At 36.5% G+C, this 72,089-nt stretch overlaps 1 protein-coding gene across 1 annotated transcript; it reads right to left on the reverse strand.

Annotated features, from left to right (window-relative positions):
* Window positions 1-35,613: 35,613 nt before the first annotated feature.
* On the reverse strand, window positions 35,614-50,110 carry LOC128197917 (uncharacterized; the record flags this gene model as incomplete). Its single annotated transcript, XM_052880769.1, has 6 exons — window positions 49,460-50,110; window positions 43,879-44,121; window positions 43,566-43,764; window positions 36,556-37,061; window positions 35,755-36,258; window positions 35,614-35,697 (listed from the first exon to the last, which is right to left on the reverse strand). Coding segments are annotated over exons 1-6 (2,187 nt in total), but the record flags the coding sequence as incomplete, so codon positions are not given.
* Between the last annotated feature and the right edge of the window lie 21,979 nt (window positions 50,111-72,089).

Below are 72,089 nucleotides of genomic sequence, written 5' to 3' on the forward strand. Positions count from 1 at the left end.
AATATTGATTTTGAGATAGAAATTGTGCAATCTAATAACTTTATAGAGTTGGGACTGAACTTTGATCTAACACAATTCTCTGAGAATTTTAAATGTGATTGTCATTTTGGTTCTTGCTCCATTTGTACTGAAATTGATTATGTGTTACAGTCAGATTCTAAGCTTATATCAGATGCTATTAATTGTGAGTTTGATGACCAGGTTGTAGAGTTAAATGAGAATGCAGGTGTTGTAATTAAGGAATTCATGATTGATGAAGTAGAGTGTACTGTTACTGCTTTTAGCGAGCCAGAGGTCTCTATTCCGGTGTCACACACTCAACAACTGCCAGTGGAAGGACAGTTACTGATGCAACAGTTTGCTTGGAGAAGGAAGAAGAAACATCTTGCTTTGGATGATAGGGCAGTACTTATGAAGCAGCTCCTCCTCAAAACTTCTTTGTTGAATCCTGTGGTGGAAAACATCTCCCTGCTTGTCCAAGTTTCGCAACTACCACCATGACCATGGGAGTTTTCTTTTCTCTTCTCCTCCTTTCCCCACTTTTATTACACTTGTCCAGGATCTGTGCATTGTTCTGATTGTTGATCTTATTGTTTGTGACAGATTGAGGACATTGTGTAGTTTAAGTGTGGTCTATTGGGGGAGATTCTGATTTTTCTTTGTTAGTTTTTATTTTCTGTGTTAAATTTTTTCTTTTCTAGGTTGTTTTTGTTGTGTCTTGTGTACAATTTTGCATGTTTCTCTTGATTTTTGGATTCTTTATAGGTTGTAGACGTGTCCTTTCCTTCACTTGATTGATACTTATTGGTTTGAAATCCTTTGCTTTTCTTTGCTTGGGAAGATGATTATGATGTTTGAGGTTGATTTGTTTGTGACAATACCCTAGGTGAGATTTGAGCCACTTTATGTTCTTTCTTATGTGTGATATGTCTCTTGATTGCTTGCACATATGCCTTGGCTTGACTCTTGTAGATAATTCTTGATTGATATGCATGTTTGGAAGTGATAAAGACAATTTTGTTCTTGAACCTCTTTAGCCAAAGAAGCCTACCTTGTTGTAATCCTTTGATAACCCCTTTTGAGCCTATACTTTCCCCATTTCTTTGTTTTGAAGCTCATACACTAGCCCTAAGTGAAAAACCATGATTACCTGAACCTTAGGGAATTTTGGAGCTTTGGAAGTATTTTGGGAACAAGTGTGGTCTCCTTGGAGATTCTGATGAATTGGATAGTTTGTTCCTCTTCTTGTTTTGTTTTTGTAAATATGTTGTGTATGTTGTCTCTTACAATTGAGTCCTAAATAGAGAAAAGAAAAAGAGACAAGATGAGAAAAGAAAAAAAATATACAGAAAAATGAGAAAAAAAATAAAAAATAAAAAAGTTGTGAATATTGGAGTCAAGAAGAGGATTGAATTAGAGGTTTGGGTGTGATTTGACTGTGTTTATACTTGTTCCCCATTTCTCCTCAATTTCTTTTGCTTTGTAGCTTCTCATCCATATTGTATCCTCCCTTGTCCTTGGCCCCATTACAACCATGAAAAGACCTTTTGATTTGAGCATGCAAATGTTTTAAGTGTTGATATTAGAGGCTTGCCAAGTCTGTTGTTGCTTGTTTTCTTGAGTGCATCGAGTTGACATTGTTTACCCTACACACTTGAGAGAAACACTGATAGTGCATCTGCGAGGTTCTGTTGCTTTTGATTCACCTCTTGAGTTGATTGATCATTTTGCCATGCTTTGAATTGCTTGGATAATTTCATGAGTATCTGCATTCCTTGATTCTGTGTTGGATATTGTCTACTTCTATTCTTTGTCCAGATTCCTTGAGGACTGTGTAATTCTGTTTTTGTCCTTGTGAGTCTTTGTTTTATGTGTGCTGAGATTGTGTCATTTCCCTGATGTCCTTTCAACTATTCCTTGATCTGCGTCTTGATTTTGCCCAGGACTACAAAAGCCTAAGTGTGGTCTATTTTGATGAGTCAATATTTTCTTTATTTTACTTACCTTATTGTGCTAGATTTAATCAAGGAAAAAATGCTACACATGGGAGCACGCGTCCGACAGCTTTGAAAAAAAAAAACACAAGCCAGCGTTAAATTTCATTCAAGAGGCAGCGAGGCCCATGAGCATAAGGTGTTAGTGCTTCATGCTGGAATTGAAGGAGCTGATTTCTTTTGGGCTTTGGACACAGTACCACGTCCAGCTTGCTGCATCTAGTAGGCACACATGATCCAGCGTTGAAGAAAAGACAACACACGTCCAAGAGGTGCTTGGAGAGGTGCAGCCCATGAGCACAAAAGTTGCGTCCAGCAGTGTGGTGTCTCGGTCATGGGAAATCAATTTTGAAGCATCCACGCGGGCTTCATGTAAGAGGGACCAACTTTAGTGTGCACACAGTAGGCAGATTCGCGGTCTCGGCCCAAAGCATAGGAAGCAACACACGTTGTTGTAGCTGATTTCGTTTTGGGCTTGGAGGAGTGGATTTCAATTGGTGTGTTTAGAGAAAAAAATGCGATGTCCAGCTAGAGAAAGAAGTGCACATTGCTGGCTGGAAGAAAAAGCACACGGCCCACACTTGGAGGGTCCAGCGAGCTTGGGGAGGTGACACTATTTTCAATTGAAAAAAAAGCAGCAACACATGTGTAGGGAGCTAATGTTAATTTGAGGAGGTGCAGCCCATGTGCCAAAGGCAATTAACAATGGCGTTCCAGCAAAAGCAGAAGGTATGACGGACAACAGCTTTGGAGGTGCAGCTGGACTTGACACTCCATGAGCTGTAGCAGTTGATTTTGGGCTTAAAGAAGAAACAGTCCAGCAGGTTGAAGAAGGCACATGCGTGCTTAAAAAAAGAGAGCAGCCGCCATGGAAGAGGCAATTTTTTTTGCTTTAAAGAAATGTAGTCGACGGGGGAGTGGTGGCAAGGGCTGGACGGAAACAAGGAAAAACACACGGGATTAAGGAAAAGGGAGCACATGGTCATTCATACATGGAGGGCTACGGTTGAAGGGTCACGTCCAGCAAGCATTGAATGAAGCAATGCAGCACAAGGATTTGGTTTTCTTTTTCTTTCTTCAGAAACTTGTTTCTTATATTATATATATGTATATTGGAAAGCATTTAGGTTGAAGTAGTTTTATTAATCCACATTGTTTTACTGTTCATGCAATTTTCTTTTGTGTTGTTTCCGTGATAAGCTTCTTCTAGATGATTACAATGTGCCTTTTATTATTTCACTTTGAGCTCATATGTTGCAAGCTTATAGCATTGGATACATTGTCTTATTTATTTATTGCCTTCAAGCTATTCACAATGGTTTATTTTTGGAGCTACACGGCGTTGTAAGCATTTTTTTTATTCCAAGCTTTATTTTAATGTGCATTTAATTTGGTCCACGTGTAGCTTCTTTTATTTCAGCCGCAAGATGCATTTTCTTAATTATCAATTGTTTTCCAAGTGATTCATGCAATGTGCATTTCATGTTTAGCCAATTGTTTTTTTTTTACTATTTATCATCTTCTTCATTGTTGTCACTGAGTTTTGCTGTTCATTTTATTTTCGAGTGTTGTTTCAATCTCGGTTTGCTTTTACTAATGCTTCTACTGTTGCGTTTAATGTTTAAGTTCATTTGGTGCATTCAATTAAGTTGTTGTTACGTTTTCTGCGCGTTTACTGTTCCAACGTTTTGTTTGAAATTCCTGATGAATTAAGCATTTTCTGGTTTTGCTGCATTTAGACTATTCAGTCTCTGATTGTGCCGTTTGGCTTGTCTTCGTTTCCTGTCCGTTAAGTTTATTGTTTTCGTTCACTATGTTGTCTATTCTGTTTGGCTTCTTTATCTTCCTGCATTTCCAATTCTGCTCACTTGCTTTAGAGACCGTTCGGTTTCAATATAGAACCGTTCGGTCATCTGTTGGATCGTTCGATCTTCATGCCTTACTGTTTTGACATTTACTTCAACGCTTTCAATTCTGTCATGTTTAATTTCATGTTTTAGTTCAGTTCAATTGCATTCATACACTCTTTACCAACCCCCCACAAAGTGTTCGACCAATTACCTGAACCACATTTGGTCCTTGAGAGACGACCTAGGAGTCATTTCCTAGTCTATATTGCATTCTTATTTGCACATCAAGTTTGTATGGGGTGCGACACCCATCAATCAGGTTCTACAATCCGCTGAAGATTTGGTTGAGTTCCCTGTTGTGATTACAAGAAGAAGGACGTGTTGCATTCTTGACTTGGAGGGTGCCTCAAAGGGGTTGGACTGTAGGAGAGGGGATTCTTGCTGCTAGTGTGTTTGTATATTGCCTATACTTTAATTAAAGGGTTAGATAGCTATTTTATATTTTTGACGTGAGGTCTCTATAAAAACCTTGTTGTAAAAACCTTGATCAACGTAGGAAGGACACTAGATGTAGTCTTGGCCGATCCAGTATAAAAACTCAATGTTTGATCTTTCTTCTCCCTACTCTGTTACATTCAATCGATTATACTTTACACGCATTCGATTAAATTTCTATTGCACTGAAAATCTTTTAACTTGCTTTTTAAGAAAAGTATAAAGGCATCTCTTTTGGTGAAAAAGATTTTGAACGTTTTAAATTTTATACTTCACCAATTCACCCCCCCTCTTGGTGTGAGAACTTGAGCCATTCTATTTTAACAATTGACACCAAAGCTGGTTTTCATAAAATATTTGAAAAACTAGTCGATTACAATTTTCATTCAATCGACTGATCCTAGAAAATGGCTTTCAATTCTCAAACCTTTGGTGAAGGTGCATTGATAACTGTTGATGATGGCAACCCCTTTAGGGACTTTCCATCCAAAGAAGTATCAACTTTACTCTAAGACCAAGAAAGGGAAGTTGAATAAAGGACTTAATCTTTTCTTTCTAAAGTCTTAGCATGTTCTTCTTTAACTAAATATATTTACCTTGTTTTGTAGGTAGGAATCCATGAACATACATAGTAGGAAGCTTAAACCAGCAAAAGAGAGAAAATGAGGCAAGTAGAAGTACATGTTGCAGCCAAACCGTGAAGCCTTCACCTTGGAGCACATTTTCAACACTTTCCATGTGCAAAATAATCAACCATGCACATGTGGAGCACATTCCAACCGTGGACCATATTTTCCACGTGAAACACATTCAAACCATGCATCTCCTTCATATAAAGCACATTTCGCACGTGAAACATCTTCAGCTGGTAGTCTATGCACGTTTGAATAGCGTCGTTTGCACATTTCAGAGGCTTCTCTTACTCTATAAAAGAGAGCTTCTCATTCTTGTAAAAGCAACTTGAATTGTATAAAGAAATGCTGCTGAATTGTCCAGCCAGTTCTCACTTTCAAGTTCACTGACTTGTGCCTTCTTAGCACACTTATCCTCTAGCTTCCTTCCTCCTTGGAAGGCCGTCTGAGCTAGAACCTTTGCCTACACACTCCAAAACCACACCAGACAATTCATCAAACACCTTCCGTGCACCTCCAACTGCATCTGCATTTTCCAATTCCGCTGCCACCTCTGGTCCGAGAAGCTGCTCATTCTTGAAGAGTGAAGCTGCTTCCATCAGTTGAATTTACCGTTATTTGATACTTAATTTTGATACTAAAAACAACCTTTTTGACTTAGAAACTAGCTTGAAATCATAGTTTTGTGTAAATAATAGAGTTGAAGGTGAATTTAATGATTTTATGCTAGATTCCCTTAATTTTGTAGGTTATTGATATGATTTAGAAGAAGAGAAAAAATACCAAGGAGTTGGAACCCAAAAAAACAGAAAAAGCATCAGACCGAACGGTATGATAAAGGAGGATCCGGACTGAACGGTTAAGGAGACAGACCGAACGATTTGATAAAGAAGAAGATACATCGAACAGAGTGAAGGTGGTGGAACCTAGGTCGAACGGTGTGAGCAAGAATAACAATTACCGAATAGTGTAACTGGGGCCAGACGGTTTGAGAGAAAGATAGACAAACCGAACGGTTATTGAAAGGAGAAGCCAAATGGTGTGGTGGAAGATTGGCCAAATGGTTAAAGAGGAGAACGATCGGTCAACAGTGAAGCTGAACGGTCCGTGAAAGAAGAATTACCCTAACAATTAATGAAAGAAGCATATAGAATCAAGAATCAATTCAATACATGAGAGTTTACAAAGGTTACACCATCCCGAACAACAAATAGAGTTTAGTTCACCATTGACATGGTGAAACTAGATGAACAATGGAAAAAGATTGAAAGATAAAACCCTAGAAATTGAAGATAGGAGCTTCCACATCCAAATCTGCCTCCGACGGAGAAAAAACTGTGGTTCTGAGCCTATTCCGTCCAAAGATGTGAACCCTAGGACGTCCAAGTCCTTAAATAGAGCATAAAAATAACAGAAAACGGGTCCAAGCCTACGAGATTGGCGCTCAGCGCTCCACTTATGGCACCTATCGATGTGTGGGTCAGAATTGACGCTTAGGGTCAGCTTAAAGCGCAAGCAAGCATGGTGCGACTCGACGAAGTTCCGCTCAACGTCCCTAAAAACGGTGCCCGGGCACGAGCCAGAAGCATCTTGCGCTGAGGGCTCCAGAAAAGGGCAGCCAAGCGTGAGACAATGTACTTTATCGCTACTGCAATCCTCCTTTGTTGCTTCTTTTCCATCCCTTCCTGAGTTCCAACTCCTAACTATTTCAACTCTTCTTCCAAATAGTCTCAATTCCTGTTCAAAACACTGAAATCTAGCAAAAAACCATTAAATTCACCTTCAACTCTCTTTATTCCTCAAAACCATGATTCCAAGCTAGTTTCTAAGTCAAAAAGGGTGTTTTTAGTATAAAATTTAAGTATCAAATAACGGTAAATTTAACCGTTATCACAACCTTAACCTTAGAACTTTGTTTGTCCTCAAGCAAACAAAATGTAAGTAGGCTTTCAAACAATCAATACAATGGTTTCAACACCTTTCAAAACCTTTTCTTTCAAGACAAGGAATTGCTCACATAAACTTATTATAGATAATATCAGTCAAGATGAATAAATGCCTTGATTCAATTAAGCTCATTGTGGTTTATAATATGTAAATATTACAAGATAAATTTAAACAAATTTATAATATAAAAATACAAAAAATATTGTAAATCTTATCTTAAAATATAAAGGTAATGGTAGGTTATGGGAGGTTTATGTGGGAAAAAAGCACAGAAAAGGGTAGGAGGCTAAAGAAGAAAACCTCGACTATCCGTAACGTTGCATTTCTAATGGGAGGTTATCTTAAAATATAGATCTTATATTAAAATATAATGATAATGGGAGGTTATGAGAGGTTTTAAAAAGGAAAAAAGAGAAATAGAAGGGCGCGAGGATGAAGAAGAAAACATCGTATATCCGTAGAATTCGACGTATCGTTTATCTTTTGTCAAACTCTTTGTCTTCTGTCTGACAATTAGTACATCGAAGCCCAGTAGAATTCGACGTAACCTTTGTATTTTTTAAGCTGAAAAGTTGAGAAGTTAAAAAGTACTAGATTGCGAAAGACATTCCGAGAATTCTATCTAGACATGGCTTCTTCATCATCATCATCACGAAGAAAAGAGAAGGTTGCCCGGGTTACAAGAAACGCAAACCCATCTGTAGTTCCTCACAAGTATATGGACCTGCAATTGTTCAAGAAAGAAGGGTTCCTTTTTCAAGAATGGATTGCATATCAAGGGCTTACTGATTTTGTGCAGATGAAAGGAGATTGCTATCCCGATTTGGTAGAGGTTTTCTACACAAACCTGAGGGTTGTAAATGGGGTCATTCACTCAAGGGTAAAAGGTGTTAACATTACTGTTTGGTCAAATATTGCTGGACTGAAAGCGGAAGGTTTGGATTCTCATATCCGTGATTCTGAGTCAAACAGATGGCTAACAAAGAGAGATATATATATAAACTGCTTAACATATCCACGAAGGTACAAGGTGGATAACAAGTACCTACATGATGGCTTAAACAAGGAGGAGAAACTGATTGCTTATGTCCTAACTTGGCTACTATTGCTTGGAAGATTTGTCGAGGACAAAATGTCAACAGAAGATGTATTTCTGTTGAATGCTATCAAGACTAGAATCCCAACCAACTAGGTTGCAGTATGAAAAGATGTATGATTTCTACAAGTCATAAATATGCACACAAATAGCCATATGGAGTATTTATTAGCCAGGTGCTGATACTCCAAAGAGTAGATGTATCTCAAGAAGACAAACTTTTGTGCAACAAGTCACAAGAAATTGGTATACTAAGTCTGTTTTCTATTGGGCTGGAAAAGACTGTGAATGGATGGTTCTTCAGAGATGAGCTAACTGTTGGAAGTACACCTACTCCTACTGCAACTCATACTGCCTTCATTCCACAAACTGATTTTGAGAAATATGTTGTTGATCAATTTAGGAAGAAGTCTGAAAGGGATGAGAGAGTTGAAGATACTCTTTTCAGATGGGAGAAGAAGGGAAACAAGAATGGCATTAGCTTTAAAACTGAAGATTCTGATGATGAGTCAATTGATGAAGATTGAATGGAATCTTCTTCATAAGAATAGGGACTACTTTAAAACAAATATGTTGTTTTTATATTTTATAATCACGGCTATTAAGTCACCTCTGGTTTATGTACTACTTTCAATTTTATTTTGAAATGAAATGAAGATTTATTTTAGTAAACGATATGTGAATTGTGAATGTTGATTGCATTGTATGTGGATTAACCCTCAATCTAGTTGAGAAGAGAAGATTATGCAGTTCTGATATTGATCAAAAACTGATCACTGGTTTAAAAGTGCAAATTTTAGTACACTGCTAACTTGAATCGATTAAGGAAGAAGTGAAAAGAAAAAATTTCATGTCTGATTTTAAAGAAAAAAGAATCATAAGAGCGCCACATTTTGCTATTAGCGGAAGAAAAAAACGTTGAAGACCTATCGAATACAACGTTCTATTAAGCACATAATTAATGCTCCCCAGTACTTCAATTCCCTTCACGTCCCAGCCCCATAGGCTTCGACATTCTATGGGAGGGGAGAAAAGAAAAAGGATCCGAAAGTACGGTACTTTTTGATACTGGTGGAAGAAGAAAATGTCGAATTCCAACAGAATTCAACGTTCTATTAATGCTCTCGTGTTTAAAAGAAAAAAGTAAAAAGGATTAAAAAGGTAGAAACTTTTGGCTTCCGATACTACGTCTAGGCCCCTTCAAATTCGACATGACCTTTGGAATTTATAAGAAAAAATTAATAAAAAAAGGCGCAATGTTTTAAGAGAAAACGTCGAATGATTTGGGACTTCGACGTGGTTTTTAAATATAACGTGAAATTTTTATTGTATTCGACGTGAAGTTTATTTATTAAATGTAAGAAAATGTGATAATCTTCTTCGACACCTAGTTGATTCCCCAAAATGGAAGAACATTGATGGCGCATTTCCCAAATTTAGTGCAAAGCCGAGAAACTTAAGACTTGCACTTGCTACCAATGCTCTGAATCCTTATGGCAACTTAAGTAGCAAACATAGTTTATGGCCAGTTATTTTGATGATTTACAATTTATCTCCAATGTTGTGCATGAAGAGAAAATACATGATGTTGTCTACGATGATATCGGGTCCTAGACAACCTGGAAATGACATTGATGTTTATCTAAAACCGTTAATTGACGATTTAAATATGTTGTGGGATGAGGGCGTCGAGGTCTTCGATTCATATTCAAAAGAAAACTATCGTTTACGTGCAATGTTGTTTTGCACCATAAATGATTTTGATAACGATTGAAAAACCGTTATTTTTATACTTAATTTTGACATTAAAAACAACCTTTATGACTTAGAAACTAGCTTGAAATCATGCATTTGCTTAAGTTTTGGAAATAAGAGAGTTGCATGGGTTTTATGCTTGGTTTTCCTTGTTTTGGCATGAATTGAATGAAAGAAGTTGAAGTAGAAGGAGTTGGACTCAGAAAAGGAAGGAAAAGTGCACAAAAGAAGAATCGTTATCACAGCTCAACGCCATTTGCACCGCTCAGTGCCAATCTCGCTGATGGATACACTGTTTCACGCTTAAGCGGCATCGTTGAGGGTAAATTCAAGTATCGCAGACACCGCTGAGCGTAACTTTTATCGTTGAGCGCCATTCTTTAAAATCGCACTTAACGTTGAGCACCATTTATTTGGGCTTGGGCCTATTTTCTGTAATTTTTAATAAACTATATAAGGGCTTAGTCGACCTAGGGTTAGTATCTTTGGACAGAAAGAGGCAAAATCACACTTTCTTCACCCCTTGGAGGCGAATTTTGGATGTGGAAGCTCCTTTTTTCAAATTCTAGGGTTCTATCTTTCATTCTTTTCATTATTTTCATCTAGTTAATCCTTTGAAACTCTCATGTATTGAATTGGTTTTATATTTTATATGCTTTGCTTCATTAATTGTTAGGGTTTTTCTTCTACGCTCTATGCATGCTTTGTTTAACTCATTTAGTTGCATGATCATTGATGTTATTTATAACTACACATATAGGTAAATCTAGAACTGAGGAAATTCTCCCAAGAGCAATATTACCTAGACATATGGATAGGAGGATTGGTTGCCTTTAAGCTTCTGTGCGAATGTAATGCATGAATAATTGCTAGGGAGACAAGATATTGTAAACTAGTGATTAGGAGTAGGCTTTCTTCACTGAGACATCGGGTTTAAGCTAAATTAGAAAGTGGCATTAACATTGATGAAGAAAGATGAATTCTTGAATACATGAGAGTGAAACTGGTTTTTTTTGACAATTAAAGGTGCAGATTTTAGTTTATCAAAGTGTTCAAAACAGATCTCTTCACACTTTGTTTAAACCAAATTTTCCTTTTCTTATTCTAGCTAGTTTATTTCTGTCTAGAGTATATGTTGGTTGTTATTTAACATAACAATGCAGGTTTGTGAATCTTAAAGGAAGATATTCAGTTGTTCAAACAACATAAAATGCAGAACAGAATCAGCCTTATGCTGGTGTTCAGTGCTTGGACCAATTGATCAGCGTTTGTGGAGCAGTCACAAGACCTTTGGCTAGGCAACCTGCAGATCATCAAGCCTATATCTGTTTACATCTCGAGGGCTTAATACAAGTTGTTCCAGTGCAGAAACTATATTCTACAATATCCAGTTTAGATCTATAAGGGGTGAATATTGATCAGATGGTGAACTTGTTGTTTGTACAAAAATGTGTTTGAAAACTGCAACAACAGAGGTCTCTTTGAACTGAAAGCAGTGCATCAATCTAAGGCTCTTAGCAGACCTTCCAAGCAACTCTGGACAAAACCAATTCTCCAACATAGCAGCTTTCCTCTTGGAAACGTGGTAGACTTCTACTCAGTTTCTTCACAATAGGTCGAAGCAGGTGTAATACAAAAGATCAGAATCAAATGCAATGCACACAGGGAGCAGTAGAGTAGTATAGGAATTCTGAATTTGTAATCTGTTTTAGATTTTAGTTTTCATTTGTTTTTCTTGTAAAAGGCCATTAAGACCAAGTGTTTGGAAGAGTCCTTAGTGCTCCCCAATCTTGGTATTTTTCTTTGCTTGCTTTGATAGTAGACGGTGAGTGTGTCTTATTAGCCAAAGCTACAAGCCTCACCTAGGATTTCCTTTGTTTTATCTTCACGCTCTAGGCTTTTGTTCCATTAGAAGTCCGAAAATTAGAAGTCTAGGTGTTTTATCTTTCATTTTGATTGTTTGAGTCCATTTTTAAATTCAATAGTGAATCTTACTTTGAAAATGGTCAAGTAAGTGACCTTAGACATTTTGGCTAGGTAAGACTTGGTATTTAAGCGGCCTTTGGCTCACCTCTCTTACCTGGGAATTTTCTCTTGGTAAAATCTTAAACCTTTTCAAACTAAGAAAGCCACTTTTGAAATAAAAAAGATATCTGAGGAAATCATGATCATAAGGAGAGAAATAGAAATGAGTGAGCTTAGGAACTTGTTTGCCTAATCCATGAAAAATAAAAATGAGGGTGAACAAAAAGAAAGAAGGAAGGATGAAAGGTACACCCAAGCTAGGAAAGATATTCCACTTTTTGGTAAAGACATTAGTGCTTTAGCATACTGATGACAAATTTATGAACACCGAAAACGGCGCCACAAACTTGTTTAACAATCAGCAAGTGTGACCGAATCGTATCAAGTAATAAACTCGGTAAGACCAAGTATCGTTTTCCCAAAGGACTCACGGCCTAGTTAGTTATTTGATTCGTTGATTATTTAAGACTTGTGATCGATTGATTGTAGGTTTAAATGCAAAAGACAGTAATTAAACATGTATGCATGAATATGATCAATGACAAAAAGAATAAAACAAACACGTAATGGATTATATGGATGAGTATGTTGTTGGGGTTATCAATTTCATCTTATCCACTCTCATATACTTTAGGAATTCAACAATCTTTTCATCAATGTTAATGTCACTCTCTAAATCACCTTGTCAAGAAGGCCTATCCTTAATTACGAGTTCATACAATTCCTAGCATTCCTAGTAATTTGTTCTGAAGTGCAGGAGCTTAAAGGCAACCAATATACTATTGGGAGAAATTCCCCGGATCTAGACTTCCCCGTACGTTCCCATATCGACAAAATCAATAATCATGACATCGAATGAGTTAAACAATATGCTTTGAGCAAAGAGGAAAAACCCTAACTAATGATGAAAGAAAGCATGTATCTCAAATAAGATGTTTAAACACAAATTCCATATATGAGAGTTTCACAAGATTACATTGATCCCCTAACAAGAATACAAGGTTTAGTTCACCATATTCATGGTGAATCTAGATGAACAATGATGAAAGAATGAAAGATAAAACCCTAGAAAGGTAGAGAGGTAGCCTGAGCATCCAAGATCTTCCTTCAAAGGGGTGGAAAAGAGAGTGTTTGCTTCGTCCCAACCAAAGATACAAACCCTAGGAAAACCTAAAGCTTATATACTATTCGTAAAATACAGAAAATTAGGCCCAAGCCCAAAATAGTGTCGCTCAGCGGTAAACTACCGCTCAACGGTAAGTGCGCGAGTTCGTTTCTTCCCCTCAGCGGCCATTTCACCCCTCAGCGGAACCAACGTGAGTTTCTGAGTGCCGCTCAGCGGTAAACTGCCGCTGAGCGGTGGTTGCAGCTTCTCCTTTTGCACTTTTTGATGTCTTTTCTGATTCCCTTTCTATCCTTCTTCACTTCTTTCACCAAATTCACCTTAAAACCTGCATAAAACACTGAAATCAAGCATGAACCTGTCCAACTCTCTTATTTCTAAAAATATGACCAAAAACATGATTTCAAGGTAATTTCTAAGTGTTAAAGGTTGCTTTTAGTATCAAATTTAAGCATGAAAATAACAGTTTTTCAACTGTTATCACATACATAGCTTGGGAAAGAAAAATTGATAAAATACAACATTTTCTTGCTAGAGATAGTTAATCCTTTGCTCTTAACATCTATCTTTCTAGATTAGAAGAACATGCAAGTGAGTGGTGGAATCATAGGCAATATAGTGTTAAGAAAGGTAGAAAATCCTCCATTCATGATTGGTATGAACTAAGAGCTTGCAAGAGAAGAAATTTTGTTCCTCCTTCAGCCAAGAGAGACCTAGAATTAATGGGACACCTCATTCAAGAGGGAAAAACATTTATGAAAGGTCTAGATGGTTTCTCTAGTAGGTGATAACAATTGAAAAACTTTTATTTTTAACTTAAAATTTACCTTAAAGACAACCTTTATGACTTAGAAACTAGCTTCAAATCATGCTTTTGTTTATGTTTTTGAAATAAGAGAGTTGGATGGGTTTTATGCTTGGTTTTCCTTGTTTTTGCAGGTTTTAAGATGAATTTGATGAAAGAAGTAAAGTAGGAAGCATTGAAGCATCATGTAAAAGGATGGAGATGGAGATTGGTCACATGATTCAAAAATTGGATGATTTTGGGGCTGATACTGAAGTTAACTGATGAGTGCATATTTATGCAGACATTTATGCTTTAAAATTAAATTTTTGATGAAATTCATGTGCTTGAATGATTGATATAAAGAGGATTTGTGATGATTGGAATTTTTGGGTTTGGGAATAAAAAGAGACTTAAAAAGTAATTTTTAATTGCATAAATTATTCTTGGATGTTCTAATATTTATTTGTGCAGCTGAAATTGAAACTATATTGGTCCAAATTGCAAATTAAGGCCAAAATAAGATTTTATTTGAAATCCTAATTGGATGAGAAAGAGGTTAGCCACGTGGCAAGGTCTCATTGGTCGCGCCTTTCCTCAGTCAAAGCTGGTAAAAGTTGGTCAAACAGGGGTTTTGATCCAATTTTGGAGAATTCTGAAGGGGATAAAGCGCAAATAGAGGAAATTTCAGGGTATTTGTGTAATTTTTGAAAGTCAAAAAATCTAAAAGATAAAATTCAGTTGTTGAATTTAATTTGGGAATATCAACAGAAAATATCTTCCAAATAATTTTATCATTATCTAAATCTTTTAATTATTTGGAAGATATAGGATATAAGATAATTGAGTTAATATCTATCAAATATTCTTTAAAACTAATTTAATCTAATGAATATTTGAAAGATATAATATATCAACAGAAAATATCTTATCAACAAACTATTCAGAGTCCAAGCCCAATCAAGCCTATATAAAGAGACCCAAGGGAGGCAGAAAAGGGGACTGCACTGAATTCATTCATTCTCTCATACTCCTCTCACTTTTCTTTCATCTTGTATTCAACTCCATTCATGGAGAGCTAAGCATCTAGGGCTATTCTGCTGTAATTCCATGATGGATTCTGAGGTTACGTTCAGTTAATGCAATTGTTTATTTTGATTATTGATTTAAGTTGTTCTCTCTCTATATCTTTCATCTCTCTATCTTGTTAAAAGTAAAGATTTTTGCATCATAATGTGTTTGAATCTACATGCATATTGATTATATGAGTTCTAGGGTTTCTAGGTTTAATTGAGAATCTACTTTGATTTAATTTAGGAACTTTCATATGATTAAATGGTTTTTACTATCAATTGAGAATGTACTTTGGTTGGTAGTAATAATTTCAACTATAATTAATTGAGAATTTACTTTGATTGATTAACTTTTAACTTGGCTAGGAGATTTAAGAATAGACATGATTAAACACAATAGAATTTGATTGAGAATGTACTTTGGTTGAATTTATTGTGAAAAATCTAGAAAGGTTTTGCATTTCATTGAGAATTTACTTTGGTTAAATGCATGATCGCCCTCGAATTAATTAAGAATGTACTTTAATTAATTTGAAACTTAAACAATAACCAATTGAACAATTATCCGTGAATAACCGATGATGAATCTATCTTGGAAAAACAGTGGAATTAGCCTATTTCATCATAACTGTTTTTTAAGTTTCTTATTTATTCTTTAAACACTCTTCAACCATTACTTTTATTCATAAGCATTGCATAACATTCGTAAGAGTCACAGATATTCAAAAGCAATTCTGTGTTCGTTGGGAGACGACTTAGGGTTACTTTAGCTCTATCTACTTTCTTGAATACTACTTGGCACTACTGAAGTTGCCTTGAAAAGTAGTATTAATTTGATAGCTTCAACGACAACCTATCAAATTTGGCGCCGTTGCCGGCGAATACGGTTAGTATTTTAAATATTTTGATTCTTATTTTGATTTTTCTTTTATTTTTATTTTTTTTTATTTTGTTTTATTTTTACCTTTACTTTTTTTATTTAACGCACATACATTTCATTTAATTTGAGTTATTTTGTAGTCTTTAGTCATTCTTGGTTTAGCAAAAAAAATCTTTGTTCTTGTTTTTATTAAGAATTTCTCTTCAAAAATACTTGAGGCTAATTTGAATACACTCTGGCTAGGAAAGACTTGGTACTTAAGTTATCCATTGTGATGCACCTCTCTTTCCTGGGAGTGGACCCAACAAGTCTCTCTTATCTCTTATTTGAAATCTTTATCTAAAGCAAGAACAAAAGAAAAAGAGAAGTAACAGAGGAACAACTTCCAGCAGATTGCGTAGTGCATGACCAGAGCTAACCCGGGAGAATTTTATCAAATTAACCCAGAAGTTGAAAGGAATTTGCGTAAGCTGCGGAGAAGATTGAAATTTGGGTGTTCTACTGAGGGAACACTTCCTACATCTGAAGTCATTCCACCTTCATTATCTCCAATCACAAACATACGATTCAATCCTTTACCTGATCCTAACCCAAACAATATGGCACAAAGAACCATCAGACAATTAGCCACCTCCCACAATACAGCTATCCGAAGTAACATTGAATATCCTAATGAGGAGTGGGAGCTGAGACCTGACCTGTTAAATGCCTTACCAAAGTTCAATGGGTTATCAAGGGAGAATCCACACAACCACTTGAGACAATTTCACATGTTGTGTGAAAACTTTAGATCTCCCAAGATCACAATAGAGAGCCTTAAAATGAGAGCTTTTCCTTTTACTCTTCAAGGCGCAACTCAAGATTAATGGTATTATCTCTCTGCACGGATTACAAATTGGGAAACTATTGAAAGACTCTTTCTTGAGAAGTATTTTCCTGCATCCAGATTATCAACTATCCGTACAAAAATTCAAGATATAAGTTAGAGAGATAGAGAGAATCTTAGTGAATATTGGGAAAGATTCAAGAAACTATGTTCTTCATGCCCTCAACTCCAAATGGAAGATTTTATTCTAAGCTTTTATGAAGGCTTAAGTCCTACTGATAGGTCATGGGCAGATGCTGCAAGCGGAGGATCTTTCTTAGACAGGTCACCAGAAGATGGTATAGATCTAATAGAACGGAAGGCAGTAGATAATCAACAGTATGGCACAAGAGAAAATTCAGTGACTTTGTTGAAGGGAGTGGATGAAATTGATAATGGTGCAGTTGATGGAAAGAGGATAGATGAAAGATTGAATAAGCTAGAAAGCAAACTTGACGAGATTGCAAGTTTGTTTAAAACCTCAACTCTAAAAATTGCTAAGAAGTATGGAATTTTCATTTCAACTAACCATTATACTGATGAATGTCCTAGCTTGGTGGAAACCACTGTGGAAAACTCATCTCAAGCTTTTGCTGCAAACATGATTGAAGGAAATAGACCATACCAGAATTATCATGATTCGTCCTCTAATAGATATTAGCAGAACAGGCAACCTTATGTTCCACCTCAACAAAGGCAGCAACCTCAACCTGAAATGTAACTACAAGATTTCATGAAAACAATACTTGAGCAAAATTCAGAAATCAAGAAATCAATTATAGAGTTGACTTAGAGGGTGGAAAAATTAGAGGCTAAGGAGTCAAATAAACTACCTGCACAAACCGTGATCAACCCGCAAAATGTAAGTGTTATTACTTTGAGAACGGGTAAGGAAGTAGAAGGCCATGAAGGAGCCCAAGAGGATGAAGATAAGGAGAAAGAAGGAGCGCAAATTGATGACAATGGAGGACCAAGTGAACCATCACCTGAGACTACCACCGATAAATCCAGGTTAGTATCCTCTAACTCTTCTTCTAAAAATTCTTCTTCATCTTATTCTCCACCTCCTCCATATCCAAATCGGTTGAAACCGAAAAACAAAAAAATGGAAGAATTAGACCAAGAGATCTTAAATACTTTCAAAAAGGTGGAGATCAACATTCCCTTGCTAGATGCTGTTAAGCAAATCCCTAAATACGCCAAGTTTTTGAAAGAAATTTGCACAAATAGAAGGCGTTTTAGGGTGAATGAGGTTGTGAATTTGGGAAGAACTGTGTCAAGCTTGATTCAGAAGCATATTGAAATACCGTGAAAATGCAAGGATCTAGGTATGTTTTACGTTCCATGTATTATTGGAAATTCAAAGTTTGACAATGCCATGCTAGATTTAGGGGCTTCCATAAATGTAATGCCTTTATCAGTGTTTACTTCTCTATCTTTGGGACCTCTTAAGACTACTGGTGTGGTCATTCAACTGGCCAACCGTAGCACAGTTAACCCTGCAGGTGTGCTTGAGGACCTCCTTGTCCGAGTAGACAAGTTAATTTTTCCTGCAGATTTCTATATCTTGGATATGAAGGATGATGAAGGAATCAGTCCAACAACTATTATCTTGGGAAGACCTTTCATGATGACAGCACGAACCAAGATAGATGTGCATGCAGGATCATTGACAATGGAGATAGGAGACGAGAAGGTGTAGTTCAACATGTTGGAAGCTGGGAAACACCCGATTAAAGATCATTCTTTGTTTTGTATTGACTTATTAAGTGACGTTGTAAACAATTTTTCTTTTACAAATATGTCGTCCCTAATTTTGGACGAAAAAGGAAACTGTAAAACAGGTGATATTGAGGACGCGATATTAATAGATGATACCTCTTTGGCGTCCGAGTGTGATGTTGAGGTGGCTGAGATTACCTTAGGCAGTAAAATTTGGCCATCTGTGGTGCAGCCACCCATTTTGGAGTTGAAACCTTTACCATCCCATTTGAAATATGCTAATCTTGAAAGAAATGGGAAACTCCCTATTATTATATCTGCATTGCTTACTGATGAGCAGGAAAAACAGCTATTACAGGTTATCAGAGACCATAAGAAAGCAATAGGCTGGACTTTAGCATATATTCCTGGTATTAGCCCTTCTTTTTGCATGCATAGAATACATTTGGAGGAGGATGTTAAACCGGTGAGACAACCTCAAGGAAGACTGAATCCTCAACTGATGGGGGTTGTAAAGAAAAAGGACACCAAGTTGCTACAAACAGGTCTTAAATATTCAAATTCTGGCAGCACTTGGGTGGACCTTATACATGTGGTTCCCAAGAAATATGGAATCACAATGGTCAAGAACGAGAAGGACAAGTTCACTCCTATTCAAGACAGAAGTGGGTCACATAATGTAGTAGTTGACCATGTTAGTAGGATTCAAAAAGGAAAAGATAACATTCCTATCCAGGATGACTTTTTCAAAGAAGTCCTACTAGCATTCCTTCCACCATGAAGGAGGTAAGTTCTCTCATACTTTTTCTTTGCATTTTATATATAAGGCATACATTGAGGACAATGCATAGTTTAAGTGTGGGGGTGTGGGGAAACAATTAATTGTGTTCCCTATTTTTTTTGTTTTGAATAAATATTTGCATTGGATTTGAGAGTTTGAATCAGTAATTGGAATGATCATGAATTCAAGAGAAAAAAATGAGTCTTGTTGATATGAGTGGATTGCTTTTATGATTTGCTGATTGAGTTGACTTGAGAATTTCCTGATTAAATCTTTTGAGAACGAAATTTGAAACCATGTGAGTTTTGGGCTTAATGTTAAGGATGGACCACCATGTGCGATACCTATTTTTCTTGTTTGATTTGCCCTTGTTTCGTTAATACTATAATAGTTAGCTTGATTCTATGTTGTGCAACTGAGGTGAATATGCATGGTTTGTTATGATTGAGGCATTTCTTGTTTTAGCTACTTGGCCAAATAAACTTGTCCTAACATTAATCCATTGGAACCCTCTTTGAGCCTTAAGCCTATTTTTCTTGTTTCCAGTCATTGTCAAATGAGAAAAGAAGAAAAATCAAATGTTCCTTACCTTAGGAAAGAAGGAGTAATGGATTCTGTTAGAAGTAAAGTGAGGAATAAGTGTGTGGGTGAGTACCTCACCCACAAAATAAAAAAAAAAGCAAAAAGGAAGATGAAAAGTTGGAGTTTTAACAAGAAAAAAAAAAGAAGAAGAAAGAAAAAAAATCTTCCTTGAAAGAAGCAAGAAATAAAGTCGTTTTTGAAATCAAGTATCATTACTCTTTCTATATCAATTTCAAAAACTCAAAAATTCCAAGAAAATTCCCTACCTTTGCCTTGGCCTCAATAAAACCTTAAAAAGCCCTCATGATCAATAATTGCATGTTTTCTGAAGTATGTGAATGTTAGAATCTTGTTAAATATCAAGGGTGTCTACTTTCATGGGTATTTTGATTGTAAACATAAGCCAAAAACACTTGAGAGAATTGGAGAGAAATAGATACATGTTGACTTGAGTGTTATCTTTCATATTTGATTTTCTTGGGAATTCAAAAAGGTCAACTCATGTGTGAAGAATAGAGTAATTTCATTTGCATGTCCATGACAAAGTGATCTCTAGATGATTTATCTCTATCTGGTGTTGTTCATTCTTTTCACCTAAATGCAAATATGGAATAAAATGACCCAGAACAAAGTCTTGGAATTAATTAATTTTGTCTAGGAGGGCAAAAATGCAGCTGAGCGTCAAATAAAAGAACACGCACTTACCGCTGAGCGCCATTTTTATGGGCCTTGGGCCACTTTTCTGTAATTTTTAGAATAATATATAAGGTTTTAGTCGACCTAGGTTAGTCATCTTTGGCTGGAACAAAGCATAATACACTTTCTTCACCCCTTGGAGGAGGATTTTGGATGCTCAAGCTCCACTCTTCAAATTCTAGGGTTCTATCTTTCATTCTTTCATTATTTTTCATCTAGTTTCACCATGATTATGGTGAACTAAACCTTCATTGTTGTTGGGGAACCATTGTAATCCTTTGAAGCTCTCATGTATTGAATTGATTCTTTATAATATATGCTCTCTTTCATTAATTGTTAGGGGTTTTCTTCTATACTGTATGCATGCTTTGTTTAACTCATCCAATTGCATGATCATTGATGTTATTTGTATGGACACATATAGATATATCTAGACATGAAGAAATTCCCCCAATAGTAGTATTACCTAGACATAGGAATATGATGGTTGATTTCCTTTAAGCTTCTGTGCGAATGTAATGCATGAATAATTGCTAGGGAGACAAGACATTGTAAACTAGTGATTAGGAGTAGGCTTTCTTCACCAAGACATTGGGTTTAGGGTAATTTAGAAAGTGGCAATAACATTAATGAAGAAAGATGAATTCTTGAATACATGAGAGGAGATAGGATAAATTGGTAAACCCCAACAATATAATCATTCATATTATTCATCAACCATTTTTGCATTGTTCAAGTCCATTGATCAAAACCTTGCATTCATGTTTATTTTTCATAGTTCAACAACAATATTTTCGGTTACAAGTCTAAGATAATCAATAAATCACATAACAGTTTAGGCTGTGAGTCCTTTGGGAAACGATACTTGGTCTTACTATTTTTATTACTTGATAGGATTCGGTTACACTTGTCGAGGGTTAACAAGTTTTTGGCGCCGTTGCCGAGGACTCGTGGTTTAACTATTCTATTTGTGATTATTGATTAGCTTTGACTTGATTTTTATCTTTTTATCTTTTATTTTATCTTTTTATCTTTTATTTTTTTCTTTTCATCTTTTTATATTTTCATTTTTTTCTTTTTATCATTTTTTCTTTTTATCTTTTTATTTTTTATTTTATTTTATTTTTTATCTTTTTGTGCTAACAAATGTTTTCTAGGGTTTTGTGCCTAAGGCTATGCAATTCGTAAGAGAATTTAACTATATGGGCACTCAATTCTACCAAGGTAATCTCAACAATTTGAGGGAATCTCACTCAAGCGTGGATCAAAGTCAATATTGGCAAGTTGCCGGACAATTTGAGAACAAACCACAACAACATGGCAGCAACAAAGCTCTCTATCAGAAAGTATGGCAAAGATGGATGACGTCTTTCAACAATTTATGCAAGAATCCGTCTCCACTCAGAAAAGCATTGAAGCATCATGTAAAAGGATGGAGATGGAGATTGGTCACATGGTTCAGAAATTGGATGATTTTGGGGTTGATACTGAAGTTAACTGATGAGTGCATATTTATGCCCACATTTATGCTTTAAAATTAAATTTTTGATGAAATTCATGTGCTTGAATGATTGATTTAAAGAGGATTTGTGATGATTGGAATTTTTTGGTTTGGGAATAAAAAGAGACTTAAAAAGTAATTTTTAATTGCATAAATTATTCTTGGATGTTGTAATATTTATTTGTGAGCTGAAAATGAAACTTTATTGGTCCAAATTGCAAATTAAGGCCAAAATAAGATTTTATTTGAAATCCTAATTGGGTGAGAAATGTTAGCAAAATGATGAAGATGAAGTTTTGATGATGTCCAAATCAAGTCAAGACCAATCAAGAATCAAGATGTTATGAAGACTTGTATTGATATGGAAAGCTTTTGTAATACTCTTAGAAATATGTATAGGACTTAGATCAGAAAAAGGAAAGTGTTTTGTAAAATTACTGTAGCAAATTACTGTAGCAAAACATTGTAGCAAACCTGAAAAACCAAATTGCCTCTGGAATAATCGATTAATCCTGAGATTAATCGATTAAAACAGTCCGTTGGGGGTTTTCAAAGTTGAAGACTAGCCGTTGCACTGGAATAATCGATTAAAGCCTAAAATAATCGATTAGTTAATCGATTAAACCTGAGAATAATCGATTAATACTAGCCGTTGGGGGTTTCAGATTTGAAAAACTAGCCGTTGTACTCAGTTTAATCGATTAATACTTGGTTTAATCGATTAAAACAGTCAGATGGCTCATTTTCGAAGAATGGAAGAGCCTTTGGATGAGTCTATAAATAGACTCTCATTTCCTCTCAAGAAAACAACTAGAGACACAGAAACTCTTCCCTTGTGCTCAAAATACTCAGAAATTCTTGAGACTTGTGTGTTCTTGTTCGGCTTGTGAAACTCTTGTCTGTGGAGCTGGTGAAGTGCTGCTACGGTGACAGAGGAAATAGCCGGTTCATCCTTGCTGTGTCTAAGGAGGTGTTCGGAAGAGAATCATCCTTCGTGAAGTATTCGGAGGAGGTGTTCATCCTTCGTGAAGTATTCGGAGGAGGTGTTCATCCTTTGTGAAGACTCAAAGGAGGTGTAGTTTCATCTCTTGTGGTATCAAGAGAGGTGGTTTCTAAACTCTTACAAATTGTTTCTTTGTGATTGTAATTTGTAATTGTTTTGTGATTAGTGAATTGTTTATCTTGCTTTGAGATAAACGACTGGACATAGGAATGGTAAGATCCGAACCAGGATAAAATCATCTGTGCAAATTTCTCTCTACCTTACTCTCTTTATTTGTCTTTATTAATTGCTTGGTAAGTTTAATTGAGTAGAAATTAAAAGGCACACGTTCGTATTAAAAACCCTCTTGGTTTGTTATTCCACGCTAACCATTCCGCTGCAGCCGCTTCTGACAATTGGTATCAGAGCTTGCTTTGATAGTCATTCAAATGGCGGGATCGTATCAAAAATTCGCAGAGGGTGCTTCTATCAATAGACCACCACTATTCACAGGTGAAAATTACGCATTCTGGAAGGTAATAATGCAAATATTTATGGAATCTATTGATATAGATATTTGGGATGCTGTTGCATTTGGTCCTTTTGTTCCAACTAACAATATGCAGGAACCAAAGCCCCGTGACCAATGGACTACTGAAGATAAGAAAAAATTTGGTAATGATGTAAAAGCTCGTAATATTATTTCATCTGCTTTAACTGTTGACGACTTTTACAGGATTTCTGTTTGTAAAACTGCACAAGAAATGTGGGAAGTACTTAGAGTAACCCACGAAGGTACAGATGATGTTAAGAGAGCTAGAAAGAATACCTTAATCTAGGAATACGAGATGTTCAGGATGAAGCAAGGGGAAACAATAGTAGATGTTCAGAAACGCTTCACCAACACCGTAAACCATCTTATTGGACTAGGTAAGTCTTTCGATACTGATGAGCTTAATATAAAAATTTTGAAATCTTTAGACAGGTCTTGGTAACCAAAAGTGACTGCAATTTCTGAGTCACAAAATCTCAACACAATGACCATGGCTGCATTATTTGGAAAGTTGAGAGAGCATGAACTTGACCTCGGAAGACTAGATGAAGAAGAAGCAAAAGCAAAAACTAAGAAAAAGAGTCTAGCCTTGAAATCTGAGGTAGAAAGGAGCAAGAGCAAAATGGAAGATGAAGATTCAGAAGATGAAGAAAATTTGAGACTCATGATAAAAAGGCTCAACAAGTTCATGAAATCAAAAGACAAAGGAAGATTAAAATTCGAAAAGAAAGAAAAACAAGGATCTTCCTCACACTATAAATGTTATGGTTGCGGAGAAATGGGTCACTTAAAAGCAGACTGCCCAAATCAAAAGAAAAAGAAAGTCTACATCGCTTGGGACGATGACAACGAAACAATTTCCGATTCGAGCGAATCTAATGAAGAAGCAAACATCTGTTTGGTGGTGAACGACGACGCTGGAAGCCAAGTAAGTATATCTAGCGATTCTGATAATTATAGTCAAATTAGTGAAGATGAATTGCATGAAACTTATGCTGCTTTAATAGTAGAATCTGAAAAATTAGATAAGGCTCATAAGAAATTGAAAAAGGATTTCAAAGAGTTAAAATTGAATTTTGAAAATACTCTTGAAGAAAATCAAAATTTAAAAACAAATTTTGAAACTATTATTGATGAAAATAAAATTTTGAAAAATAAAATTTTATTTTATGAAAAAGGTAAATATACTAGTAGTGATGAATGTGCTTCTTGTGAAAATTTTAAGAAACTACTAGAACAAACAACCTCAGGAGAATGTAGTAAAAATAATGAAAATAAGGTTGTTAAAAATAAGTATGTTCCTAGAATTAAAAATAAACATAAAACCCATAGAACTTGGGTAGAAAAAGGAACAACTTATAGGAACACAAATGTTGTATCATGCTTTTATTGTATGAAAAAGGGTCATACATCTAATAAATGTAAAATTAAGCATTATGGTGTTCCAAGTGGTAGATATGTTTGGGTTATAAAATAATTTCTTTTTTCTAAATCTAACCCAAAGGACCCATACAAGTAGTTGGGTACCTATTGTTTAAAATTTAAGAATTTCTTTAAAACAAATTTTAAGAAAATTTTTTCAAGACCGGTAAAACTATTTTTTTATATCTTCTAATATACAAAGCATATATAGTTTTCAATCGGAAAATTTTTTATGTGAGCATGTTGTCTTTGATGAAATTGTAGACCTTGAGGCAAAACCTCTTGAGTCAGTTGAATTACATGCAGGTAATGACAAAGATTTGTAGAAGACAACAAATGAAGCAAAGAATGATGACAATCCTCAAGATGAAGATCTCAACAATGTTTTATAAGCTCTTTCTCCTAAAAATATTTGCTTTAAATATCCTATTGTGCATGTTTGAATGAATCTTTAAATTTGAAATATTTTTAGCTCATATGCATACATGCTTTTATTAAGGGGGAGTATTATCTTAGGGGGAGAACATCAACACAACTTTTTAATTATGATCAAAAAGGGGGAGAAAATGTTTAAAGCTTATTTGCCTATTTGTGCTATTTGTGCTTATTCACTAATGCACCTTTTCTTCCTTAAGTTGTGTTTTAAATACAGATTATTACCAAAAGCTTTAAATCAAGAAGTTTTTGATCATCATCAAAAAGGGGGAGATTGTTAGCAAAATGATGAAGATGAAGTTTTGATGATGTCCAAATCAAGTCAAGACCAATCAAGAATCAAGATGTTATGAAGACTTGTATTGATATGGAAAGCTTTTGTAATACTCTTAGAAATATGTATAGGACTTAGATCAGAAAAAGGAAAGTGTTTTGTAAAATTACTGTAGCAAAATACTGTAGCACAATATTGTAGCAAATTACTGTAGCAAAACACTGTAGCAAACCTGGAATAATCGATTAACCTGAAAAACAGTCCGTTGGGGGTTTTCAGAGTTGAAGACTAGCCGTTGCACTGGATTCATTCATTCTCTCATTCTCCTCTCACTTTTCTTTCATCTTGTATTCAACTCCATTCATGGAGAGCTAAGCATCTAGGGCTATTCTGCTGTAATTCCATGATGGATTCTGAGGTTACGTTCAATTAATGCAATTGTTTTTTTTTATTAATGATTTAAGTTGTTCTCTCTCTATGTCTTTCAGCTCTCTATCTTGTTAAAAGTAAAGATTTTTTCATCATAATGTGTTTGAATCTACATGCATATTGATTATATGAGTTCTAGGGTTTCTAGGTTTAATATAGAATCTACTTTGATTTAATTTAGGAACTTTCATATGATTAAATGGTTTTTACTATCAATTGAGAATGTACTTTGGTTGGTAGTAATAATTTAAACTATAATTAATTGATAATTTACTTTGATTGATTAAATTTTAAATTGGTTAGGAGATTTAAGAATAGACATGATTAAACACAATAGAATTTGATGTAGAATGTACTTTGGTTGAATTTATTGTGAATAATCTAAAAAGGTTTTGCATTTGATTGAGAATTTACTTTGGTTAAATGCATGATCGCCCTCGAATTAATTAAGAATGTACTTTAATTAATTTGAAACTTAAACAATAATCAATTGAACAATTATCCGTGAATAACCGATGATGAATCTATCTTGGAAAAACAGTGGAATTAACCTATTTCATCATAACTGTTTTTAAGTTTCTTATTTATTCTTTAAACACTCTTCAACCATTACTTTTATTCATAAGAATTGCATAGCATTCGTAAGAGTCACAGATATTCAAAAGCAATTCCATGTTCGTTGGGAGACGACTCAGGGTTACTTTAGCCCTATCTACTTTCTTGAATACTACTTGGCAATACTAAAGTTGCCTTGAAAAGTAGTATTAATTTGATAGCTTCAACGACAACCTATTAACCCTAGGGAGGAATGTCAAGCCATTATCACTGGAAGTGATAGGATTATAGACGAGAAAAAGATAGAGAGAAAAGAAAAAGAAGAGTTGAGTGAAAAAGATAAAGATGTAGAAAAAGAAAGAGAAGTGGTTGAGAGAGTGAGAGAAAAACAAATTGTGTGAAGATGAAGAAAGTGAGTGGAAAAAGAGAAAGGAAAAAGAAGGTGAGCGAAAAGAAAAAGAGGACGAGAGAAAAAAAGAAAGAATCATATGAAAAACCTCTTCCTCATCCAAAGAAGTATCATAGGAAGGAGAAGGAATTTGAGTGCTTTATGGAAATCTTCAAGAAATTGGAGATTAAAGTTCCTATGATTGAGACATTGCAACAGGTTCCTGGTTTGATCAAATTTCTGAAGAAGTTCAGTAGAAAGAAGAAAAAAAAACGAAGATCGAACTTGAACTTTATTGGGTCAAGCTAGTGACGTTAAAAGAACGCTTGCTGGGAGGCAACCCAGTGATATAAAAACTTTTAATTTTTAGTTTGGTGATGTAATTATGAACTTTTGGTATTTTTTGTTTTGGTTATAAACTTGTTATAGGGTTTACATCTACTGAAGGATGTTAGGTGGTAGAGTATCTACTGAAGGATACTATGTTCGTTTACACCTACTGATGGGTGTTGGTAGGAAAGATTTGCACTTACTGATGGGTGCTGGAGGATTTTTGGGTCAGGCTCCTAACGTTAAACAAGCGCTACCTAGGAGGCAATCCAGTTGATTTACTTTATTTTTGTTTGTTTGTTTTGATTCTATTTTAGATGCATGATAGGGATGTAATGTATGAGTGATGTGAGAACATAAATGCATGAGGTGAGTGAAAGGCATGATTATAAGACACCTAGGGCAAACTAGGAAGAAGGAGAATAGGTGTTGCAAATGCCGCTCAGCGGTAATTACCGTTGAGCGCAACTGCTATAGACCTGAGTGTACCATTTTGGTTCAATTGGGCTCAGCGGGATTAGGCCCATTAGGTTATTTTTACACCCTAGGGCACGACTTTGCTTCTATTTTCAGATCTCCCTCTTCCCACTCATTCTTAAGAACTCTCCAAAGAGTTCTTTACACTTTTTCCTCCTTCCCCCTTCACAAAACTTCTCTTTCAACCATTTTTGCATCAAGTTTCCATCCAAGTTTTGGGTTTGGTGAGAGCATTGCTATTAAGGGCTGATTTCTTGACATTCCTAGAGCATTCTTCATTCATCTAGCATCTCCACCCAAGTAAGTTAAAGCAATTTTCATTCTAGGGTTCTTGAAAGCATGAATTGATATGAACATGGTTGTTTAAGCATGATTCTTTAGGGATTTTGACTTTTAAGCATGATTTGATGAATTAATTGTTGTTTGAGCCGATTAAAATGCTTGATTTGGGTCTGGAACTAAGAAGATTGCATGTGGGTGGAGAATAGGACATTTTAAAAGGAATTTTGAAAAATCTGCAGAATCGTCGCTTAGCGGAAATTTCCCCTGAGCACGATTCTGGCAGAATGGATTTTTTGGCTCTTTTTCTTGCTTCTTTGATGCATAGGTTGCGCTGAGGGGCTCTGTTTGCCCTCAGCGGTGATTTGGCATGGTTTTGGGGTGTTCTTTGTGGTTTTTAAATGATTAACAACATGTCTTGTTGTTTTGTAAATTGTGTTTGATGTAGGGATGTCCTCCTCATCTAGCAAGAGATACAAGATTATAGGAGCCAAGAGGAAGGATAAGGAACCAGAACGCACCTATTCTAGCAAGTTCCTTTCCCGCAAGCATGAGAAACATTTTAAAATTGTCCAAGATAGGAGGCTCCTAATGGAAAGGAAGGCTGGATTGAGTCCTGAATTAGCTCCACAATTTGGAGAGCAAATGGTGAGTAGGAACTGGAGGAGGCTAGCCACCTACCCTGCACCAACTAACATAGCAGTGGTGAAAGAATTTTACACCAATGCAAGGAGGTTGGGTGATCATCCTGCTGAGGATTACTTGAGCTATGTTAGAGGCCACGCCATTCGGTATGATCCTGACTCTATCAATAGATTTTTAGATACTAAATGGGTTTGTGAGCAATGTCAGTTCGCTCTCAATATGGAGGAAGGAACAAATTTTGATGATGTAGAGAGTGTGTTGTGTGTGCTTAGAGGGCATTTTCAGAGAAATAGGAATGGTGCAGTGGTGAAGATTAGGATAATTGATTTGACTCCTTTAGCAAAGTATTGGATGGCTTTCTCTCATGCCAACATTCAGCCTTGCTCCCATGTGTCTGATATTAATGTTAGTAGGGCACTTCTTTTATACTGTGTGCGTAGAGGGATGAGCATTAACATTGGCCAGGTGATAGCCAATGAGATACAACTGTGTGCCAACACTATGAACACCAAGGCACCTTTGGGACACCCCTCTTTGATCACGCACTTATGTGAGCTTGCTGGAATGAACATGTCTATTCCACCATTTGAGAGGCCGAGAAAAGCTATTGATGAGGCCTATTACAGACAGTGCTATGGAGGTGATGAGGCAGCTCAGCCAGTACCACCACGTCGTCCTCGTAGAGGAAGAGGACCACCGCAGGGTTAGGCATCTGCAGATACTCATGAGGCAGAGCCATTTCAAATGAGGGATATGTATATGTCTCTTATAGATGCCCATATGCAGTCAATCCAGAAAGGGCAGGTGGCCACTACTGAGATGATTATTGGGATGTATGATACACCCCCAGCACACAAGTGGACCATGGATGAGTTTCATAATGTGGTGGCGTGGCCAGAGGAGCAAGCCCATGGCAGTGGAGCTGGAGCAGCTGGAGCTTCTGCTATGGATGATGATGAAGATGATGATAGGTTGAAGATGATGGAGAGGAGGAAGATATAGATGACAGGAAGGGATGAGATAGAATCTACTGATGGATGCTATCATTACTAGAGCAGGATCTTTTCTATCTTTTGTTTTGTACTATTGAACTTATTTGCTTCTGTTAGTAGAATAGGGTTTGATGTACTCAATTTGGAATTGTGTCTGTATGATGGTTTGCTTGTGACTTATGCATGATGAGTATTACTTGATGATGCTTTGATATTGATTGATGTTGAGATTGTGCACTATATGCTGAGATACAAGTGATGGTTCACAAGCTTTGAGAACAAATGCATGATGTTGTGATTGTGATTATGATGCTAAGCAGGATGTGTATATGGAATGGTTAAATGAGCCTATATGTGAGGTTTTTGAGATCCAGAGTTTTTGATTAAATGCTATTACTTTGAAAGCATGAATGACTTTGCCCAGGTTTTCTATGATTGAATCACTTGCTTGTTTGTGTCATATGATCAAGGTCATTTGTTGGTAACCCTTTTGTTAGCCAAATGCATGATTTTAGCCCAATAAAAGATAATACAATGTGTTCTATCCTTTGAACCGTTAGCCTTGATCATGATAGAAAACGTTTAAAGTTTTACCTTGAGTTAAGTTGAAAATATTTTGTGGTATTGATAAATGTTCAAGTTTGGGGTTGTTGGGAATTCTAGAAAGGGAAAAGCATTGAGTCAAGAGCTAAGCATGTAAAAATCAAAAGAAAAAGGAAAAAAAAGAAAGAAAAAGAGAAAGACTCAATGCAAAAGAAAGTTGGGAAGAAGGAAGAATGGTTTAGATGATTCACTTAACTCAACGATTTTGTGATCTAGAAAAACCAATTTTCTTGTTAGCCCAGCCACATTATAAGCCATAAAAAAGTCCATGTGATGATACTTAATTGTGAATGTTTTTGATTGTGGTTAAATGAAAGGCAAAGTTAATTCATGTGACATTGTAATAGTAGAGTGGATGAGTGACCTCTTATACACTTGTGTGTTTGAGTGAAACACTTTATCTAGTGAGGAAAGAGTCTATGAACACATAAGAACATCTATGCTTAGTTGATTGATCATTCATGAAAATAGCATTTGTTGGATATTATGTGATTACGTGAACAATAAAGCATAAGCACATCTTGATTGAAGTCTTTGTGATGAGCTAATTTGAGTACTTACTTGTCTTGAAAGAAGGAGTTTTGAATGTGGTAAACCATTGTGTGGATTGGTGGAAGATTAAGTTACATCTTGTTTGCTTGAGGACAAGCAAAGTTCTAAGTTTGGGGTTGTAATAACAGTTGAAAAACTATTTTTTTATACTTAAAATTGACCTTAAAGACAACCTTTATGACTTAGAAACTAGCTTGGAATCATGCTTTTGTTTATGTTTTTGAAATAAGAGAGTTGGATGGGTTTTATGCTTGGTTTTCCTTGTTTTTGCAGGTTTTAAGATGAATTGGATGAAAGAAGTGAAGTAGGAAGAAGTTGCAATCAGAAAAGGAAGTGAAAAGTGCACAAAAAGAGAAGACACGAGTACTGCTCAGCGGATATTACCGTTGAGCGGTGTTCTGGAGGTCCCGTAGTCACCGCTAAAGGGAAAAAATGAAGTTGAGCGTCAAATAGAAGAACGCCCACTTACCGCTGAGCGCCATTTTTATGGGCCTTAGGCCACTTTTCTGTAATTTTTAGAATAATATATAAGGTTTTAGTCGACCTAGGTCAGTCATCTTTGGCTGGAACAAAGTAGAATACACTTTTTTCACCCCTTGGAGGAGGATTTTGGATGCTCAAGCTCCACTCTTCAAATTCTAGGGTTCTATCTTTCATTCTTTCGTTATTTTTCATCTAGTTTCACCATGATAAAGGCATCTCATGACGTCTTGAAATAGTCCCAATTCTTTAACACTTGTCACAATTCCTAGCATGATTATGAGCATCTTTAAATAAAGTAGGCCAATAAAAATGTGACTGGAGAACTTTTGCTGCAGTTCTTTCCCTATTGAAATGTCCTCCATAGGGTGAGTCATGGCAGTGCCAGAGAATTCCTTCTGCTTCTTCATTAGTCACACACCGCCTCAAAAGATTATTTGCTCCAATTTTGAACAAATAAGGATCATCCCAAATAAATTGCTTGGCATCATGCAAAAATTTCTTTCTTTGTTGCCAATTAAGATCATCTGGAATTTCTCCTGCAGCTTTAAAATTGGCCATATCAGCAAACCACGGCCTCTTTTGAATATACATGAGTGTTTCATCCGAAAAAGATTCCCAGATTTTTGTTTCTTTGCTAGTAACCTCAGTATTAACTAGCCGGGATAAGTGATCAGCAATCAAATTTTCACTCCTCTTTTTATCACGGATTTCTACATCAAACTCTTGCAGTAGTAACACCCATATAATCAGACATGGTTTAGAATCTGGCTTTGTCAACAAATATTATATAGCTGAATGATCTGTATAGATAATCACCTTATACCCTATGAGATAAGATCTAAATTTCTCTAAAGCATAAACTATGGCTAGAAACTCCTTCTCAATGGTAGCATAATTTAACTGGGCATCATTCAACACTTTTCTAGCATAATAGATAGTATGAAATACCTTCCCTTTTCTCTAACCAAGGACAACTCTTATTGCATAATCACTAGCATCACACATTAATTCAAAATTTTGATTCCAATTTGGGGCTATAATCACTAGGGCCGAAATCAATTTGCTTTTCAATGTATCAAAGGCTTTCAAACATTCATCATTCATCACAAAAGGTATATCTTTAACCAACAAATTACTCAATGGTTTTGCAATTTTTGAGAAATCTTTAATAAATCTTCTATAGAATCCAGCATGGCCTAAGAAGCCTCTGATTCCCTTCACATTTGTTGGTGGAGGAAGTTTCTCAATGACCACGTTGGCTTTGTCTACTTCAATCCCCTTAGCAGAAATCTTATGCCCCAACACAATTCCTTCTGTTACCATAAAATGACATTTCTCCCAATTAAGTATTAGATTCGTCTGAACAAATCTTTTGAGAACAGTGTCCAGATTCATCAAACACTTATGAAAGGAATCTCCAAAGACAGAGAAATCATCCATGAAGACTTCAATGCACTTTTCCATGAGATCTGAAAAAATTTCCTGCATACTTCTCTTGATCTTTTGGATATACCACAATTTGATTGTAACCAGAATATCCATCCAGAAAACAATAAAAAGACTGACCTACTGATGGACAAATTTGTAAGCACCAAAATATGATGTCACAAACTTGTTTCACAATCGGCAAGTATGACCGAATCGTTCAAGTAATAAACTTGGTAAGACCAAGTATCGTTCTTCCCAAAGGACTCACGGCCTAGTTTAGTTGTGTGGTTTGTTGATTAGCTAAGACTTACAAACGAAATAATTGGATTATATTATGCAAGACGAAAACTAAACATGTATGCATGAATTGATCAATGGCAAAGACAAAAGATAAACACTTTCAATGGATTATATGAATGAATATGTTGTTGGGGGTCAATTTCATCTCATCCACTCTCATACATTTTAGGAATTCAACATTCAAATCATCATTGTTAATGCCACTCTCTAAAGTACCATTCTAGATGGCTTCTCCCTAATCAAATAGTTCATACAATTCCTAGCATTCCTAATGATTAGTTCATGAGTGCAGGAGCTTAACGACAACCAATATAATATTGTCAGTATAATATTGGGAGAAATTCCCCGGATCTAGACTTCCCCGTACGTGTCCGTATCGACAAAACCAATAATCATGCAATAGAATGAGTTAAACAATGCAAGCATTGAGCAAAGAGGAAAAACCCTAACTAATGATGAAAGAAAGCATAAGTCTTATATTAAGATGCAAGCATAAATTCCATATATGAGAGCTTCAAGAGATTACATTGATTCCCCAACAAACATACAAGGTTTAGTTCACCATATTCATGGTGAACCTAGATGAACAATAATGAAAGAATGAAAGAATAAACCCTAAAAAGGTGAAGAGGTAGCCTGAGCATCCAAGATCCTCCTTCAAAGGGGTGGAAGAGAGAGTGTTTGCCTCGTTTCTGCCAAAGATACTAAACCCTAGGACGTGCAAGTCCTTATATACTATTCTAGAGTTACAAAAGATTACAAAAGCCCAAGCCCAAAAAGTGCCGCTCAGCGGTAAATACCGCTCAGCGGTGGTTGCGCGTCTTCTATCTTCCCCTCAGCGGCCCTTTTGCCCCTCAGCGTGACTCCCGCAACCTTCTGAGTGCCGCTCAGCGGTAAAATACCGCTGAGCGGTGCCTTCGTCTTCTCTTTTTGCACTCTTTCTTGTCTTTTCTAATGTCACCTCTCTCCTTCTTCACTCTTTTCACTAAATTCACCTTAAAACCTGCACAAAAACACTTAAATCAAGCATAAACCTGTCCAGCTCTCTTATTTCTGAAAATAAAGATAAAAGGCATGATTTCAAGCTAGTTTCTAAGTCTAAAGGTTGCTTTTAGTATCAATTTTAAGCATGAAAATAACAGTTTTTCAACTGTTATCACAACCCCAAACTTAGAACTTTGCTTGTCCTCAAGCAAACAAAATGTAACTCCATCTCCAACCAATTCATATGATGGTTCACTCATTCAAAATCCTTTTCTCAAGATAAGTAACAGCTTCATTTAAACTTATGACCAAGATTCAATCAAGATGTGCACATGCTTTAGTGTTCACAAAGTCATTTAAATTCCAACAAATGCTATTTTTCATGAATGATCAATCAATTAAGCATGGATGTTTATGTGCTTATGGAATATTTCCTCACTAGACAAAGTGTTTCACTCCTCACACAAGTGTATAAGAGGTAAAGTGTTTCACTCATTCACTCCACTATCACAATGTCACATGAATCAACTTTGCCTTTCATTTTACCACAATCAAAACATTCACAAGCATGCATCATCAAAAGGACTTTTCATTGGCTTATAATGTGGCTGGGCTAACAAGAAAATTGGTTTTTCTGGATCGCAAAATCCTTGAGTCAAGAGAATCATAACACACAATCATCTTATTCATTCCCAACTTTCCTTTTACAATTACAATTGCATTGAGCTTTACTTCTTTTTCTTTTCTTTTCTTTTTCTTTGCATATTCTTACTTTTTAGCTCTTAGCTCAATGCTTTTTATGTTTTCCCAACAACCCCAAACTTGAACATTTAACAATACCACACAAGATCTTCTACTTAACTCAAGGTAAAGATTTTCAATCAAGGGTTTTCAGTGTATGTTCAAGGCTAAGGGTTCAAAGGATAGAACACAAAGTGTTCTCTTTTAGTGGGCTAATTTTATGTATTTGGCCAATAAAAAGGGTTTCAACAACACGGCCTTGATCATATGATGCAAAACAAGCAATTGATTCAATCATAGAAAACCTGGGCAAAATCATTCATGCTTTCAAAGTAATAGCATTCAACAATAACAACTCTGGAGCTCAAAACCTCACATATAAGCTCATTCACATTTGCCATACACATCCTGCTTAATTTCACAATCACAATCATGATATCCTGCATTTGTTCACAAAGCTTGTGAATCACCTGTATAAGCATTTAATGTGCACATCATCTCAACATCAATCAATCAATAAGCATCATCAAGCAGTACTTATCACACAATCACAGTTAATAGCAAACCATCACACAAAACCAGGTGTTCAATAGAGTACATCAAACCCTAATCTAAAACCGAAAACAAAAATACTTACAAGATACTGGGTTGCCTCCCAGTAAGCGCTTGTTTAACGTCCCGAGCCTGACCCAACTTTCAAGGATCAACCAACAACATCATTGTGGAAAAGCGTTGCACCTCTCCCCCTAGATAGGGCTTGAGACGTTGACCATTTACCACCCAGCTTTTCTGTGAATCATCAGCAGATGGATCAAATATTTCAATTGCTCCATGTGGATGCACTTCTTTTATCACAAATGGTCCTGTCCATTTTGACTTCAGCTTCCCAGGAAATATCTTCAATCTTGAGTTGAACAATAGTACCTGTTGTCCTGGATTGAAAACTCTATTCACCAGCTTCCTGTCATGATAAAATTTAATTTTGTCTTTATAAGCCCTGGATGAATCATATGCATGTAACCGCATTTCTTCAAGCTCTAAAATCTGCCTTCTGCGTGTGCATTGAGTTTCATAAGGATCAAAATTCAAGAATTTCAAAGCCCATAATGCTCTATGCTCCAATTCAACTGGCAAATGGCATGCTTTCCCATAGACTAATTGAAATGGTGATAATCCCATAGACGTCTTCATTGCTGTTCTATAAGCCCAAAGAGCATCATCCAATTTGAGAGACCAATCCTTCCTTGATGAAGTCACGGTTTTCTCTAGGATTCTTTTTATCTCCCTGTTAGATACCTCAGCTTGTCCATTAGTTTGTGGATGATAAGGTGCAGCTACCTTATGCTTCACTCCATAGTGTTTGAGTACCTTCTCTAGCTGATAATTGCAAAAATGAGATCCTCCATCACTGATCAATACTCTTGGAGTGCCAAAACGTGAGAATATCTGCCTCTTCAGGAATTTAATTACTGTACTAGCATCATTTTTAGGACAAGCCAATGCTTCCACCCATTTACTCACATAATCCACTGCTACCAGAATATATTCATTGTTGAAAGATGGAGGAAAGGGTCCAACAAAGTCAATACCCCAACAATCAAAAACCTCAACCTCTAAAATACCTTGTAAAGGCATCTCATGACGTTTAGTGATTGTCCCTGCTCTTTGACATTTATCACAATTCCTAGCATGATTATGAGCGTCTTTGAATAGAGTTGGCCAATAGAATCCTGACTGAAGGACTTTTGCTGCTGTTCTTTCTCCATTAAAATGTCCTCCATAAGGTGAATCATGACAATGCCAGAGAATTCCTTCTGCTTCTTCATTTGTAACACATCTCCTCAAAAGATTATCTGCTCCAATTTTGAACAAATATGGATCGTCCCAAACAAACTGCTTGGCATCATGCAGAAATTTCTTTCTCTGTTGCCAAGTTAAATCTTCCGGCATGACTCTTGCAGCTTTGAAATTTGCCATATCAGCAAACCAGGGCCTCTGTTGAATATACATGAGTGATTCATCTGAAAAAGATTCCCAGATTTCAGGCTCCTTGCTAGTGACTTCATTGTTGACTAACCGTGACAAATGATCAGCAATTAAGTTCTCACTTCCTTTCTTATCACGGATTTCTACATCAAATTCTTGCAACAGTAGTACCCATCTGATCAGACGTGGCTTAGAATCTGGTTTTGTCAACAAATATTTAATAGCTGCATGGTCTGTATAGACAATCACCTTAGACCCTATAAGATAAGGTCTAAATTTCTCAAGAGCATATACAATGGCAAGAAACTCTTTCTCTGTAGTAGCATAATTCAATTGAGCATCATTCAGCACCTTGCTAGCATAATAAATTGGATGAAACTTTTGTTCTTTCCTTTGGCCGAGGACAACTCCTATTGCATAATGATGGACAAATTTGTAAGCACCAAAATATGATGTCACAAACTTGTTTCACAATCGGCAAGTATGACCGAATCGTTCAAGTAATAAACTTGGTAAGACCAAGTATCGTTCTTCCCAAAGGACTCACGGCCTAGTTTAGTTGTGTGGTTTGTTGATTAGCTAAGACTTAAGGACGAAATAATTGGATTTTATATGCAAGACGAAAAACTAAACATGTATGCATGAAATTTGATCAATGGCAAAGACTAAAGATAAACACTTTCAATGGATTATATGAATGAATATGTTGTTGGGGGTCAATTTCATCTCATCCACTCTCATACATTTTAGGAATTCAACATTCAAATCATCATTGTTAATGCCACTCTCTAAAGTACCATTCTAGATGGCTTCTCCCTAATCAAATAGTTCATACAATTCCTAGCATTCCTAATGATTAGTTCATAAGTGCAGGAGCTTAACGACAACCAATATAACATTGGGAGAAATTCCCCGGATCTAGACTTTCCCGTACGTGTCCGTATCGACAAAACCAATAATCATGCAATAGAATGAGTTAAACAATGCAAGCATTGAGCAAAGAGGAAAAACCCTAACTAATGATGAAAGAAAGCATAAGTCTTAGATTAAGATGCAAGCATAAATTCCATATATGAGAGCTTCAAGAGATTACATTGATTCCCCAACAAACATACAAGGTTTAGTTCACCATATTCATGGTGAACCTAGATGAACAATAATGAAAGAATGAAAGAATAAACCCAATAAAGGTGAAGATGTAGCCTGAGCATCCAAGATCCTCCTTCAAAGGGGTGGAAGAGAGAGTGTTTGCCTCGTTTCTGCCAAAGATACTAACTCTAGGACGTGCAAGTCCTTAAATAGGGCATAAAAATAACATAAAACAAGTCCAAGCCCATAAAAACAAAAGAAAACCGGTCCAAGCCCACTTAGAATGCCGCTCAGCGGTATTTTACCGCTGAGCGGTACTAGCGCATGATCCATTTTGCCCCCCAGCTGCTGTTTTGCCCCTCAGCGGTGATTTCGGCACCCGAAAAGTGCCGCTCAGCGGTATTTTCCGCTCAGCGCCACTCGGTCAGACTTTTTTCTGCGTTCTGGTTGGTTTTTCAGCATTCTGGTTGACTGGTTGACTTTTCTGGTTGACTGGTTGACTTTTCTGGTTGACTGATTGACTTTTCTGGTTTCTGGTTGACTTTTCAGCACTCCAATCATTCGGTATTTCAATTCTTCTTTCAAATCATTCAATTAGCCTACAAAATCAAGGGAATCTTGCACAAAACCATTAAATTCACTTTCAACTCTCTTATTTCTGAAAATATAAATAAAAGTATGATTTCAAGCTAGTTTCTAAGTATAAAGGTTGCTTTTAATATCAATTTTAAGCATGAAAATAACAGTTTTTCAACTGTTATCACAACCCCAAACTTAGAACTTTGCTTGTCCTCAAGCAAACAAGATGTAACTCAATCTTCAACCAATTCATATGATAGTTCACTCATTCAAAAATCCTCTTTTCAAGATAAGTAAAAACTTCAATTAAACTTATGACCAAGAGTTCAATCAAGATGTGCACATGCTTTAGTGTTCACAAAGTCATTTAAATTCCAACAAATGCTATTTTTCATGAATGATCAATCAATTAAGCATGGATGTTCATGTGCTCATGGAATATTTCCTCACTAGGTAAAGTGTTTCACTCACACTCAAGTGTATAAGAGGTAATCACTCATTCACTCTACTATCACAATGTCACATGAATCAACTTTGCCTTTCATTTTACCACAATCAAAAACATTCACAAGCATGCATCATCACAAGGACTTTTCAATGGCTTATAATGTGGCTGGGCTAACAAGAAAATTGGTTTTTCTGGATCACAAAATCCTTGAGTTAAGAAAATCATAATAACACAATCATCTTATTCATTCCCAACTTTCTTTTGCCTTTGCATTTGCATTGAGCTTTGCTTCTTTTTCTTTTCTTTTCTTTTTCTTTGCATATTCTTACTTTTTAGCTCTTAGCTCAATGCTTTTCCTTTTTCATGTTTTCCCAACAACCCCAAACTTGAACATTTAACAATACCACACAAGATCTTCTACTTAACTCAAGGTAAAGATTTTCAATCAAGGGTTTCAGTGTATGTTCAAGGCTAAGGGTTCAAAGGATAGAACACAAAGTGTTCTCTTTTAGTGGGCTAACTTTATGAATTTGGCCAATAAAAAGGGTTCCAACAAACGGCCTTGATCATATGATGCAAAACAAGCAATTGATTCAATCATAGAAAACCTGGGCAAAGTCATTCATGCTTTCAAAGTAATAGCATTCAATCATACCAAAAACTCTGGAGCTCAAAACCTCACATATAAGCTCATTCACATTTGACATACACATCCTGCTTAATTTCACAGTCACAATCATGATATCATGCATTTGTTCACAAAGCTTGTGAATCACCTGTATAAGCATTTTAATGTGCACATCATCTCAACATCAATCAATCAATAAGCATCATCAAGCATTACTTATCACACAATCACAGTTAATAACAAACCATCATAATAAACCAGGTATTCAATAGAGTACATCAAATCCTAATCTAAAAACAAAAACAAATAAGTTTATAAAACTTAAACCAACAAAAGCATAAGCATATGATAGCATTCATCCGTAAATGCTATCTCAGCTCCTCATCAATCTGAGTTGTCCTCTGTTTCTTCATCTTCTTGGATCTTATAGTCTTGATTCTTTTGCCCGATGAGGAGGCCATCCCTGCATCAAACATAATTCACAAAACCAAAAGATACATTGTTAAGCATTAGTAAACCACAATGAAGAAATCAGCCCCTTCAATGATGCTCTCTCCCAACCCCAAACTTAGATGGAAAACTAGTGAGCAAGTGAGTGGAAGGAGATTTTCTAAAGAGGGATGAGGGAAAAATTGTAGAGAACCTTTGAAAAGGTATGTAGGAGTGTATGTGCAGAGAAGAGTCTGAAAATAAAAGCATTTGCACAGCTTAGGGTATAAAAATACCCTAATGGGCTCGGGTTCCACTAAGGGGAACTAAAGCTCATTCTGCGAGAGTACCGCTCAGCGGTAAGTTGCCGCTCAGCGGCACTTTCGTGATGTGCTCTTCTCCTTCTTTTCTTAACCTACGTGCCTCCTAGACATGCCCCTCACTGGTTCCCTGCAATTCAATGCTTTAAAATACTTATGCAAACCCTAACTAAAATAAAACAAACAAAAACAATCAATCAACTGGGTTGCCTCCTAGGTAGCGCTTGTTTAACGTCACGAGCCTGACCCAAAATCCACCAACACCCATCAGTAGGTGTTTCAAACTTACCAACACCCATCAGTAGGTGTTACAGACTTACCAGCACCCATCAGTAGGTGCAAAATTTTCTCACCAACACCCATCAGTAGATGTTGTATCCAACAAAATATTTACAAAATAATGTCCACAAATTAAAAGTTACAAAACCAAATCAAAAGTTTTTAAATCCACTGGGTTGCCTCCCAGCAAGCGCTCTTTTAACGTCATTAGCTTGACCCAGTAAAGCTCAAGTTCCTTCTTCTTTTTCTTCTTTCTACTGAACTTCTTCAGAAATTTGATCAAACCAGGAACCTGTTGCAGTGTCTCAATCATAGGAACTTTAATCTCCAATTTCTTGAAGATTTCCATAAAGCACTTAAATTTCTTTTCCTTCCTATGATTCTTCTTTAGATGAGGATGGGATTTTTCATATGATTTCTTCTTCTTTCCTCTCATCTTCTTTTTCTTATGCTTCCTCTCCCCAAATTTTCTCTTTTTCTTTTCTCTTATTTTTTTCTTCCCTTTTCTTTTTCTACTCACCTTCTCAATCTTCACACAAATTTTCTCTTCTCTCTCTTTTCTCTCTTCTTTTTCCAACTCAACTTTTTCAACATTTACACTCACTAGCACTTCACACTCTTCCCTGGGGTTAACCTCAGTATTAGCCCCACAATTTCTATCTGGTCTTTCTTCCAATCGCTTGGTAATCTGACCCATTTGAATCTCCCAATTCTTTATAGCAGCTTCAGTGCTCTTTTGAGAAGATTCTGTTTTCTGTATGAATTGATTAAGAGTTTCTTCCAACCTTGTTTGTCTTTCATTAAGCATAGATAATTGTTGCCATAAGGTGGGTTGCTGCTGGGATTGTACCTGTGCAGCAGTCTTCAACTCTTTGGGTATTTGTGCAAGTATCTTTGTGAGATTCTCCAATTGTTGAGTTAGTATCTTGTTCTGAGCTAGCAAGGCATATTTGGATTGCAACTGTAGAACTCCTTTTTGTTGAATAGGAGCTCCTCTTTCACTGTTCCACTTATTGTCATTAGTAGTCATGCTTTCAATTATTTCTGTGGCTTCCTCTGGAGTCTTCCATTTGATATTGCCTCCAGCTGAAGCGTCAAGCATCATCATGGTTTGTAAACCAAGACCTCCAAGGAAGATTAGGACTACTTCTCCTTCGTTAAATCCATGCGTGGGAATCTTTCTTAATAGGCTTTTATATCTGTCCCATGCATGACCTAGTGATTCCTCCATGCCTTGCCTGAAAGATGAGATCTCTTGCTTTCCTTTGTTGACCTTGGAAGAATTGAGTGCCCATATAGTTAAATTCTTGATCGAATTGCATCCTGCATGCATTAGGCACAAAACTCTAGAAAATATTTGTTAGCACAAAAAGATAGAGAAGAAGATATAGATTCAGAAGATAAAAGATTTAGAAGATAGAATAAAATAAGATAGAATAAAATAAAATAAAATCTAACCTAATCTAAAAGATATAATAAAATAAAATCTAACCTAATCTAAAAGATAAAATAAAATAAAATAAAATCTAACCTAATCTAAAAGATAAAATAAAATCTAATAAGATAAAATAAAATAAAATCAAAACAAATCAAATAAAAACCGAAAAAATAAAAACAGAAAATAAAAACAGAAATTCAAAAGTAAAGTCAAAGATAATCAATAATCACACAAATTAACCAGTTAAACCACGAGTCCCCGGCAACGGCGCCAAAAACTTGATGGACAAATTTGTAAGCACCAAAATATGATGTCACAAACTTGTTTCACAATCGGCAAGTATGACCGAATCGTTCAAGTAATAAACTTGGTAAGACCAAGTATCGTTCTTCCCAAAGGACTCACGGCCTAGTTTAGTTGTGTGGTTTGTTGATTAGCTAAGACTTAAGGACGAAATAATTGGATTTTATATGCAAGACGAAAAACTAAACATGTATGCATGAAATTTGATCAATGGCAAAGACTAAAGATAAACACTTTCAATGGATTATATGAATGAATATGTTGTTGGGGGTCAATTTCATCTCATCCACTCTCATACATTTTAGGAATTCAACATTCAAATCATCATTGTTAATGCCACTCTCTAAAGTACCATTCTAGATGGCTTCTCCCTAATCAAATAGTTCATACAATTCCTAGCATTCCTAATGATTAGTTCATAAGTGCAGGAGCTTAACGACAACCAATATAACATTGGGAGAAATTCCCCGGATCTAGACTTTCCCGTACGTGTCCGTATCGACAAAACCAATAATCATGCAATAGAATGAGTTAAACAATGCAAGCATTGAGCAAAGAGGAAAAACCCTAACTAATGATGAAAGAAAGCATAAGTCTTAGATTAAGATGCAAGCATAAATTCCATATATGAGAGCTTCAAGAGATTACATTGATTCCCCAACAAACATACAAGGTTTAGTTCACCATATTCATGGTGAACCTAGATGAACAATAATGAAAGAATGAAAGAATAAACCCAATAAAGGTGAAGATGTAGCCTGAGCATCCAAGATCCTCCTTCAAAGGGGTGGAAGAGAGAGTGTTTGCCTCGTTTCTGCCAAAGATACTAACTCTAGGACGTGCAAGTCCTTAAATAGGGCATAAAAATAACATAAAACAAGTCCAAGCCCATAAAAACAAAAGAAAACCGGTCCAAGCCCACTTAGAATGCCGCTCAGCGGTATTTTACCGCTGAGCGGTACTAGCGCATGATCCATTTTGCCCCCCAGCTGCTGTTTTGCCCCTCAGCGGTGATTTCAGCACCCGAAAAGTGCCGCTCAGCGGTATTTTCCGCTCAGCGCCACTCGGTCAGACTTTTTTCTGCGTTCTGGTTGGTTTTTCAGCATTCTGGTTGACTGGTTGACTTTTCTGGTTGACTGGTTGACTTTTCTGGTTGACTGATTGACTTTTCTGGTTTCTGGTTGACTTTTCAACACTCCAATCATTCGGTATTTCAATTCTTCTTTCAAATCATTCAATTAGCCTACAAAATCAAGGGAATCTTGCACAAAACCATTAAATTCACTTTCAACTCTCTTATTTCTGAAAATATAAATAAAAGTATGATTTCAAGCTAGTTTCTAAGTATAAAGGTTGCTTTTAATATCAATTTTAAGCATGAAAATAACAGTTTTTCAACTGTTATCACATAATCACTTGCATCACACATTAATTCAAAATTTTGATTCCAATCTGGTGCTGCAATTACTGGAGCTGACACTAGTTTCTGCTTCAATATATCAAAAGCTTTCAGGCAATCTTCATTCATCACAAAAGGAGCATCTTTCATCAAGAGATTACTCAATGGTTTAGCAATTTTTGAGAAATCTTTGATAAATCTTCTATAAAACCCAGCATGACCAAGAAAGCTTCTAATCCCCTTTACATTTGTTGGTGGAGGTAGTTTCTCAATAACTTCTACTTTAGCTTTGTCTACCTCAATTCCTTTAGCAGATATTTTGTGCCCCAATACAATTCCTTCAGTTACCATGAAATGACATTTTTCCCAATTCAGAACCAGATTTGTCTGAACACATCTTTTGAGGACAGTGTTCAAATTAGCTAAACATCTTTGGAAGGAGTTTCCAAAAACTGAGAAGTCATCCATGAATACTTCAATGCATTTTTCTAGAAGATCAGCAAAAATTGCCTGCATACACCTCTGAAACGTAGCTGGAGCATTACATAATCCAAAAGGCATCTTTCTATATGCAAAGATACCAAAAGGACAAGTAAAAGCCGTCTTCTCCTGGTCTTTTGGATCTACCACAATTTGATTATATCCAGAATATCCATCTAGAAAACAATAGAAAGCCTGCCCTGATAACCTTTCTAGCATCTGATCCATGAAAGGAAGAGGAAAATGATCTTTCCTAGTAGCTTTATTCAGCTTCCTGTAATCAATGCACATCCGCCAGCCAGTAACTGTCCGAGTGGGAATTAGTTCATTCTTATCATTATAAATTACCGTCATCCCACCTTTCTTTGGCACCACCTGTACTGGACTCACCCATTCACTGTCAGAGATTGGATAGATGATACCAGCTTCTAGCAGTTTCAACACTTCTTTTCTGACCACCTCCTTCATAGCAGGATTTAACCTTCTCTGTGGTTGAGCACTTGGTTTATAGTCTTCTTCCATAAAAATCTTGTGCATGCAATAAGTTGGGCTAATACCTTTGAGATCTGATATTGACCACCCAATTGCTTCTTTGTTGGCTTTCAAAATGTCTATCAACTGCTCTTCTTCTTGTAAAGATAAAGAGTTACTGATAATGACTGGCTTTGTTCCATCCTCTAAAAACACATATTTCAAATGTGATGGCAATCTTTTTAGTTCTGAAGACTGTGCTTTGATTGTTTCTTCCTTAGCCATTGTTTCGAATATTGAATCTTCCTCTGGACCCTTTTTCAATGTTTCCAAGTCCATCAGACATTCATCAATCAATTTCTCTTCTTCTTCATCCAAATCTTCACATGCATCAATGAGCGTTTTTTCCAATGGAGAAATGTTACGCACCATTCTCTCTTGAACCATACAAACTTCATCAAGTTCATCAAATTGAAAACATGATTTGTCATCATTTGGATACGTCATGGCTTTGGATACATCAAAAGTGACTTCTTCCTCATCAACTCTCAGTTTAAGCTTACCATTCTCTACATCAATCAAAACTCTAGCAGTCTTCATGAAAGGTCTCCCCAGAATAAGAGGAACGTCACTAGTTCCTTCCATCTCCATCACAATGAAATCTACTGGAAATACAAATTTGTCGACCTTCACTAGAACATCTTCAACCACTCCATATGGATATTTAAGAGACCTGTCCGCCAATTGAAGAGCCATCCTGGTTGGTTTAATTTCCAACCCCTGAATTGTTCTGCACATGGAAAGCGGCATTAGATTAATGCTAGCTCCCAAATCAATCAATGCTCTTCCAACTTTCACATCTCCTATGGTGCATGGAATAGTGAAGCTTCCTGGGTCTTTAAGTTTAGGAGGTAGTTTCTGTATGATTGCACTGCAATTGCCCTGTATATTGATAGTTTCCTTCTCAATGTACTTGTGTTTCTTTGTGAGAAGTTCCTTCAAGAATTTTGCATATGCTGGCATCTGTTGCAATGCTTCAGAGAATGGTATAGTGATCTCCAACTTCTTAAACAGTTCCATGAATCTTTCCAACTGCTTTTCTTTCTCCTTCCTTGAATAACCCTTTGGATAAGGAAGTGGCTTTTCATACTCTTTTTCTTTCTGTCTCTCTTCTCTCTCATTTTTTTCTCTCTTCTCATCTTCTTCTTTTTTCTTTTTCTCTCTCTCAACTCTTTCTTTCCACTCACATGTTTCTTTTTCACTCTCACTCTCATTTTCTTTCTCCTCTCTCTCTTTTTTTCTCTCTTCTAACACTCTACCACTTCTAGTCACAACAGTTTTACATTCCTTTCCCAGATTATCATATTTCATTCCGTCAACTATTCTCTCAACATAGACCTCCATTTTTTTAAATGCAGCATCCACATTATGACAATAAGACGCATTTGTCTTTAAGAATCTCTGGAAAGTCTCTTCAAGCGTTGTTGATTTCTCAACTGGAGTAGATTGCATCTGCCATTTTTGGTGCTCTTGAACCATTGAAACCTGTTGTACTTCCTGTGGTGTTTGAGAAAGTTTCATGGTCACTTCTTCAATCTGTTGAGAGATAATTCTATTTTGGATAAGCAAGGCCTCATTTAATTTTGACAACTCCTTCTGATTAGGATCTCCTTTTTCAATATTGAGTTCGTTGTCACTAGTAGCCATATTTTCAATAAGTTCAGTTGCTTCCTCTGGAGTTTTCCAATTAATATTACCTCCTGCTGATGCGTTTAGTATCATCTTGGTTTGTGAACCAAGCCCTCCAAGGAAAGTTAGGACTACTTCTGCTTCTTTGAAACCATGCATAGGGGTTTTGCGTAGCAAGCTCTTGTACCTGTCCCATGCATGTCCAAGTGACTCCTCCATGCCCTGCTTGAAAGACGAAATCTCTTGCTTGCCTTTGGTCACCTTAGATTGTGGAAAGTACTTGTTCAGGAATTTTGTGACCACTGCTTCCCACTCTGTGAAACTTTCTTCTGGAAAAGAGTTTAACCAAAGCTTAGCATTGCCCCCCAATGAGAAGGGAAACAAGCTAAGTTTGATAGCTTCGTCTGGCACCCCATTAATTTTGACCGTGTTGCAGATCTCATTGAAAGTTGTAAGGTGCTCATATGGGCTTTCATGAGATAACCCATTAAATTGATTACTCTTCACCAGTTGAATTAATGCTGGCTTGACCTCCATGTTGGTTGCATTGACTCTAGGTCTAGCTATGCTGTTAAAGTGTTGAGGTCCAGCAATATTGGTGTAATCTGCAAGAGTTCTTCTAGCATTGTTATTCTCCATACTTCTTGTGCTGTGAACAGAACCTTGTGGTGATGTTTGGAGGAGAGTTTCTGGAGAAGGGAAAAGTTCTCTGGACGTTCTGATTCTTCTCCTCCTTCTACTCTCGTCTAGCCCTTCAAAAAGTGGTTCTGTTGTTTTCTTACTCCTAGTCCGAATTGCTTCCTGCATACACAAGAAAACAAAACCCTAGAAAAGATTTGTTAGCACAAAAAGATATAGAAGAAGATATAAATTCAGAAGATAGAAAGATTTAGAAGATAAAAACAAATAAGATAGAATAAAATAAAACCTAATCTAAATAAAATAAAATAAAATCTAACCTAAAGAAAAATAAAATAAAATAAAATCTAATCTAACCTAATAAAATAAAAATCTAATCTAAAAAGATAAAATAAAATAAAATAAAATCTAACCTAATCAAATAAAATAAAAACAGAAAAAATAAAAACAGAAATTCAAAAAGTCAAAGATAATCAATAATCACACAAATTAACCAGTTAAACCACGAGTCCCCGGCAGCGGCGCCAAAAACTTGATGGTGAAAACTTATTAGCCGTTGCTAGGACTCGGGTTCAATCCCCAAATCCCCGGCAACGGCGCCAAAAACTTGATGGACAAATTTGTAAGCACCAAAATATGATGTCACAAACTTGTTTCACAATCGGCAAGTATGACCGAATCGTTCAAGTAATAAACTTGGTAAGACCAAGTATCGTTCTTCCCAAAGGACTCACGGCCTAGTTTAGTTGTGTGGTTTGTTGATTAGCTAAGACTTACAAACGAAATAATTGGATTATATTATGCAAGACGAAAACTAAACATGTATGCATGAATTGATCAATGGCAAAGACAAAAGATAAACACTTTCAATGGATTATATGAATGAATATGTTGTTGGGGGTCAATTTCATCTCATCCACTCTCATACATTTTAGGAATTCAACATTCAAATCATCATTGTTAATGCCACTCTCTAAAGTACCATTCTAGATGGCTTCTCCCTAATCAAATAGTTCATACAATTCCTAGCATTCCTAATGATTAGTTCATGAGTGCAGGAGCTTAACGACAACCAATATAATATTGTCAGTATAATATTGGGAGAAATTCCCCGGATCTAGACTTCCCCGTACGTGTCCGTATCGACAAAACCAATAATCATGCAATAGAATGAGTTAAACAATGCAAGCATTGAGCAAAGAGGAAAAACCCTAACTAATGATGAAAGAAAGCATAAGTCTTATATTAAGATGCAAGCATAAATTCCATATATGAGAGCTTCAAGAGATTACATTGATTCCCCAACAAACATACAAGGTTTAGTTCACCATATTCATGGTGAACCTAGATGAACAATAATGAAAGAATGAAAGAATAAACCCTAAAAAGGTGAAGAGGTAGCCTGAGCATCCAAGATCCTCCTTCAAAGGGGTGGAAGAGAGAGTGTTTGCCTCGTTTCTGCCAAAGATACTAAACCCTAGGACGTGCAAGTCCTTATATACTATTCTAGAGTTACAAAAGATTACAAAAGCCCAAGCCCAAAAAGTGCCGCTCAGCGGTAAATACCGCTCAGCGGTGGTTGCGCGTCTTCTATCTTCCCCTCAGCGGCCCTTTTGCCCCTCAGCGTGACTCCCGCAACCTTCTGAGTGCCGCTCAGCGGTAAAATACCGCTGAGCGGTGCCTTCGTCTTCTCTTTTTGCACTCTTTCTTGTCTTTTCTAATGTCACCTCTCTCCTTCTTCACTCTTTTCACTAAATTCACCTTAAAACCTGCACAAAAACACTTAAATCAAGCATAAACCTGTCCAGCTCTCTTATTTCTGAAAATAAAGATAAAAGGCATGATTTCAAGCTAGTTTCTAAGTCTAAAGGTTGCTTTTAGTATCAATTTTAAGCATGAAAATAACAGTTTTTCAACTGTTATCACCTACCAATCTCTCCAGCATTTGATCCATGAAAGGAAGAGGAAAATGTTCCTTTCTGGTAGCTTTATTTAATTTCCTGTAATCAATACACATTCGCCACCCAGTAACAGTCCGAGTAGGAATAAGCTCATTCTTCTCATTATGAATTACTATCATCCCACCTTTCTTTGGAACTACCTATACTGGACTTACCCATTCTCTGTCAAAGATTGGATAAATAATGCCAGCTTCCAAGAGCTTCAATACTTCTTTTCTAACCACCTCCTTCATGACAGGATTTAATCTTCTTTGTGGTTGAGCACTCGGTTTATAATCATCTTCCATAAAGATCCTGTGCATGCAATAAGTTGGACTTATACCTTTAAGATCTGAAATTGACCACCCAATAACTTCTTTGTTGGCTTTCAATATTTCTACCAACTTTTCTTCTTTTCCAGGAAGCAAAGAATTACTGATGATAACTAGCTTTGTTCCATCTTCTTCTAGAAAAACATACTTTAAATGTGATGGTAACATTTTTAATTCTAACTTCTTTGCTTAGACTTCCTCTTTGGTATCAATTGTTTCAAACTTAGCCTTTTCCACTAGAATCTCCTTCAATGTCTCCAAATCCGTCATACATTAATCAATCAATTTTTCTTCTTCTTCATTTAAATCTTCACAAGCATCAATAAGAATTTTCTGTAGTGGAGAAGAATAACGTACCATCCTTTCTTGCACCATGAAAACTTCATCAAGTATATCAAACTGAAAACATGCTTTATCATCTTTTGGATGTGTCATGGCTTGAAATACATCGAAATTTACTTCTTCATCTTGAACAGTCAATTTGAGCTTACCATTCTCCACATCAATTAAAACTCTGGCAGTCTTCAAAAATGGTCTCCCAAGAATAAGTGGTACATCACCATTTTCCTCCAAATCCATGATAACAAAATCGACTGGAAAAACGAATTTGTCTACATTGACCAGCACATCTTCAACCACTCCATACGGATATTTAATAGACCTATCCGCCAATTGAAGTGCCATTCTAGTGGGTTTGAGCTCTAAGCCCTCAATTCTTTTAAATATAGAAAGTGACATCAAATTAATGTTAGCACCCAAATCAATTAGAGCTCTTCCAACTTCCAACTCCCCTATAGTGCATGGAATAGTGAAACTCCCTGGATCTTTAAACTTGGGGGGTAATTGTTGTATGATTGCACTACAATTACCTTTTACTTCAATGGTCTCCTTCTCAATATATTTTCTCATCTTTGTAAGGAGTTCTTTCAAAAACTTTGCATAAGATGGCATCTGTTGCAATGATTCTGAGAAAGGAATGGAAATCTCCAGTTTTTTAAACATCTCCATGAACCGCTCAAACTATTTTTCTTTTTCCTTGAATAAATCTTTGGATAAGGAAGTATTTTTTCCAACTCTCTCTCTTTTTTCACCTAACTCTTCTTTTTCTTTTTTTCTCTCATCTTCCTCTTCTCTCTTTTTTTCTTTCTCAATCATATCTTTCCACTCAAGTGTTTCTTTTTCACTCTCATTTTCTCTCTCTTTTTCCTCTATTTTTCTCTCCTCTAACACTTTACCACTTCTCGTTACAATGGTTTTACATTCTTCATTCAACGTGTTCTTTGCATTCTTTTCACAACCTTCTATTTTATTAATCATTCGCCAAATATTCATCTTCATACTGTTAAATGCATCTTCCACATTTTTACGATAAGATACACTCATTTTCATGAATTTCTGAAAAGTGTCCTCCAATTTTGTGTTTTTCTCATATGGAATAGGTTGTGGTTGCCATTGTTGCTGCTGCTTTTGGACCATTAAAATATTATATATCTCTTAAGGTAGCAGAGAAAGCTTCTTTGTTACTTCTTCTAACTGTTGAATGATAATCTCATTTTGCGCAAATAAGGCGTCTTGAGTTTGCATTTGTAACTTTCCCATTTGTTGACTAGGAACTCCTGTTTCACTGTATAAATCATTATCATTAGCAGCCATGTTCTCTATCAATTCTGTTGCATCCTCTGGAGTCTTACATTTAATATTACCTCTAGCTGAGGCATCTAACATCAACTTGGTTTGTGAACCAAGACCTCCAAGGAAAAGTAGAACTACTACTGCTTCATCAAAACCGTGCATATGAGTCTTTCTCAAAAAGCTTTTGTACATGTCCCATGCTTGACCTAATGTCTCCTCCATGCCTTGTCTGAAAGAAGAGATCTCTTGCTTCCCTTTGTTGACTTTAGATTGTGGGAAGTATTTGTTTAAAAACTTTGCAACCACAGCTTCCCATTCTGTAAAACTACCTTCTGGATAAGAATTCAACCATAACTTAACATTGGCTCCCAATGAGAAAGGAAACAAGCTAAGCTTGATTGCTTCATCTGGCACTCCATTTATCTTTACGGTGTTACAGATTTCATTGAAGGTGGTGACATGTTCATACGGGCTTTCATGTGATAGCCCATTAAACTGATTGCTTTTCACCAACTCACCTCCATGTTTGTAGCATTGACCCTCGGTCTTGCTATACTGTTAAAATGTTGAGGGCCAACAAAAGTGGTGTAATCTGCAAGAGTCCGTTTACCATTGTTTTCCTCTGCCATATTTTTAGTGCTATGGTAAGACCTTTGTGGTGAAGGTTGTAAGAGTGTCTCAGGAGAAGGGAATAGTTCTCTTGAAGTTCGAACTCTCCTCCTCCTTCTACTTTCGTCCAGGCCTTCACGAAGAGGTTTCAGAAATCTTTTTGCTTCTAGTCCGAATATTACCCTACATACACAAGGAAACAAAACACTAGAAAAATTTGGTTAGCACAAAAGGATAGAAAAGAGAAGAAATAATCAAAAGATATAATTGAAAAGATAAGAAAACAGAAAATAAAAACCGAAAAATAAGAACAGAAAATAATAGCCGAAAAAACAGAAAAATAAAAACCGAAAATAAAAAGAGAAAAATAAAAACAGAAAACAAAATTCACAACAAGTCAAAAATAATCAAAAATCACACAATAGACTAGTTAAACCAGAGTCCCCGACAACGGCGCCAAAAACTTGATGAACAAATCTTAAGGCCCTAAAAACGGAGTCAAAAACTTGTTAACCGAATCGTATCAAGTAATAACCTGGTAAGACCAAGTATCGTTTTCCCAAAGGACTCACGACCTAGACAGTTGTGTGGTTTGTTGATTAGCTAAGACTTGCAAAACCGATTGATTAAGATTTTAATGCACATAATCAAAAGTAAATATGTATGCATGTATTGATCAATGAGCAAGAAGAAACAAAACACGTGATTTGAATTATATGGATGAATATGTTGTTGGGGTTTATCAATTTCATCCTATCCACTCTCTTGTATTTAGGAATTCATCAATCTTTTCATTAATGTTAATGCCACTTTCTAAATTACTTAAAACCCAATGTCTCGGCGAAGAAAGCCTAATCATAATCCCTAGCAATTAATCATGCAATATAATGAACATAAGCTTAAAGGCAACCAACCTTCATACTCCTATGTCTAGGTTGGTAATATACTGTTGGGAGAGATTCCCCAGATCTATATTTCCTGTATGTGTCCATATCGACAAAACCAATGATCATGACATCGAATGAGTTAAACAATGCATGCTTTGAGCAAAGAGGAAAAACCCTAACTATTAATGAAAGAAAGCATGTATCATAAAGTTCATTTTGAAGAACAAATTCCATACAAGAGAGTTTCTAAGGATTTACATTGATTCCCCAACTACAAATACAATGAAAGAATGAAAGAATGAAAGAATGAAAGATAGAAACTAGATGAAATACAATGAAAGATAGAACCCTAGAAATTTGAGAAGGAAGCCTTACCATCCAAAATCCTCCTCCAAGTGGTGAAAGAGTGTGTTTCTGCTTCGTTCTAGCCAAAGATACCAACCCTAGGACGTCCTAAAGCTTATATATTATTCTAAAAAATACAGAAAAGTAGGCCCAAGCCCAGAAAAGTGCCGCTCAGCGGTACTAGCGCATTTCACTTCTTCCCCTTAGCGCTAGTTGATGACAAATATATGAATACCGAAAAACGGCGCCAAAAACATGTTTAAGCCTCGGCAAGTGTGACCGAATCGTATCAAGTAATAAACTCGGTAAGACAAAGTATCGTTCTCCCAAAGGACTCACGGCCTAGTTAGTTATATGATTTCTTGATTATTTAAGACTTGTGAACAAATTCTTGTGGTTTCAAATGCAAAAGATAATAAGTAAACATGTATGCATGAGTTTGATCAATGGAAAAGAGGAACACAAACACAGAACGAATTATATGGATGAGTATGTTATTGGGGAAATCAATTTCATCTTATCCACTCTCATATATTTTAGGAATTCATCATTCTTTTCATCAATGTTAATGCCACTCTCTAAATTACCTTAAACCCAATGTCTCGGCGAAGAAAGCCTATCCTTAATTATGAGTTCATACAATTCCTAGCATCCCTAATAATTAATTTTGAAGCACCGAAGCTTAAAGGCAACCAACCCTCATATCCCTATCTCTAGGCGATATTACTTTTGGGAGAATTTCCCCAGATCTAGATTTGACCGTATGTGTCCATATCACTAAAATCAATAATCATGACATCGAATGAGTTAAACAATGCATGCTTTGAGCAAAGAGGAAAAACCATAACTAATGATGAAAGAAAGCATGTATCAAAGATATGATGTTTAAACAACAAATTCCATATATGAGAGTTTCACAAGATTACATTGATTCCCCAACAACAAGAAGAGTTTAGTTCACCATATTCATGGTGAAACTAGATGAAATACAATGAGATAGTGAAAGATAGAACCCTAGAAAGATGAGTAGGTAGCCTTAGCATCCAAGATCTTCCTCCAAGGGGTGGAAAGATGTGTGTTTGCTTCGTCTCCAGCCAAAGATACAAAACCTAGGAAGTCCTAAAGCTTATATACTATTCGAAATATTACAGAAAAGTTAACCTAAGCCCAAAATACCACCGTTCAGCGGTACCAGCGCGTAGTCAATTCTCCCCTCAGCTGCACTTTCACCCCTCAGCGGAGCCAACGGGTGTTCTTTAGTGTCGCTTAGCGGTAAACTGGCGCTGAGCGGTACTTGCGGCTTCTCTTCTTTTGAACTTTTTGAGTTCCTTTCTGATTCCATCTCTATCCTTCTTCACTTCTTTCATCGAATTCACCTTCAAACCTGCAAAAAACACTGAAATCAAGCATAAACCTGTCCAACTCTCTTATTTCTAAAAATATGAACAAAAGCATGATTCTAAGTATGTTTCTAAGGGTTAAAGGTTGCTTTTAGTATCAATTTTAAGCATGAAAATAACAGTTTTTCAACTGTTATCACAACCCCAAACTTAGAACTTTGCTTGTCCTCTAGCAAACAAGATTTAACTCAATCTTCTACCCATCAATACAATGGTTCACTCCATTCAAAAATCCTCTTTTCAAGATAAGTAAGTTCTCAATTAAGCTCATGACAAAAACTTCAATCAAGACATGCACATGCTTTAGTGTTCACACAATCACCCAATATCCAACAAATGCTACTTTTTATGAATGATCAATCAACTAAGCATGGATGTTCATGTGCTCATGGAATCTTTCCTCACTAGATAAACTGTTTCACTCAAACACACAAGTGTATAAGAGGTAATCACTCACTCACTCTACTATCACAATGTCATAGGAATTGACTTTGCCTTTCATTTAACCATAATCAAATACATTCACAAGCATGCATCATCACAAAGACTTTTCAATGGCTTATAATGTGGCTGGGTGGTACGACTGTCGCGGTCATACAAATTTTATACACGAAAATAATGCAGTATAATACTAGGAAGTGACTCCTAGGTCGTCTCTCAAGGACCAATATTGTTGTGGTTCAGTCTTAGATTTGACACGAAAAAGGGGGGTTGTTTGTGGTTTTTGTTTTGCGAAAAATAAAATTAAAACTGACTGGAATTTAAATAAGACACTGAATTTAAAAAACACTGAAACAAATTTTAACGATATGGAAAACAGTAATTTTGGAAAACGGTAAATTCAGTTGAAATCGTAAATCACAAGTGCAGTGAAAATAAAAATTGAGAATCAAATGAACAAAGTTTTGAAAAATGTAAATTGAAAGCTGACAGAATTAAAATTAAAACGCAGAGTGAAAATTACACGATCATTGAGAAAAGCTGAATGGAAATTACAATTAAAAATTTAATCCTTGAAACTGAAAATTAAAAGAAATCTAAAACCTCCCCAGGGGAGGAAAAAAACAAAGCCAGAACGTAACCTAAACCTACTCCTAAAATCTAATGAATTCTGATGTGTTGCTGCTGCTCCATTATATAGCCACTTCTCTGACATATTCTCCTTCAATCTATCATTTGGATTTTGTCTCACTCAGCCCGTGAGTCTCATTCGGTGGTGGCTTTTCCAAGTTGTTGTCCACTTAATTCTTTTCAATTTTGAAGGTGCTAAACCGTGTGGAGTGGAAGAGAATGGTAAAAAAAAATCTGAACTTGCACATGTGGGGACGTGAAACCACTTCCCTTAATAATACTAGTTTAATAAAATTCAGAGCCACCAACTTCATTTCCTCTTCTTTCTTTACGTAGCTGCACCCACAAAATAAAGAGAACATGAGGTGGTCCCTTGGTTAATGGCCGTGTGTTTGCTGCTACTGCTGTGCTGGCCCAAGCTGCTACCTCCATGGGCGTGAAGTGCTGCAGGCCGTGACACCTTCCAAGCTCTTTCGGTGGCTCTCCTTGTTGGATACTTGAAGCTTCTTCAAAGCTAGCTGGACCCGTGAACTGTGTGCAACCAGCTTGGACGTGAAGACCGTGAACTTCTCCTTCAAGGACGTGGCTTCAACGCGGAATCTGCTTCAGCTGTTGTCCCGGATGATCTCCATCTGCTTCATCTACGTGCACACCTCTTCTTCCACTTCTCCAAACTGAACCAGCTGTTGTGCTCTCTGGATGTGGCTGGACGAAGCTTGCTGGAATGGAGAACACCACTGCTGGATATGTGCTGCTCAAAAGGGGCCGTGAGCTTCCATTAGAGGTTGCTTCACGGTGCTGGAACGCTGGGTGCTTCTCATGCTGCACCAGGCCGTGAGCTTTAACGTGGTAGCTGCTTGGTGCTAGACCTGCTGCTTCTCCCATTTGCAGAAGAAGTGTTGGACGTTGCTGGATGATGCCGGACTGCTGGTGTTGATTGACGAGAGGTCGTGGCTGACTGCAAGTTTTCTGGCTGCTGGTTGAAGATCTGGATGTATGGAGGCTGCCCATGGCCGTGTGTAATCACCACTGCTGGACCGTGCTGAACTTGAAGGCTGCTATGGGGTGTTAATGTGCTGGGCCGTGAACGGGTGCTGGAGTTGCTGTAGAGACCCAAGCTGTCATGGTTGAGAACTCCTCTTCTCCATCTGACTTCACTTGTTAAACTTGTTGAATGGAATAAGGTGTGAAAGTGGTCCACTCCGTATTGTTGCAATGTTCCAGATTCAAATTAATTCATGTGTGTCTCTTTTAGGAAAGAAGGACCGTCCTCTTCTTGTCCCATGTGCACCTTTTCTTTCAACAAAATATTCAGCCACTTTTCTTTCTCAAAATACGTAACAGCACTTTCCATGTAAATTATTACTCAGTAACAAAGCAAGATGTAAACGTCACGTGCATAACATAGCCAAAAAGAATTTTCCATGGCCCATGACCGTGAGTGTTTAATAATTGTGTGAGCCAATACTTTCTTAAAAGAAATCAGCATATGTTATGTTTCCAAAGGGGCTATAAACCGTAAGCTTCAATTCCTCTAAGCGTGCCCCCTCTTTTATTCCAAACAATGTGATGTTTGCTGCCAAAATGAATGGTACATATGTGTCTTGTGATCTGTCTTACTTCTAAACCAATTATGCTCAATTTTCCACACAAGTTAAATCAACACAGTGCAATTTCTTCTAAACACAGTGTGTGAATGTTTTTCCAAATGTCTCACTTTGTATTTCCAAAATTTCCCTGCAGTTACTAATGTAAATAATTGACTCAAATAATTCAAATTAATTAAAATTAGAATTTCAGGTCAAATTAAACACAATTAGCAAAAACGGAAAAATACTGAACATTTAGGCACAATTCCCTGATTAAATTCAGTACAATAAGCTAAGTGAAATCAATAAAATATTGATTCATCAAAATAGACCACACTTAGTCTTTTGCACTCCTGGGCAAAATCAAGACGCAAATCAGGGAATAGTTCAAAGGACATTCAGGAATGGTGACACAAACTCAGCAGACAGAAAAATAAAAATTCGCAAGAAAACAAACAAAATTTACACAGTTCTCAAGAATTCTAGACAAATAAAAGAAGTAGAAATTATCCAACACAAATCAAATAAAGCAGATACTTACAGAAATCATCCATGCGTTTTGATCCCCTCTCCCTATTGCTTCATCCCCATGGGAAGACATTAGCATGGACTTTATACTTGGTCTACCTAAGACTCAAAGGGGATTTGACTCTATCTTTGTGGTTGTAGATAGGTTTAGCAAAATGACTCATTTCATACCATGCCACAAGGTAGATGATGCAAGTTACATAGCAAAACTCTTCTTTAGAGATGTGGTAAAATTCCATGGGTTGCCTAGGACCATTGTCTCAGATAGAGATCCTAAGTTTCTTAGTCACTTTTGGCAAACACTTTGGTCTAGACTAGGAACCAAGCTTCAATTTTCAACCTCTAGTCACCCACAAACTGATGGACAAACCGAGGTTGTGAATAGGTCTTTGGGAACCATGTTGAGGGCTATCTTGAAAGGAAACCACAAATCTTGGGATGAGTACCTTCCTCACATTGAGTTTGCATACAATAGGGTGGTTCACAAAACTACCAAAATGTCTCCTTTCGAGGTTATGTATGGTTTTAATCCTCTCACTCCTTTAGACCTCATACCTCTCCCAAATCCTAGTGATTTCATTCATAAGGAAGGAGTGTCTAAGTCTGAATTTGTGAAGAAAATGCATGAGAGGGTAAAGTCACAAATACAACATCAAACTGAGAGATATGCCAAGTATAGTAACAAGGGCAAGAGAGAAGTGATCTTTGAAGAAGGAGATTGGGTTTGGCTCCACTTAAGTAAAAATAGATTTCCAACACAAAGGAAGTCCAAACTCAACTCTCGTGGTGATGGACCTTTTAGAGTAGTTCAAAGGATTAACAATAATGCATATAGGCTAGAGTTGCCTTGTGAGTATGATGTAAGTGCTACTTTCAATGTTTGTGATCTAACCCCTTTTGTAGGAGATTTGGAGCAAGATGAAGATGAAGAGCCTCAAGATTTGAAGACAAATCCTTCTCAAGAGGGAGGGGATGATGACAAACTCCTAGCTAAGGGTCCAATCACAAGAAGCATGGCCAAACAAATTCAAGAAGGATTAAAATCATTTCCAAAAGAAGGAGCTAAACTCTTATTTACTTGGGCTATCATGAAGTATTTCTAGACCTTGTATTAAGGGTCAAGTAGTATAGGGTATATTTTTAGGCCTTGTATAATGGGCCAAGTATTGTATGGTTTGTAATATTAGCTTAAAAGAGTGTGTCCCACCATGGGACATGATGGCCACATGGCAAGCTCTTAGTGAAGACACTTCTTAAAAAGGAAGTGGCCATGTGTCACTTTCCAAGTGGAGAAACTCTTCCTAAAGTGGATTGCCACATGTCACTCTAAGAGTGGAAAGCTTTTGCAAAAGTGGATTGTCACATGGCACTTTAAGAGTGGAGGAACTTTGCAAAAGTGGATTACCACATGAGTGGAGAAGACTTTACAAAAGTGGATTGCCACATGGCACTCTAAGAGTGGAGAAACTTTGTAAAAGAGGATTGCCACATGTCTCTTTAAGAGTGGATAGTTTTTAGGGTTTCTTGTCTACTTTGGAGACACCTTTCTCTATAAATAGAAGGGTCTCCTTCCTTGTAAAATCACTTGATGAATTTGAATGTTATTATGCCAAAATGTGTGCAAACATATCTTGTCTCAAGTCAAGGCTAGAGCATCCCATGAGGTCCCTCTAACCACCCTTCTCTAGAGTTGGCCCAACCTCTCCGGAGATCCATCAAACACCTCCATCCTACCACAAATACTCACCAAAAACCTCACCAAATTTGTGAGCCCACCACCATATCCATTGCTTCCGCACAAATTTCACCTCCATAGCTTCATCTTCGTGCTTTGGCCCAACCTAGCTCGAGGAGGACGCTATCAAGAGTCATGAGCTTACTACTGTGCCATCTACTTTCTCATCATCCTATGTCCCTACTCTTGCACCTGAGGAGACTGATGAATATTTTGAAGAGCAGGCAGAAATAAGCAGTAATTCTGAACCAGGTAGACCACCTTCATTTTCCCACACTCTACCAATCTTCAAGGAAGTGGAGGTAAACATACCTAATTTTGACTGTGCTATTGATGATTATGTTGTTGATAGGTATGTTGATAATAATATTGTTGCTGAGCATGTTTTTAATTCCCCCTCTCTGCATGATGAGAACCAATTTCTGATATCAAATTCGTATGTTTATTCTCCGTGCACTTAACATGAATCTGAGTCTGTGGTTGATATTGTTTCTGTATTTGAAAGTGATCCATGTTCTGAGAGTATATCTGAGGTTCAGCCTGTTACGCTGGGATTGGGTGTTATACCCCTGCATGTAATTTCTGTAGAGCCACATTGCACTAACCATGTTGCAGGAGGTACACATGAATTTGACCAACATGCACCCACGGTGGAAGACAAAGGTACATCCTCAGGCTTTGTATAAACTGCAATGTGCTGTAATATCTCCTTAAAAGGTACATCATCATCCAACATCTTAAATACTTTTGTAAAATCAAATTGTTTCTCATGATCTGTTGGAAAAGGAAGAATATCTTCACTCTTTATGTCTCTTATCTCTTCTTTTTCTTTTCTCTCTTCTTTTTCTTTTTCTCTCTTTTTTCTCTCTTATTTTTCTTTCTCTCTTTCTAACTCAACGGTTTCAACATTTGCACTTACTAACACCTTACATTCTTCCCTGGGGTTAACCTCTGTATTAGCCCCAAAATTTTTGTCAAGCCTTTCTTCCAACTGCTTAGTAATTTGGCCCATTTGCATCTCCAAGTTCTTAATAGCAGCTTCAATGCTCTTTTGAGTGGATGCAGTTGCCTGTATGAATTGCTGAAGAGTTTCTTCCATCCTTATTGATCTCTCATTAAGTGTAGCCATTTGTTGCCATAAGGTTGGTTGTTGCTGTTACTTGTTGAATTGCGCTGATTGTCCAGCTTTCCCACTTTGTCCTTGACCAATACTAGGGTGTGGTTTCCACTCTTGAATGAAATTCCCCTGACAGTATGGAAAGTGATTGGCCATGAAGTTAACATCCTCTAAAGCTTCCACTGGAAAGGCGCATTGACCATTGATATGGTCACCACCACATAATTCACACATCTATGGTTGAACCTGTGCAACAGTCTTTAACTCTTTTGGCAATTGTGCAAGTGCCTTTGTGAGACTCTCCAATTGTTGAGTTATTATCTTGTTCTGAGCTAACAAGGCATCATTGGATTGCAACTGTAGAACTCCTTTTAGTTGAATAGGAGCTCCTCTTTCACTGTTCAGCTCATTATCATTAGTAGCCATGTTTTCAATTATTTCCGTATCTTCCTCTGGAGTCTTCCATTTGATATTGCCTCCAGTTGAGGCGTCTAGCATCAACTTGGTTTGTGAACCAAGACCTCCAAGGAAGAATAGGACTACTTCTACTTCGTCAAATCCATGCGTGGGAGTCTTTCTTAATAGGCTTTTGTATTTAACCCATGCATGACCTAGTAATTCCTCCATGCCTTGCTTGAAAGATGAGATCTATTGCTTTCCTTTATTTACCTTGGACTGTGGGAAGTATTTGTTCAAAAACTTTGTGACTACATCTTCCCACTCTGTAAAGCTCCCTTCTAGAAAAGAGTTCAACCAAAGCTTAGCGTTGCCTCCCAATGAGAATGGAAATAGGCTAAGTTTGATTGCTTCGTCAGGCACCCCATTTATCTTCACTGTATTGCAAATTTCATTAAATGTTGTGAGGTGCTCATATGGGATTTCACGCGACAACCCATTAAATTGGTTACTCTTCACTAGTTGGATTAATGCCGGTTTCACCTCCATATTAGCTGCATTGACCCTTGGTCTTGCTATGCTATTGAAATGCTAAGGTCCAACTACATTAGTGTAATCTGCAAGAGTCTGTCTAACATTGTTATTCTTCATCTCCTCAGTGCTATGATAAGAACCTTGTGGTAAAGGTTGTAAAAGATCTTCTAGAGGAGAGAAAAGTTATATAGATGTACGGATTCTTCTCCTCCGTCTACTCTCGTCTAAGCCTTCAAGAAGAGGTTCTGAGGTTTTCTTGCTTCTAGTTCGAATTGCTTCCTGCATACACAAGAAAACAAGTCCCTAGAAAAATTTGTTAGCACAAAAAGATAGAAAAGAGAAGAAATAATCAAAGGATATAATTGAAAAGATAAGAAGAAAAAAAAAACCGAAAAATAAAAAATAGAAAATAAAATAATAACCGAAAAATAAAAATAGAAAATAAAAACAGAAAATAAAATAAAATAAAATAATAATCGAAAAATAAAAACAGAAAATAAAAATAGAAAAATAAAAACAGAAAACAAAATTCGAAATTTAAAATTCAAAATTCAAAAACAAGTCAAAGATAATCAATAATCACACAAATAAACTAGTTAAACCACGAGTCCCCAGCAGCGGGGCTAAAAACTTGATGACAAATTTATGAATACCGAAAAACGGCGCCAAAAAGTTGTTTAACCCTCGGCAAGTGTGACCGAATCGTATCAAGTAATAAACTCAGTAAGACCAAGTAATCTTTCTCCCAAAGGACTCACGCCCTAGTTAGTTATATGATTTCTTGATTATTTAAGACTTGTGAACAAATTCTTGTGGTTTCAAATGCAAAAGAGGAACACAAACACGAAACGAATTATATGGATGCATGAGTTTGATCAATGGAAAAGAGGAACACAAACACGAAACGAATTATATGGATGAGTATGTTGTTGGGGAAATCAATTTCATCTTATCCACTCTCATATATTTTAGGAATTCATCATTCTTTTCATCAATGTTAATGCCATTCTCTAAATTACCTTGTCAAGAAGGCCTATCCTTAATTATGAGTTCATACAATTCCTAGCATCCCTAATAAGATGTTTAAACACAAATTCCATATATGAGAGTTTCACAAGATTACATTGATACCCCAACAACAAGAAGAGTTTAGTTCACCATATACATGGTGAAACTAGATGAAATACAATGAGATAGTGAAAGATAGAACCCTAGAAAGATGAGTAGGTAGCCTTAGCATCCAAGATCTTCCTCCAAGGGGTGGAAAGGTGTGTGTTTGCTTCGTCTCCAGCCAAAGATACAAACCCTAGGAAGTCCTAAAGCTTATATACTATTCGAAATATTACAGAAAAGTGGGCCTAAGCCCAAAATACCACCGTTCAACGGTACCAGCGCGTAGTCAATTCTCCCCTCAGCTGCACTTTCACCCCTCAACGGAGCCAACGAGTGTTCTTTAGTGCCGCTTAGCGGTAAACTGGCGCTGAGCGGTACTTGCGGCTTCTCTTCTTTTGCACTTTTTGAGTTCTTTTCTGATTCCATCTCTATCCTTCTTCACTTCTTTCATCAAATTCACCTTAAAACTTGCATAAAACACTGAAATCAAGCATAAACCTGTCCAACTCTCTTATTTCTAAAAATATGAACAAAAGCATGATTCTAAGCTAGTTTCTAAGTGTTAAAGGTTGCTTTTAGTATCAATTTTAAGCATGAAAATAACAGTTTTTCAACTGTTATCACTAGTTCTCCCTTCAGCGGTGCCAACGGGTACTGAAAAGTGCCGCTCAGCGGTAATTGCTGATTCTCTTCTTTTGCACTTTTGGTGTCCTTTTCTGTCTCCATCTCTTTCGTACTTCACTTCTTTCATCAAATTCATCTTTAAACCTGCAAAAACAAGGAAATCAAGCATAAAACCTGTCCAACTCTGTTATTTTCAATAATTCAACAAAATCATGAGTTCAAGCTAATTTCTAAGTCATAAAGGTTGTAATTGAAGTCAATTTTAAGTATAAAAATAACAATTTTTCAACTGTTATCAAATGACTACTGATGCTTCATCAAAACCATGAGTAGGTGTCTTTCTGAACAAGCTTTTATATCTATCCCATGCTTGCCCTAATGATTCTTCTATGCCTTGATTGAAAGAAGACATTTCGTGCTTCCCTTTGTTGATCTTCGATTGTGGGAAGAAATTTGCAACCACATCTTCCCATTCAGGGAAACTTTTTTCAAGGAAAGAATTTAACCACACTTTAGCATTGCCTCCTATTGAGAAAGGAAACAAGCTTAATCTAATAGCATCATCAGGTACTTCATTCAGCTTCACAGTGTTGCAGATCTCATTAAAGGTGGTAAGATGCTCATATGGACTTTCATGTGACAGTCCATTGAACTGGTTGTTCTTCACAAGATGGATCAACGCAGGCTTCACCTCCATATTTGCGGCATTGACCCTCGACTTTGCAATGCTGTTAAAATGATGAGGGCCAACCATGGTTGCATAATCTGCCAAAGTACGTCTACCCATCAGTCCACCATTGTTGTCCATGTTTCTCTGATCAGATAGTGAAAGGATCTCTGGAGTAGATTCCTTGGATATCCTACTCCTCCTGCTAGTCTCAAGTCTTTCAAGAAGAGGTTCAAAACTTTTGCTTCTTCAAGTCTTAATTGTATCCTGCATAAACTAAAATCAAAACCCTAGAAAATATTGTTAGCACAAAAACAAAAATTAAAAATTAAATGACACAAAACAAAAAACTAAAACTAAAAATAAAAATACGAAAAAAAAGGTCAAAGTTAATCAAGAATCACACAAATAGAATAGTTTAAACATGAGTCCCCGACAACGGCACCAAAAACTTTTTGATGGATTGACAAGTGTACCACATCACACAAGTAATATAAAATGGTAAGACCAAGTATCGTATCCCTGAAGACGATTAATTAAGACTTAAATAAAAAGAGATCATTGGTTTAAAATCCAAAGAAAGAAAATTAAATATGAATGCAATAGATCAATAGTAGAGTAACACAGAGATGAACGGATGTTGTTTAATATGAGATGAATATGTTATTTGGGTTTGATTTCACCAAGTTTACTCTCATGGATATAAGAATTCTTCTTTTTACATTAATGTTAACGTCACTCACTAAATTACTTAGAACTGTTAAACCCTCGGCAAGTGAAACCAATTCGTATCAAGTAATAAACCTGGTAAGACCAAGTATCGTTCTCCCAAAGGACTCACGGCTTAGACACTTGTGTGGTTTGTTGATTAGCTAAGACTTGCAAAACCGATTGATTAAGATTTAAATGAAAATACTCAAAAGTAAATATGAATGCATGTATTGATCAATGGTAAGAAGAAACAAAACACGTGAATTGAAATATATGGATGATTATGTTGTTGGGGTTTATCAATTTCATCCTATCCACTCTCATGTATTCAAGAATTCATCTTTCTTAATTAATTGTTAATGCCACTTTCTAAATTACCTTAAACCCGATGTCTAGGCAAAGAAAGCCTAATCATAATCACTAGTTTACAATGTCTTGTCTCCTTAGCAATTAATCATGCATTCTGGTGAACATAAGCTTAAAGGCACTCCTATGTCTAGGTTTATACTACTATTGGGAGAGATTCCCCAGATGTAGATTTCCCCGTATGTGTCCATATCCACAAAATCAATAATCATGACATCGAATGAGTTAAACAATGCATGCTTTGAGCAAACAGGCAAAACCCTAACAATTAATGAAAGAAAGCATGTATCCTAAAGAAGATTTTGAAGAACAAATTCCCTACATGAGAGTTTCAAAAGGATTACATTGATTCCCCAACAATAATAAATGTTTAGTTCACCATATTCATGGTGAAAATAGATGAAATAGATTTGAAGTGTGAAAAGATAGAACCCTAGAAAGGTGAGAAAGGAGATGTAGCATCCAAAATCCTCCTCCAAGGGGTGAAAAAGTGTGTTTCTGCCTCATTCCAGCCAAAGATGACTGACCTAGGTTAACTAAAACCTTATATAGTATTCTAAAAATTACAAAAAAGTTAGCCCAAGCCCAATATAATGCCGCTCAGCGGTAAATACCGCTCAACGGTAAGTGCGTGTCCTCTATTCCACCCCTCAGCTGCAGTTTTGCCCCTCAGCGGTGTCAACGAGTCTTGAAGAACACCGCTCAACGGTAATTTTCGCTGAGCGACACTTGATTATTCTCTTCTTGTGCACTTTTTGTGTCCTTTTCTGATTCCATCTCTTTCCTACTTCACTTCTTTCATCAAATTCATCTCAAAATCTGCAAAAATAAAGAAATCAAGCATAAAACCTATCCAACTCTCTTATTACCAAAACCATAAGCAAAAGCCCGATTCCAAACTAGTTTCTAAGTCATAAAGGTTGTTTTTGATATCAATTTTAGGTATAAAAATAACAGTTTTTCAACTGTTATCACAACCCCAAACTTAGAACTTTTCTTGTCCTCAAGCAAACAAAATGTAACTCAATTTTCTACCAATCCATACAATGGTTCACCATATTCAAAAATCCTTCTTCAAAGACAAGTAAATACTCAAATTAGCTCTTCACAAAGACTTCAATCAAGATGTGCACATGCTTTAGTGTTCACTCAATCACATAATATCCAACAAATGTTATTTTCATGAATGACCAATCAACTAAGCATAGATGTTCCTATGTGTTCATGGAATCTTTCCTCACTAGATAAAGTGTTTCACTCAGACACAAAAGTGTATAAGAGGTATTCACACATTCGCTCTACGCATCCATTATAAGTCATAAAAGTTGTTTTTATATCAATTTTAGGTATAAAAATAACAGTTTTTAAACTGTTATCAAGAACCCGATCCCTCGGTGCAATAAGCCTGCCTTAATTCCTGGTTCGTGCAATTCCTATCATTCCTAGAAAATTAAGTCTAAAGATCAAGAGCATAAGACGACCGAGTACTCATACCCTCATCCTTGAGAAATATTACCCTTCGGAGAATTCAACAAGAACCTGAATTGTAAGGAACCTCCCAGCACTCATACAATTCATAAATCATGCCACTGAATGAGTTAAATAGAGCAAGCATTGAAACAGATGAATTCCATAACAATTAATGAAAAAACATATAAATTAAGAATCAATTCAAATACATGAGAGTTCACAAGGTTACATCATCCCCAAACAACAAATAGAGTTTAGCTCCCCATAGACATGGAGAAACTAGATGAATAATGGAAAAGCATGAGATAGTGAAACCCTAAAAGTAGAAGAGGAAGCTCCTGCCTCTAAATCCACCTTTAGAGAGTAGAAGAGTGTGTTGTTGTGTTACTCCAGCCAGAGATACAAAACCTAGAGCGCCTGGGTCCTTTAAATAAAGTCGAAAAAAGAGTAGAAACAGGGCCCGGTCCAAAAGAGTCGAAAGAAAGCAAAAACTGGGTCGGATCTGCAACGCACGATGCTCAGGCGGCCTAGGAGGGTGCTCGGGCAATGGACGTCGTTTTTCCGAAGCTCAAGCCTCTAGATAGGGCGCCCAAGCTTCGTGTGGTTCCTTCTTTTGGTGCTTTTCCAGGCCTTTCTTAGCTCTAACTCCTTAGGACTTCATCTCTGCTTTCCACATTTTCTCATTACCAATCAAAACAAGGGAATTTAGTCATAAAATCATGAAATTCAATCTACTGATGGATGCTATCACCTCTAGAGCAAGATTTTTTTATCTTTTGTTTTGTACTGTTGAACTTATTTGCTTTTGTTTTTAGAATAGGGTGTGATGTACTCGGTTTGGAACTTTATCTACTATGATGGTTTTCTTGTGATTTATGCATGATGAGTATTGCTTGTGATGCATGGATAGTGATTGATGTTGAGATTGTCCACACTGTATGTTGATATACAGGTGGTGGTTCACGAGCTATGTCGACAAATGCATGATATTGTGATTGTGATTATGATGCTAAGCAGGATGTGTATGTGGAATGTTGAATGAGCCTATATGTGAGGTTTTGAACTCTAGAGTTTTTGTGATTGAATGTTATTACATTGAAAGCATGAATGACTTTGCCCAGGTTTCTATGATTGAATCACTTGCTTGTATGTGTCATATGATCAAGGCCATCTGTTGTTACCCTTTATTAACCAAATGCATGATTTTAGCCCAATAAAAGAGAGCACAAAGTGTTCTATCCTTTGAACCCTTAGCTTTGAACATGATAGAAAACCCTTTTTGAAAAGCTTTACCTTGAGTTGAGTTGAAAATATCTTGTCGTATTGATAAATGTTGAAGTTTGGGGTTGTTGGGAAGTCTAAAAAGGGAATATGAAAAGCATTGAGCTAAGGATATGAAAAGAAAAATAAAAGGGAAAGAAAAGAAAGAAAAAGAGAAAGATTCAATGCAAAGGAAAGTTGGGAAGAAGGAAGAATGATTGTGTTTTGGATGATTCACTTAACTCAAGGATTTTGTGATTCAGAAAAATCAATTTTCTTGTTAGCTCAGCCACATTATAAGCCATAGAAAAGTCCTTGCGATGATACTTTCTTGTGAATGTGTTTGATTGTGGTTAAATGAAAGGCAAAGTTGATTCATGTGACATTGTGATAGTAGAGTGAATGAATGACCTCTTATACACTTGTGTGTTTGCGTGAAACACTTGATCTGGTGAGGAAAGATTCCATGAGCACATGATTACATCTATGCTTAGTTAATTGATCATTCATAAGAATAGCATTTGTTGGATAATATGTGATTATGTGAACACCAAAGCATGTGTGCATCTTGATTGAATTCTTTTTGATGGGCGCATTTGAGTAATTCCTTTTCTTGAAAGAAAGAGTTTTTGAATGTGGTGAACCATTATATGGATTGGTGGAAGACTGAGTTACATCTTCTTTGCTTGAGGACAAGCAAAGTTATAAGTTTGGGGTTGTGATAACAGTTGAAAAACTGTTATTTTTATACTTAAATTTGACCTTAAAGACAACCTTTATGACTTAGAAACTAGCTTGGAATCATGTTTTTTTTGAAGTTTTGGGAATAAAAGAGTTGGACAAGTTTTATGCTTGATTTCCTTGTTTTTGCTGGTTTTTGAGATGAATTGAGTGAAAGAAGTGAAGGAGCTAAGAGTTGGGTTCAGAAAAGGAAGAAAAAAATGCAAAAAAGGAAGAAGCCGCAAGTACCGCTCAACGCCATTTATCGTTGAGCGGCATTTTGAAGACCCGCAGTCACCGTTGAGGGGCAAAACTGTAGCTGAGGGGCAGAATAGAAGTCACGCACTTACCGCTGAGCAGTATTTATCATGTAGTGGCATTCTGATGGGCTTGGACTCACTTTTCTGTAATTTTTAGAATATTATATAAGGTTTTAGTTAACCTAGGTTAAGTATCTTTGGCTGGGATGAAGCAGAAACACACTCTTTCACCCCTTGGAGGAGGATTTTGGATGCTATAACTCCTTTCTCACCTTTCTAAGGTTCCATCTTTTTACTCTTTCATTGTAATTCATATAGTTTCACCATGAATATGGTGAACTAAACATTTATTGTTGTTGGGGAATCAATGTAATCCTTTTGAAACTCTCATGTATGGAATTTGTTCTTCAAAATCTTCTTTAAGATACATGCTTTCTTTCATTAATTGTTAGGGTTTTTCCTCTTTGCTCAAAGCATGCATTGTTTAACTCATTCGATGTCATGATCATTGATTTTGTCGATATGGACACATACGGGGAAATCTAGATTTGGGGAATCTCTGTCAATAGTAGTATAAACCTAGACATAAGAATATGATGATTGGTTGCCTTTAAGCTTCTGTTCACTATAATGCATGATTAATTTCTAGGGAGACAAGACATTGTAAACTAGCGATTATGATTAGGCTTTCTTCGCCGAGACACCGGGTTTAAGGTAATTTAGAAAGTGGCATTAACAATTAATGAAGAAAGATGAATTCCTGAATGCATGAGAGTCGATAGGATGAAATTGATAAACCCCAACAACATAATCATCCATATATTTCAATTCATGTGTTTTGTTTCTTCTTACCATTGATAAATCCATGCATTCATATTTACTTTTGAGTATTTGCATTTAAATCTTAATCAATCGGTTTTGCAAGTCTTAGCTAATCAACAAACCACACAATTGTCTAGGCCGTGAGTCCTTTGGGAGAACGATACTTTGTTCTACCAGGTTTATTTTTTGATACGATTCGGTTACACTTGCCGAGGGTTTAACAGGTTATGATAACAGTTGAAAAACCGTTATTTTTATACTTAATTTTGATATTAAAAACACCCTTTATGACTTAGAAACTACCTTGAAATCACGCTTTTGTTTAAGTTTTGGAAATAAGAGAGTTGGATGGGTTTTATGCTTAGTTTCCTTGTTTTGATAGGAATTAAGATGAATTGGATGCAAGAAGTTGAAGTAGCAAGGACTTGGAACCCAGAAAAGACAGAAACAGTACCAGACCGAACGATAGGATGCGGGAGAATCCAAACCGAACGGTTAAGAACCCAATCCGAACGGTCAAATAAAGGAAAAGATAGAGACCGAACGGGTCATAACAGAGACCGAACGGTGTGAAGGTGGTCGAAATAGGCCCTCAACATTTTAACAATATAGCAAGGCCGAGGGTCAATGCTGCAAACATGGAGGTGAAACCAGCATTGATACAACTGGTAAAGAGTAATCAATTCAATGGGCTATCACATGAAAGTCCATATGTGCATCTCACTACCTTTAATGAAATTTGTAACACCGTGAAGATAAATGGGGAGTCGGATGAAGCAATCAAGCTTAGCTTGTTTCCTTTCTCATTGGGAGGCAATGTTAAGTTATGGTTAAACTCTTTTCCAGAAGGAAGCTTTAGAGAGTGGGAAGCTATGGTTGCAAAGTTTTTAAACAAATATTTCCCACAATCTAAAGTCAATAAAGGGAATCAAGAGATATCTTCTTTCAGGCAAGGTATGGAAGAGACATTAGGTCAAGCATGGGATCGTTATAAAAGTTTGTTGAAACAAACTTCCACGCATGGCTTTGATGAAGCAACAATAGTCTTACTTTTCCTTGGAGGTCTTGGTTCACAAACCAAGTTGATGCTAGATGCCTTAGCAGGAGGTAATATTAAGTGAAAGACTCTAGAGGAAGTGATGAGTGCATATTTATGCCCACATTTATGCTTTAAAATTAAATTTTTGATGAAATTCATGTGCTTGAATGATTGATTTAAAGAGAATTTGTGATGACTGGAATTGTTGGGTTTGGGAGTTAAAGAGACGTAAAAAGTGAGTTTTAGCGCATAAAATATTCTTGGATGTTCTTACGTTTATTTGTGCAGTTGAAATTATAAGTTTTATTGGTCCAAATGGCAATTCAAGGCCCAAAATCAGGTTTTATTTGGAAAATAATGTACAGATGGGCCAAACAGGCAACTTTTACCCTTGCACCTCCCAATTTCCTTAAATACACCCCTCTCCTCTTAATAGGCCCAATACTAAGCCAAACAGTAACCCTGTTCTGAATACACCTCCTAAGATTTCCTACCCATACCACTCCTACCACTAACAAGTCAAACTTCACCAAATCATGCCATGTGGAAATCCACCATTAACAAATTGAACCACCCAGATGATGCCACATCACTAATCCTTTCACTAACTAATGAACCAATCAGAACACGCCACCTCATCCCTAACATATGAGCATCATCTTCTTCAAAGAGAAACCCTAATCCACAACCGCCGCCGGTCGCCATTACGCAACCACCTCCGTCACTGCCGTGCCGCATCAGCCGCGAGCTCCTTCACCTTCTTCATCACGTTGCACCATCGCGAGTTCTTCTACGTGCAACCATCACCACCCAAACCGCCGGCCAGCTTCCCCTTTCTCGCGACCTTCTTCCACAGCCACCGTCATCTTCTTCCTCCATCATCCTAATCGGAGCGCAAGTGGCCACCCAAAGCCGCCGCAGGAACGACCATCACTTTTGCCATCACCTGGATCATATCTCCATGACGACTCGCGACGCAGACGCAGGAGTAGTGCAGAGAAATTTCCCCAATCTGAAACCCTAATTGGGTGCGAAAGAGGGCTTCCACGTGGCAAGCTCTCATTGGCCACGCCTTCTCTGGTAAAAAACTGGTCAACAGATTTGAATCTGGTCAAGGTTGGTCAAACAAGGGTTTTGGTGCAATTTTGGAGAATTCTGAAAGGGCTAAAGTGTAGATAGAGAAAATTTTAGGGCATTTGTGCAATTTTGGAAAGTTAGAAAAGTTAAAAGATAAAATTTAGTTGTTAAATTAATTTGATTAGAAAATATCAACATAAAATATCTTCCAAATAATGTTATAATTATTCCAATCTTTTAGTTATTTGGAACATATAAGATAAAAGATTCTGTCAACTGAATATTCAGAGTCCAAGCCCAATCAAGCCCTATATAAAGAGACCCAAGGGAGACTTCACTTCATTTATTCATTCACCACCTCTCTCTTTTCTTTCATCTTGTATTCAACTCCATTCATGGAGAGCTAAGCATCTAGGGCTATTCTGCTGTAATTCCATTATGGATTCTGAGGTTAGATTGAGTTAATGCAATTGTTTATTTTGATTATTGATTTAAGTTGTTCTCTCTCTATGTCTTTCATCTCTCTATCAAATTAAAAGAAAAGAGTTTTGCATCATAATGTGTTTGAATCTACATGCATAATGATTATATGAGTTCTAAGGTTTCTAGGTTTAATTGAGAATCTACTTTGATTTCATTTAGGAACTTTCATATGATTAATTGGTTTTTACTATCAATTGAGAATGTACTTTGATTGGTAGTAATAATTTCAACTATAATCAATTGAGAATTTACTTTGATTGATTAGTTTTTAATTTGGTTAGGCAATTTAAGAATAGACATGATTAAACACAATAGGGTTTGATTGAGAATGTACTTTGGTTGAATTCATTGTGAATAATCTAGAAAGGTTTTGCATTTGATTGAGAATTTACTTTGGCTAAGTGCATGATCGCCCTCAAATTAATTAAGAATGTACTTTAATTAATTTGAAACTTAAATAATAATCAATTGAACAATTATCTGTGAATAACCGATGATGAATCTATCTTGGAAAAGTAGTGGAATAAGCCTA

This window comes from Vigna angularis, chromosome 7, assembly GCF_016808095.1.
Source record: "Vigna angularis cultivar LongXiaoDou No.4 chromosome 7, ASM1680809v1, whole genome shotgun sequence".
Lineage (NCBI taxonomy): Eukaryota > Viridiplantae > Streptophyta > Magnoliopsida > Fabales > Fabaceae > Vigna > Vigna angularis.